The sequence below is a fragment of the Vigna unguiculata genome, chromosome 2, assembly GCF_037176805.1.
Source record: "Vigna unguiculata cultivar grain cowpea cultivar isolate G323 ecotype 2 chromosome 2, ASM3717680v1, whole genome shotgun sequence".
Lineage (NCBI taxonomy): Eukaryota > Viridiplantae > Streptophyta > Magnoliopsida > Fabales > Fabaceae > Vigna > Vigna unguiculata.
Genome location: NC_140793.1, coordinates 19,192,724 through 19,264,812, shown reverse-complemented (window position 1 = coordinate 19,264,812; position 72,089 = coordinate 19,192,724). Strand labels below are relative to the sequence as shown.

Here is a 72,089-nt window from a genome sequence, read left to right as displayed (position 1 = left end):
CCACTCTTATCCCTTCCTAACTTCTCCAAAACTTTTGAGATTGACTATGATGCATCCAATGTAGGTATTGAGGTCGTGCTTCTCCAAGAGGGACACCCTATAGCCTATTTTAGTGAGAAACTCAAAGGGAGTCACATTAACTACTCCACCTATGACAAAGAGCTTTATGCTCTTGTGAGAACTTTGCAAACTTGGCAACACTATCTTCTTTCAAAGGAGTTTGTGATACATAGTGACCATGAGTCACTCAAAGTTTTGAAAAGCCAAGACAAGTTAAACAAGAGACATGCTAGGTGGGTAGAGTTCTTAGAGCAATTCCCATATGTGATCAAACATAAGCAAGGAAAGGCTAATATTGTGGCAGATGCGCTTTCAAGAAGACATTCCCTCCTTTCCATTCTTGAAACTAAATTTCTTAGTTTTGATCATATTAACGAGTTTTATCCAAAGGATGTTGATTTCTCCCTCATTCTTAGTGAATGCCACCAAGGGGCTTACAAGTACTTTTACCTTCTCAATCAATATCTTTTCAAGGGTAAGAGGCTTTGCATTCCCCAAGGTTCTTTAAGAGCATCACTCATTAAAGAGGCACATGAGGGAGGTTTAATGGGGCATTTTGGGCCAAACAAGACTTTGGAAGTCTTAAAGGAGCATTTTTATTGGCCTCACACGAGGAAGCATGTAAATAAGCATTGCAAGAGTTGCATAGCATGCATGAAGGCCAAGTCTAGAGTCCAACCCCATGGTCTTTATACCCCCTTGCCCATCCCTTCCAAGCCTTAGGTTGATATTTCTATGGATTTTTCTTAGGCCTCCCAAGGACAAAAAAGGTAGGGATTCCATTTTTGTGGTTGTGGATAGGTTCTCTAAAATGGCCCATTTTATTCCTTGCCATAAGATTGATGATGCAGCTTATATTACAAATCTCTTCTTCAAGGAAGTTGTGAGACTCCATGGCCTACCTAGGTCCATTGTGAGTGATAGGGACAACAAGTTCCTAAGCCATTTTTTGAGAACCTTATGGGGTAAACTTGGTACCAAACTTCTTTTCTCCACCACTTGCCACCCTCAAATTGATGGCCAAACCGAGTTAGTTAATAGAACCCTAGGGCAAATGTTGAGGTGTATGATAGTGCAAAATATTAGAGATGGGAGGAACTTCTTCCCCACATAGAGTTTGCCTATAATAGGGTTGTGCATTCCACTGCTTCTCATTCCCCTTTTGTGGTTGTGTATGGGTTCAACCCCCTAACTCCTTTAGACCTCCTTCCCCTACCCACTCATGAGGCATGGACTTGCCAAGATGGTGAGGCCAAAGCCAAGTACATCCAACATTTGCATTCGCAAGTCAAGGAAACCATTGAGAGGAGAGTTAAGAAACAACAAAAGGATGGTAATAAGGGAAGAAAGGAAGTCATCTTCCAAGAGGGAGATTGACTATGGCTTCACTTGAGAAAGGAGAGATTCCCTACTCAAAGGAAGTCTAAACTTCTCCCTAGAGGGGATGGGCCTTTCAAGTCATTAGGAGGATTCACAACAATGCTTATGAGTTAGACTTACCCCCAAGCTACAACATAAGTAACTCATTCAATGTTTATGATCTTTCTCCTTTTGATGTAGGGTTTAAGAATTCGTGGTCGAATTCTCTCCAAGAAGGGGAGGATGATGAAGGCGTGACCAACCATGCCCCCTCAAGAAGGATCACTAGAAGCATGTCTAGAGGGGAGTCTTCTATTCCATCACCTATATCTTTGTTTTGCATTACCTTAGTTTGAATTTCCTAAGTTAGTTTTTAGTTGACTTATTTTGGTTGACTTGTTGACTTTGACCCAAAGTTGACCTTTGACCAAGATTAGCTTAACTTAAACCAACATGCTAATCTTTGTTTGTCTTGTTTTGTAGGTAATTAAGAGAAAGTAGAGCATGCTAGGTGGCACATGGTGATTGGAGCATATGGATGATGTGGAAGAGAGAGGAAAGCAAAAAGCATAAAGTAATAGCAAAAGTAGACATGTACCTTGTCTTCATTTACCTTTTTGGTTTATTCCTTGGAAGGATACTTGGTCTCCTTCGTCTTTTGACCTAGAATCCTCATGGAAATGCATCCACCAACCACATGCTCTTCTTTTGGCCGTGAGGTGCTCTAGCTTAGGATATTAGGGTTTACTAGTTAATCCTTTTCATGTTTATGTATTTGCTAAAGGACCCCTATGAACTTCTATTTATAGGGGGCTCCTTGTCTTGTAAAAGGGTTGATCATTTTGAAATTATAAGCTTGTGTTTGAACCACCCAAAACCGTGAGCTCTCCTTCCATGAAGTGAACTCACCTTTGCCTTATCTTGCTTGCAAGTGGCAGCACCATCACTCATCTCTAGGGTTTGGTTGGCTTAGATCCCCCCTATGAGTGGCGTTCTTCATCCATTGGTTTAGGACGTAATTTCATGAATCTCTTAGTGAGAGTCATGGTTGTGCCTCATGGTTTAGGACGTAATTCCATGAATCTCTTGGTGAGATCTCATGGTGGTGCCTCATGGTTTAGGACATAATTCCACGAAGATTCATGGTGGTGCCTCATTATATAATTTAGTAAGGATTCAAGTAAGGATTGCATCCTAAAACTCTAAAGAGTAAGTTAGTCTCATGTAGAGCGTACTGACTCAAGTGGTGAGAGTAGTAGGAGGCCCTAGCCTTTGGCAGGATAATGACCTTAGATGTTTGAAGGCTAACCTTGTGAGTGGTAGGGTGAAACTCATTGGCAATGGCTCTGTAGAGCAGTAGAGGCCACCACAAGTGCAAGCATCTAGTGAATCCAACTGATTATATGTATCCGAATAATTGAGCCTTAGAGTCTTCAATTGTCTGCTATCACGTATTTGGTTGATTTATGTATCTTTGGCTTGTAAACTGTATGCTAAATTGTATGATAAAACCTATTTCACTCTAGCTTACCCTTTCTGTTTGTTGCGTGTCTTGTGTATGGTTTTCTCCTTTTGCGATGATCATCAATTTATTGATGTAAACAGATGTGGGAACTCCTCGTGGTCCTCAGGGTGATGGAAACTCCGTTGCGTAGCTTATCTTGGGTTGGATCCCCCTTGCTCCAAGTTTTCTTTTAAGGCATTGTGGCATGTACTATCTTGCTCCTTGAGCATGTATTTTGAATATTGTTAAACTTTTATCTCGTATTATTAATGGCATCGTGGTGTGCCTTAGTTTTCTTCCAAGTATTATGGACAACTGTAGGGAGTGACATTTCTACTCTATGACAATGCTTTTTTCATCATTTTGTGTGATGTTTCATTTAAATAAGTTTTAGTATTAAATGGGACGTTACACTTCTTTAATTTAATTAATTTTTGCTTAGTTGGACCTTTTAGAGACCTACTTCTCTAATTTACTTCATTCTTTCTTAACTTGACCCTTTGAAGATCAACTTTCTAATTTACTTCATTCTTTCTTAGTTCAGTCCATTGAAGATATTCTTCTTTAATTAATGCTTGCTTGACCTGTCGTTTCAGGTTGGCCTAGATGGTACAAGGACAAATTTAGGCTCAATTCTTGGACCATAAAGTTTAATTCGGCTTTTGGACGTTTAATATCTATCTTCAAGTATCGGATAAGACCCCGAACAATTGGAACATTACAATATTGTATCACAATAGCCAATTTAGCCTGATTATAGCCGTAAAACCCGTCTACATAGCCCCCAAAGACGTAAATAATCACCATGTATGAACGAGTAACAGTACTCGGCCCAAGCCACTAAAGGGTAACCGGCCTAAACTGCTAACTTAGGATAACTAAGCAAGAACTTGACAAAGTCAGAGCACTACCAGCAAGGCTCATAAAGGCCCACGATAATCGAACTAAGGGGCCTGACCTAAGACCCAGGCCCACTTACGGCCCAAACAGGGGCCCAGCCCATGACGTGGCCAGACATAATTAATAATCTATAAATATGTATGGACCCTAGCAATTAAAGGTACGCATTCATTACTCCCTTAATTACGAGATTTGACTTTTTGATAGTTCTTTGCTGACTTGAGCATCGAAGTCTCTTCCGCAGGTAACCCCTCTCGGGTCCAAACTGGTCCACACCGAGATATCCATAGATGACATATAGCAGTCGGGAGGAAGCCTACTAAGGAGATTGCGGATTGGGGTAAGGTAACGCTTGTGTCTAACATATCTTATTTGTTCTCAGCGGGAACAATTAGCATCTACCGTGGGGCACAAGATAATACTTTATGGACCAACCCGCATTCTCTCGAAGATGGTTTCTACGTGCAGCAGAGCAGGAGTTAACAAGTAAGCTGAAGTACGTCCTGCAGCACCTGCTACTACCACCCCGAACTTGGCCACTATCCTAAATGGTCAAGCCAAGATGCAACATGAATTGGCTTATTTGGAGAAACGCGGTGCTGATGAGCTGGAGGCACTACGACAAGAAAACACACGGCTAAGGCGAAAGATCGAAGTCGATCCCACTGAAAAGGAAAAGGCTAAGGAAACATTTGATGCTGCAAGGTCCCCAGCTTTCCAGCCCACTAAAGAGGAAAGTGAGTACAATCCCACCCCGCACACCTTCACCACCACTCAACAAACTCTCATCCTCTCAACCCATCATACACACTTCCATCCCACCCTCCCAGGAAACACTACGGCTCCTACCCTCGCTGCCACCCTTCCCACCACCCACATCCCACCTTACAACATACCTTCCACCCTACCTACAACACACATCCCACCCTACAACATGCCTCCCACCCTCCCTACCACCCATATCCCCCCTCACAACTTTACATCAACTTTTCCCACCCTCGTTCACCATCCCATCCCCCCTCACCCGCTCCCATCTACATAACCCAGACGCCGTCATCCTTTTACTGATTTCATCGCCAACAACCCCCTCCCTACCTAGTGGGAGCCTTTCACCCTGGAGCGTTATACAGGTGAGACCGATCCAGACGAGCACCTCAAGGTCTATATCACCCACGTCGCCCTCTACACTTCTCACGATGTCATTTTCTGCAAGGCCTTCCCTACCACCCTTAAAGGTCATGCCCTCGAATGGTTTACCACCCTTCCGCCATACTCCATCGACTGCTTCAACACCCTCTCCCACATGTTCACCACTCACTTCGCTGGTAGCCGTCCATATCAAACTACAACCATCTCCCTTCTTGGCGTCAGACATGAACAAGACGAGACGCTTCAAGCTTTCATTGATCACTTCAGCAAGGCTGCCCTTCGCACATCACACCTCAATCAAGAAATGATACTTCAGTGCATGGCACTCACTCTCAAACCCGGCTCCTTTGCCAATAACGTCTACCTCCACCCACCCGCCTCCGTGCATGAGTTGAAACTTCGCGCCGCCGACTATGTCCGCATGCAGGAGATGCAAACTCTCCATACAAAATTCTACAAATGATTATACACCCTTTATAGCAATCCCCCTACATAACCTTCCCGGCCTGATCCTAGACCCCGAGAACCCCGACAACCCCGCTTCACCAAATATGCACCTCTAAACGTTCCTCGATCCTGTCTCCTTGATGAAGCCCTACAGGCCGACCTCATCCCACCATTACACAAGACGACCACTCCCCCCAACACGGACATGACGAAATATTGTCACTATCACCGAATCCATGGCCACACAACAGAGGAATGTAAAGCACTCCAAGACAAGATTGAAGAGTTGGTTCGTGCTGGCCACTTTCGCCGTTTTATCCGCTGAGACTACCACCCTCCACGTTCTGACCACTGACACCCTCCCCGCAATTCTCGCCATATACAAACGTCCAAGTCAACTCACTAACCGCGACCCCCAACCTGTTCGAACTAATATTGCCCCGACCGACCCCCCACTACGTGGCACCATTAACACCATCTCTGGTGGCTTTGCTAGTGGTGGATCCACCTCATCCGCCAGAAAGAGACACCTCCGCCATCTACAATCCATCAACCATATCATTCACTCCCACCATAGACGTCGCATGCACCCCATAACCTTCACAGATGACGACTTTCATTGCCTTGACCACCAACAAGATGACCCCATGGTCCTCACACTAGTGCATTTTAAAGTTTCTACATCGCAGTATAAGCCTCGGTTCCTGCGCACCCGCTGCATATAAAAAAAAACTGAGGTAGTATGGCTTCCTAGAGTTAAAACAAAACCCAAATCCTTTCGCAGCCGCGCAAAGCATCTTCTTCCATTCTTCTTCTCCGAGCATCCCCACGTAGTATCCAAATATTTTCTTCTTTTTCCACTACACCCTAACCATTTGTTCCGACTTCACCACCGCTGCACCGTGAAGGAGGTGGTTTCGTGGCCGCTTATGTTGCGTCATTCCACCAGCGCCGCTGTTGCGCCGTTCTGCCAGCACCACTGCTGCGTCGTTTCGCCAACGCCATTTTTGCACCATTCCGCCAGCACCACTGTGCTGTCACTTCACCGCGACGAGATTGGGCAGTTCCTTCTCATATTCTCTGATCAAGTTTGGTGGGTCTTCGTGGAAGAGGGATTAGAGTCCCGTGTCTGTTTTTCATGGCCCTGCTTCGTGTAGTGGTAGCAGCAGAGGTTCCATTAACTATACCTTTGTGAGAAGTATCAGGGGTGGACTAGTGGGTTGTTTCATGGGTTTGTGAGGAATGCGTTGGGGTCTTGTTTGGATTATTACTTAGATACAGGTGATTCATCTGCCGCGCTTGCAGATGAGTTGACCTTCAATTTAGAGGATAATTGCGTGGAAGGTGGGTTTCATTTTGAGCCCTACGCTAAAAAGTTACTGCTGGGGGTGCAGTTGAAACATAAGATCTTCTGCGAGGAGTTATTCATCAAGGCCTTTAGTGAAGCTGAGAAGGCACACAGAGGGCAGGTACGCGAAATCATAGAATGAAACTTAATTTCTTGTGTTTTGGAGTTGAAGGGTGTGCTACGTGGTTTTGGACTTTTGGTGAATTGATCTTTTGTTTGTGTTTTTTTTAGATGCGGGCTAGTGGGGCAGAAGAGAATTCAATTTTTTCTAAATAGTTATATGCCTTGGTTGAGAAAAACCCGAGGCAATAAATATACCTTTCTACTGCGGTTAAAATAGACCCAAGGCAGTAAATATTAAATATGCCTCGGGTTTGTAACCGAGGCATAAAGAAACTACCTTTTTACCTCGGCCATATATGCCTCGGTTGCGGACCCGAAGCCAAAAGCTGGAAATAACCACTGTCATTTCCCTTCCCTGCACTAGTGTCACGGTTGAGTTGGAAAATTATGCCGTCAAAAAAGTCCTCATTGACCAAGGCAGTTCCGTCGACATCCTCTACTGGGCAACGTATCAGAAACTCCAGCTCCCCACCACCGCCATGGTTCCATACGATGAACCCATATATGGTTTCCCAGGGGAAAAGGTCTCCACCCGTGGCTACATCGATCTCCATACCATTTTCTGCAATGGTGCTCAAACCAAGATAATCCCTATTCGTTTCCTCGTCGTTGACGCGCCCACATCCTATAATGTCCTCCTCGGCAGACCATCCCTCAACACTTTTGGCGCAGTCGTATCCACACCTCATCTGGCCACAACTTCCCATCCTTCAAACCAATCATATTGAACGACCACCCGGCTCTGACATAGCCTTATTTGGAGATGATCTAGACCCCAGAGTAGGTCGGGATGCTCGCCTCGAGCCGGTCGAAGAAACTATACCATTGGAACTCCCTAATGGATGCGCCATCAAACTCGGCACTGGCTTACAACCTGAACAGCGCGACATCCTTACACCCATCCTCATCAGCAACACAGACCTCTTTGCCTGGTCAGTTGCCGACTTACCCGGCGTTGACCCTCAAGTTGCATCCCACAAACTCTCCATTTACAAGGAGGCCAGATATGTCTCCTAGAAAAAATAAAAATTTGGTGAAGAACGTCGATTAGCGACCAAGGCTGAAGTCGACAAGTTACTCAATGCATGATTTATTGAAGAAGCCCACTACACCACTTGGCTCTCCAATGTAGTCTTGGTTAAGAAAGCTAATGGCAAGTGGCGAATGTGCGTCGATTACACGGATCTCAATAAAGTCTGTCCTAGGGACGCCTACCCCTTACCCAACATTGACCGACTAGTTGACAGTGCAGCCGGTAACAAAGTTCTCAATTTTCTTGATGCATACTCTGGTTACAACCAGATTCCCATGGCCACATTCGACATGAAAAAAACTGCTTTTATTACAGACGATGCTAACTACTTCTACAAAGTCATGCCATTCGGCCTCAAAAATGCAGGAGCAACGTATCAGCGGCTAATGGATAAGGTCTTCAGCCACATAATGGGTAAATGTGTCGAGGTATACGTCGACGATATGGTCGTCAAATCCCTGAGTCATCATCAGCACGCTCAAGACTTGTCCACTGTCTTCTTTGCATTACGGCAATATAACCTCCGCCTCAACCCCGAAAAGTGCATCTTCGGCATCGATCGTGGTAAATTCCTCGGTTTCATGCTCATACAACGCGGCATAGAAGCTAACCCCGAGAAATGCAATGCAATTATTGAGATGTGAAGCCCCAGTAGTGTTAAAGAAGTGCAACGCCTCATTGGCCGACTAACCGTTATCTCCCGCTTCCTTCCCAAATTGGCCGAACAAACCCAACCCATTATTCAACTACTCAAGAAATCGGCCAAGTTCTCGTGGAACGACGAATGTGAACAAGTTTTTCAAAAACTAAAAAACACGCTAACCTCACCACCCATCTTCCATAAGCTGGACACTCATCAAACTCTACTCGTCTACATCACTGCCACAGATCACACCGTAAGCGTCGCGCTAGTCCAGGAGGTCGATGGCACTCAAAACCCTATGTACTTCGTCAGCCGAACCTTGCCAGATCCTGAAACCAGATACTAATTGGTGGAGAAATTAGCCTTGTCCTTAGTACACATAGTGCGATGCCTACATCCCTATTTTCAAAACCACAACATAATCGTCAAAACCGATTACCCTATCCAGAAAATACTTCAAAAGTCAGACCTTGCCGGCCGCATGTCGTCTTGGGCCGTAGAGTTATCCGAGTTTAACATCCGTTATGAACCCTACGGCCCTATCAAAGCTCAATGTCTCCTAGACTTCGTCAACGATCTCCAACAAACCCCTACAGAGGACCAATAGACACTGTACGTTGATGGTTCTTCAAACCCAAAAGGAGCAGGTGCCGGTATCGTCTTGGAAGGCCCCAACGACATCCTCATCGAAAAATCCCTTTACTTCGCCTTCAGAACATCCAACAACCAAGCTAAGTACGAAGCCATCCTCGCCGGTCTATCCCTCACCCGCAAAGTCAGCGTTAAAACACTAACGTGCAAAATCGATTCCAAACTCACAGTGGGACCTTAACTGACGAATTCCAGATTAAAGACCCCACCCTCCTACAATACTATCACCTGGTCCGAAATGTTATACAATCTGCTTTTGAACGCGTCTCCATCCGACACAACCCCTCGATCCGAAAACGTCAGAGCCAACATTTTGTCCAAGATGGTCAGCACTAAGCTAAAGAGCCGACACCGATCCCTCTTACAACAAACAATATCCGCTATTTCTACAACAAATACTTGTCATACCCTAACCCAACACCAAGCTGACAACTGGACCACCCCCTACATCCAGTACCTCCGAACCGGTAACCCCCCGCCTGACGTCAATAAAAGTTGACTTGCTAAAGCCGCCAGGTACACAATGATAGGCGATGACTTATACAAGCAAGGATACGACCAACCACTTCTCAAATGTGTCATTGCAAAGCAAGCCCAATACATCATTAAAGAATTACATGAAGGCATATGCGGCTATCACTCCGGCGCACGCACCATGACTACCAGAATCCTTCGCCTTGGTTACTTTTGGCCGATCATGGAAGCCGATTGCCACACTTTTATCAAAAAATGTATACCTTGCCAGAAACATGGCAACCTCATCCATAAAAAACAAGAACAGCTTCATTATATACTATCCCCGTGGCCTTTCGCAAAGTAGGGAATGAACATTCTCGGCCCTTTTTCCCTAGGAAAAGGCCAAGTAAAATTCCTTATAGTAGCTGTCGACTACTTCACCAAGTGGATAGAGGCCAAACCATTAGCCATAATTATCGCCCAATAGGTCCAACAATTCGTTTGGAAAGATATTATATGCTAATATGGCGTCCCACATACGATCATCATCGACAATGGCCGAAAATTCATAGAAAAAGAACTCGCTAAATTCTATACCGGCCTAGGCATCAAACATGTAACCAGCTCTGTTGAACACCCACAGACCAATGGACAGGCCGAGGAAGCAAATAAGGTTATACTAGTAGAACTGCGCAAACGGTTGGACAACGCCAAGGGTCGATGGCCAGAAGAATTAGTGGAAGTGTTGTGGGCCTACAGGTGTACCCCTCAATCAGCAACAAGCGAATCTCTGTTTAGCCTAGTATACGGCGCAGACGCCGTGATACCAGTCGAAATTGGCGAACCATCCCTGCGTCGAGAACTGTATGACCCAGTTCAAAATCACCAAAACATGAGCACCCACCTCGACCTCCTACCCAAGTTAAGAGAAAAAACCCAGATGTGCAAATTAGTTGCCAAACAGAGAACGACCAGAAAGTATAATGAGAACCTATGCTCAAGATCGTTCGCGAAGGGAGACTTAGTTTGGAGAATGGCCAACAATGCAAGAAAGAAGGATGGAAAGTTCTCCACCAATTGGGACGGCCCGTACCGAATACGTGAAGATGCTGGAGAAAGAGCGTATAAGCTTGAACAATTATCAAGCGAAGAGATACCCAATACATGGAATGTGTCCCATCTCAAGTTTTATTTCAGTTAAGACATATACTGTACCGAATACTTGTAACCCTGGGTGTACTCTTTTTCCTCACTTGGTCTTTTTTCCCTAAGGAGGGTTTTGGCCACGGAGTTTTTAGCGAGGCACCCCAAATCTCATGAATAAAACAAAGGGTTATAACCTCACGTCTACTCCTCACATTTATCTCTGATTCGTTTTAAATTCCCCACTCTTACAACAAGTAAGCGGCCTGGTCGAACACCCTTAATTTATCTTTACATTGTTTTAGTTCCCCACGCTTACCACAAGTAAGTGGCTTGGGTCGAACACCCTTAATTTATCTTTACGTCGTTTTAGTTCCCCACCCTTACCACAAGTAAGCGGCATGGGCCGAACACCCTTAATTTATCTTTACATCGTTTTAGTTCCCCACCCTTACCACAAGTAAGCGGCCTGGGTCGAACACCCTTAATTTAGCTTTACGTCATTTTAGTTCCCCACCCTTACCACAAGTAAGCAGCCTGGGTCAAACACCCTTAATTTATCTTTACATCGTTTTAGTTCTCCACCCTTACCACAAGTAAGCGGCCTCGGTCGAACACCCTTAATTTAGCTTTACGTCGTTTTAGTTCCCCACCCTTACCACAAGTAAGCAGCCTGGGTCAAACACCCTTAATTTATCTTTACATCATTTTAGTTCCCCACCCTTACCACAAGTAAGCGGCTTGGGTCAAACACCCTTAATTTATCTTTATGTCGTTTTAGTTCCCCACCCTTACCACAAGTAAGCGGCTTGGGTCGAACACCCTTAACTTAATGTTAAAATCATTTTAAGTTCATCACCCTCACCACACGTAAGTGGTTCAGGTCGACTACTCCCATTAACCAACAAACGTCAATAATACTTATCCAAATAAATAGATATAAAACGTAGCGTATAGCATGCATAACAACATTACCATACAAGCGCGTTCTTATCATGTATGTTATCGTCAACAACCATAAAATAAGTATATCCACAATATGCATCACATTAAAAAGCAATGAAAAATATTGTACAGGTTATTACAAACTTAGGATTCATTGTCAATAGATATCATAAAACTACATCCTAAGCCGCCTTGTCGTCGTCACCCTCCACGGTCGCCCCCGCATTCACATCCTCATCCGCCATGGCCTTCTCTACCTCTTCTTCAGGGCTGCTCTTGGCTTCATTGATGAGCTGGCCGTCCACCACATCTTTGTTCACATCAAACATCGGATCCACCACATCCACCTCCTTGTAGAAAAAGGCTGTTTGGCTCACCCCTTTCTAAAACCCATTGATATGCTTTTGGATGATACAACTTTTCAAGTCCTCGAGTTCGACTTCTACCCCTTCATGTTTTTCCTTCAACTCATCATAATCCGTCTCAAGGTCGGCTATCTTCCCTTTAAGCTTCTCTTCTGAGTCCAAGCAGCGAACCTTCCAGGTCCCCAACCTCTTTTTCTCCTCCTTCCACTCTTCCCTCTCCTTCTTCCACGCAGCCTTTTCTTCCGCAAACTTATCAACCTTACCTTGCAGTTCCTCCAACTTCTCACGGTTCCCTTCCTTCAACTTTCTTCGGTACAACGACCCAACTCGGCGCCCCAATATTAGAGCCTTGCTGCTAAACTCCACCATCGTCATCACCAGGTGGTCCGACTCCATACTATCAATGGAATTAATCAGCGTCTCCAGCATGGTAATCTCAATATCCTTCCTAACAGTTGTCTCCGGCAGCTTAATCAAACCAGCTTCCGGCCCCTTCGCGCCACTGGACGACCCCTGCCCTAACAAGGCAGCCCTCACTTTCTTAACATCTTTGCCTCTGTCAGGCCTAGCCGACAACTCAACTTTCCTCTTGGTGCTGCCATGTACATGGACCTCCACCAATGACTCTTGTAGATTTGGAACTTCAGTGTTCCCAACCGTTTTCTCCTTAACCGCCTTCTCCTTCCTTAGTGCTTGGAAAAGGGTCAAATATTTCTTCCCAACTTGAGCCATATGTCCTGCATTGAACACACCAAAGTTTTAACTTAGACACATTGAAACAGTTGAAATCACAAACAGATACCTTCAATATCAATTATGGATGAACTGAATTATAAACCCTAACTAAGCCCTTAGTGGGCAGTCTATCTGTAAACTTCATCAGCACTTCCACCACCTCCCTATCCGCCGCCGACAACTCATTGGTATTCATGTCCTTATACCGCCAAGGGTTACCCGTCAAACTAAAAGGGAACTTAGTACTCCCATCTGCGTTGAGGAAGTACGACCTCCCTCCCTCCTTCACCACCACTTTGAAAAACCCATCTTTGAAGTGTTTGAACGATTGCGTAAACGCGTCCACCCTGCTTATACTCGGCTTGCGCACCAAGGATAGCCATGTTGTCGGTTGTCGGGACCTTGTTTTGTAAAAGTATAAAAATGCAAGGGGAGAAGGCTGCAAATATAATGACTGACAAAAGACACGGAAGGCCTACAAGTACGCCCAGTTGTTAGGATGCAGTTGGGTAGGCGCTACGTTTAATAGGCGAAGCAACCCTATAGCAAAGTCGTCTAACGATAACCTAACATGCAGTTGTGAAAAATGGCACATGTACATATAAAAGAACTTGTCGGCAACTCCTTCTTGACCATGGCAAACGCGCTCAACAGCGCTCACCCGTTCCAACGACACTATATCACGGTCCACGTCCCTCGCAATGACAGGAGTACAATTCAGCCAGGAGTTCAGCAGCCTGGACCATCGGAACAACGACTGGTTTCGAACATCAACCGCAATCCAATCGTAACCGGCCTTCGCCGGCCAACTACTCTCGCTATCTCCTCGGGAGGGTCTTCCCTCACTTCAGTTATCGTCTCCATAGGAATTCTCCCCACCACAGCCATTGGGCTAACACTCCCCTCCTCAGGACGCCTACCTACATTCTCTCTAGACCGCATACTTCCACTACTCGACGATGACAACGACACACTATCACTAGTAGTAGACATACCTTTTGAGAATGAAAGATGCCGACAGATACAAGAGACTAATCGGACAACTCTAACGCACGCAGATCTCTAATTTCAGATTTCTTACAAATGAGCCAACAAAAACAAACTATCCACGCAATCTGCATTTATAAGCGATGATTCCAAACGACACAACTTCTTCCCGCCAAAAGTCACAACCCATATGAAGCGTCACAATGCACACCATAGGTCACAACCCTTAAAAATAACGGCGCAAAACCCCTTCGATTAGACCTTTGACATCTGCCACCCCTTTACCTGCCACAAACCTATTTAGATTCCAAGCCTTAACATTGTTCATCACACTTAAAGGCTGGGGGACTGGTGTACTACACCTAGTTGGCCTAGCCAAACACACTTCTTATCCTTTGCCACTATAGCTATACCGGCAAAGACTGGGGGACTGGTGTACCACACCTAGCCAGCTTAGCCTGATTATAGCCGTAAAACCCGTCTACATAGCCCCCAAAGACGCAAATAATCACCATGTATGAACGAGTAACAGTACCCGGTCTAAACCACTAAAGGGTAACCGACCTAAGTCACTAACTTAGGATAACTAAGCAAGAACTTGACAAAGTCAGAGCACTACCAGCAAGGCTCCTAAGGGCCCACGATAATCGAACTAAGGGGCCTGGCCTAAGACCCAAGCCCACCTATGGCCCAAACAGGGGCCCAGCCCATGATGTGGCCAAACATAATTAATAATCTATAGATGTATGGACCCCAACAATTAAAGATATGCATTCATTACTCCCTTAATTACGAGATTTGACTTTCTGAGAGTTCTTTGCTGACTTGAGCGTCAGAGTCTCTTCCGCAGGTAACCTACTGGTCCAAACTAGTCCACACCGAGATATCCACAGATGACATATAGAAGCCGAGAGGAAGCCTACTGAGGAGATTGTGGATTGGGGTAAGGTAACGCTTGTGTCTGACATATATTATTTGTTCTCCGCAAGAACAAATATCTATATTATTTGTTCTCCGCAGGAACAAATATCTATATTATTTTCGGTTGATAAATTAATTACTTTATAATTAATTATTTTTCAAATTTGATTTATACTCTTTAAAATTCAAGTAACGACTTTGTAATTGGTTATATAACACAATTTAATTTATTTTATTTTTCTTTGGACATCAACCCCATCTACTAAATAAACTCTTCACTCATTGTTCCTCAATGCAAATGACTTCACTTTTCAATTTCTCTTCACTTATTTCTTTCCTTTTCAACCATACTTCCCATCTCAATCCGAATAAGTTCTATAAATTAAGGAAGAGTGAAGATAAGGTAAAGAAAAATAAATGAAAGATGTTTAATATAATGTTTTTATATTAATATATTTAAATAATAATTTGTAAAATAAAATTTAAAAATAATTTAATTAAAAAAATAATTTTAAAAGTATATATTAGATATAAAATAAATTGAAATTAAAATAAAAAGTTATTATAAAATCTTACTAAACAAAAAATATTACATTTCAAAACAATAATAATATATTAAAATAAATTACTTTACTAAACATAATAAATTTTAAATTAATTAATTTCATTACATACTTAGAAGAATGTGAACGATTGGTTACAATCGATACTGACTCAGAAGACTGATCGGTATGCATAGAACCAAGGTTACATGTATAATTCACATATTACCATAAATAAATAAGGTTAGAATATCATTAGGTATAATTCACTTATTATCATAAACAAATAAGGTTAGAATATTATTAGAGTGTAATTAACCATTCCAAAAGGTAAAAGTTCATCAAGAGCATTATAAATATGACATCTAGGTAAAACATTTAATACTATTAAACTATCTACATTTATTGTATTTTTGCAAACTGAACACTTACTTAAACATCATAATGCCTTTTGCACCAGCAAGAGTAAAAAAAAAAAGTGAGACTAATAATACATTCCACCTTACAAGAACAATGTTATTTTATTTATTTTATTATAATATAAACACACACATACATATATTAATTACATATTAATCATTATTAGAAGTTATAAATTATATTCAATTATACATTATCAATACGTTATGGGTAAAATTGGATTGTCTTTCATTCCTTATGCACTCAACATTGACATTACAAAGGATGGTACACTCAATACTGAAATTACAAAGAAAAGAGGAATACAACATTAATGAATTAAAGAAACTTCATGTAAGAAGGGAGAAAAGTCTTCAATACTAAAAAAAAAGGCTTATACATAAAATACTTCTTATTTTTCCTGTTTTTAAATATTTTGTTTCTATTTTCTAAACATTCTTTTCTTGTCAGCAATTTTCCGCGCTTGAATCTAAAGAAAGCATTGATAACCAGTGTTGGAGAAAAAAATGCTCTTGAAAGAATTTCTCATTGTCCGAACGGTGCTTGCCTGGTCACGTGTGCAAGACTAGGACAAAAAAGCTCCATTTATTGTACATATCAACATCAAGTTCACCAATAAGTCACAGCACTCACTCACATAGAGTAATCATAGCCAAACTCCCACCGTTTTTGTACAGTATTAGGATTTTCTAATTTAGATGCTTTCTCAGTTCTCGCGCACTCCCATTATCCCTTCCCAACCTTCTTCGACCACAAGCAAGAAAGTTAATAAAGGTCCTGGCTCAGCATTAACCACCCCCAAATATCAAAACTAAAAAGTGCCAAAACTTCGCCAATGAATTTATCACTCCCTCTCACTCACGGCACACAAAACACCTTGTATATCTTTCTCTCTACTCTAACAATGTTTCCTTAGAATCTTCATTTTCATTTCATCTAATTTCTTTAGATTGTCCCATTATTATTACATCATTACCCAGTCTCCTCCTTTCCCATTTGGCACCAATCTTTTCTACACCATCATCACAACCCAACTAAAACACACACACAATGTCTCTCTTTCTCACTCTCACCCTCACTCTCCCACTCTTGAGCATCATCTTCAGCACCACCACTTCCACCAATCTTCCCCGTTCTTTTTCATTCCCATATGGTAAGCATCTTCACACACAGACAAAAGCACTCTTAACACTTCATTTCTTTTATTTAATATATTTAATTTTTGATATTGAAAGGTTTGTCGTATCGCATCGACTGTGGAAGTCCGACGAACACCACGGACCCGTTCAACACGACGTGGCTGTCGGACCGGTACTTCAGTGGCGGCGCCACCGGGATCGTGTCGGAGCCGCTTCACTTCCACCATGCGCACGAGAAGACTCTCCGCTTCTTTCCAATCTCCTCCGGCAAGAAGAACTGCTACGCTATCCCTTCCCTCCCTCCCTCGCGCTACCTCCTACGCACATTCGTCGTCTACGACAACTACGACGGAAGGTCCCACCCTCCCTCCTTCGACGTCGCCGTCGCCTCCACCGTCGTCTTCTCCTGGCGCTCGCCATGGCCCCTGTCCCTCGCCCGTGAAGGCGCCTACGCCGACCTCTTCGCCACAATCCTCTCCTCAGAAGCCCTAATTTGCTTCTACAGCCTCGCCACGGACCCGCCGGTGATCTCCTCCATCGAGCTCTTCGCAGCCGATCTGGCCTCCTACGACGCCGCCGCAATCGCCGACAACGGCACTGTGCTTGTCAACTACGGGAGACTCTCCTGCGGCTCCGACCAGTGGGGGCCGGGCTTCTCCAACGACTCCGACCTGTTCGGCCGCTCCTGGCAGTCCGATAAGGAATTCCGAACCGGCCGGAGTAAAGTCGTAGCCATATCGACGCGGAACAGCATAAGTGGGGCTGAGCAAAAGCCGAATTACTTCCCGGAGAAGCTTTACCAGACGGCGGTGATGACGGCGACGACCGCAGAGGAGAGAGGCGGGGTTTTGGAGTACGAGTTGAGCGTGGACGCAAAGCTTGATTACTTGGTGTGGCTGCATTTTGCTGAGATTGAAGGGCGGGTGAGGAGGGTGGGGGGAAGGGTGTTTGATGTGTACATAAACGGTGATAATTTGACCAGGGTTGATATATACAAGCAAGTTGGGGGTTTTGCGGCGTTTACTTGGCATCACACGGTGAAGAACTTGAGTAGCAGCCTGTTGAGCGTGAAGCTCGTGGGGGTGGTGGGTGCGCCTCTGATCTGTGGGATTGAGAATTACGCTCTGGTGCCTAGTGATCCTTCAACTGTTCCTCAACAAGGTGAGTGGGCGGGTGTGTTTTTTGACTTTATTTTCGGTAATTGAGGGATTGAGAAGTATGATTTTGGTTAATTTAAATTCTGTGTGATTTTGGAAATTTGATGCATAGAAGGGATCGGGTTTTGTTTTCTTGATTTGGGAAGGATTTTCTGTTTTTAATTCATTTTTTCACGGATGCAAATTGGGAAACTTTGATGACCGTATGGAAATTGACTTTGGATCCATCTATCGGTTTTTCGCTAATAATTTTGTGGGGAATTGATGTCATAAGGTAGTGTGTTATTGGAAATTTAGTTGGGATGTTATGATTTACTAATTTTGTGAAATATGTTAACCGATTATTTGGGTGGTTGGTTTGGGCAATTTTTTTCTATAAAAATTTTGGTTGTGAATTTTGTGCTAATATATGTGGCAATTATTTTGGTAATGAATTTTATTTACATCAATGTGCAAGGAGGGACTTGGTCAAAATTTTGTTGACTGGAGAGCAGCCACAAAAGAATTATGGTCACTGAATGACCTTTTCTTTCTTTTTCTATGTTTGGGTGCAGTGGATGCCATGAAAGCATTGAAAGATTCACTTCGGGTGCCTGAAAGAATGGGTTGGAATGGTGATCCTTGTGCTCCTACTAATTGGGATGCGTGGGAGGGAGTTACCTGCCGTATGAGTAAAGATAATACTGCTTTGGTGATAAGTCAAATGTATGCATTGCTTCTTATTCTCGAAAGTTATTGAGCTTTAAATTGGTTTTTGGTAAGAAGATTATTGCTACGTCTTACTAAAAAAAGTCTCTTAATAATTGCATTTGAAGCTTTATGCGTAAGGTTAGCGGTGTTGTGGTCGGTTAGATTTCATATGCTAAGTATACTGAAGTATACTGACTACTGAGGGTGGGTGAGTCTAAGGTGCTCATGATATGTTGTGGCCATATCATTATATCAGAAAGGCTTATTATAATTCACCAAACTAAGAAAAAGAAATAAAGAAAGGCTTATTATAATTCAGCAAAAAATAGGAAAAAATAAATAAATAAAGGCTTCTTATATCTTTTTTGTAGAATAAAAAAGTATTTCTCCCTCCTCTTAATTATTCTGCCAATCACCTTTTGGAGCTTATTAATACTCTTTACCCTAAATAGCTTGGTAGGTAGGGCATTATGGGTTCAACTCATGCTCTCTGAAACTAGAAAAAGAAAAATAAAATGGTGGAAGCCACAGCTTGTTTTTTGTTCAGACAATATTTCTTCAATCATTTATGATTTATTTCTTCTCCTACATTTTTTGTTTTATCCATGTTTCAATCTTGATTTCAGTGATTTGGGCAGTCAAGGCTTGAAAGGGTTCATAAGTGACCAGATTAGTCTTTTGTCAGATTTGGTAAGCCTGTAAGTATCAGCAGCCAAATTTTTATATGTACTAGTTTTCTTTCACATCATGCGGTTAAATTGATATGAGATGCCCTGGTTGTCATGTTATAAAAATAGGCATAGTTTCCAGTCATTATTATGTTCTCATTATATTTTTGTTTAGCTTATATATGTGTTTGTTCTATCAGAACCAAGGTTGTCAACCCAAAAGTCTATGTAAACTTTACAAAGATTAAAAAAACTCAGCTCAAAGTCATAAAAGTTTAACTACTGCAAAAATAATATTTTTTTTTAAGTGTAAATGGTGTTCTTCTAGTAAGTATTCCAAAATCAACAACACCTTAGTCGTAATCCTTTCGCTTTTAATGTCTTACAACGGTCACTCCTCCTGTCCTTCTAACATGAAATGACAAGAATTAATAGAAACATTATAACCAAAATAAAAAGAACAGAACTCAAATAGAACTTAACCAGACATTTTGCATAGGGGACAAGAAAACATATTCAGACATAACATTTGGAAATGAAACACAACAAACAGAATTGTGCTTTAATTACTCATCAATCCAGTAAAACAAGCACAGTATAATGTCAGTTGGGAAGATACATAAAACACATTAACACAATAGAATACCTAAAACTTGGGCACAAACAATACATGAAACAACAACAGAACACATGGAACCTGAGCAGGTGTTAGTGTACAGTTAATAATTGGTATTGTGCATCTAATAATTAGGGGTACTATGCAATGGTCAATGGTCAACAGTAGTCAATAGTTGACCAAATTGTGCATCCTATTCTATGCATTGTAGTATAAATACATACATGTACAGAACTTTGAAAGTTAAGTGAAGTTCAATAAAATCAGTTTCATGAAATATGTTTCTACTTTCTCTCTCTCTCTCTCTCTCTCTCTCTCTTATGAAGTTTAACAGCAGGAATAAAACATGTTCTAAACTTGCTTGTATTTGAAACTTGAATGCACAAAATAAAAAAGATTTGAGGAAATCATTGGATTGTGCATTTGGGTTCAAGAGTCATGACCTCGATTTGAAGCCGACAATGTGCTCCTTGATGAGCCACTTCCAGGATATACTGGATCACAATAAGCAGAAAATGCTTCCGTTGTATGGCCAGAGTCAGGAATGGATTTCTTGTTTCTTGAAAGATCTGCTGAGTTTTATTGGTAGCTAGCTGTGACATAATTGTGAGGTTTCCATGTGTTTTTCCTTGAAGCTGAAATGATGTGCAGAAGGGGACAACTTCAACATGGTTTTAGGCAAATGGAGTGCAGAAATAAAATTTGATTCTCATAAGTCACTTCTTGCATAGCCTTCTCTGAAGCACTTATGCAGTGGTTTGGACTAAAACAGGCTAGGAACAATATATGAAATGCAAATTACAAATTATTACATAAAATCCAGTACATAGTTCCTTGGACAACAACTTCTCCTTTTGTGAAACACAAGATTGGAAACAATAGGAATGACTACCTGATCATAACAATACAACTTCATTTGCTCAACTTCACAAAATTTTCTTGAAGGAGTTTTTTAATCCCTAGAGCCATAGATCAATATTCAGCATGTGCACTGAATCGAACAATGACACTTTATTTCTTATGTTTCCGGGAGACAATATTCCCTCCAATGAATATACAATATATTGTGGTGGATCTTCTGTTCGTGGGACAACCAACCAAATCTGCATCATAATATCCCATAATTTTAGTATTTCCTTTGTCCTTATACAACAATCCTTGTCATAGAACCTTTTGTGTATGTGAATTACAACATTCCAGTGATCAATATGAGGATTTTGCATGAATAGACTAACAACTCCCACAACGTAAGAAATATTAGGTCTTGTAATATTGAGATGAATGAGTTTTCCCATCAACCTCATTTGTCTTTCTGGATCTGAAAAAGTTTGACGTTGGTCCATTGTCAATTTTTGATTTGGATCCATGAGACTATCAATAGACTTGTAATTTGCCAACCCTGTCAATATACATCCTGTTAAACTAACTGCCATAAAACAATATAATTGGAAGTCTAATTTATGCCACAAAGGTATATCTTCATTTGGAACATCACTGACTCCCTTTTCCAGATGATCATAGTATCCTTGACCAAGGAACCATAACTCCACAAACACGGACTAAAATAAATAGTTCTTCCACTTGAGTTTTTCATGGTAGTAGGAGTAGCATAAAAAGGTAGCAAAGATAGTAAAACCTATTGCAATGACAAAGAACCGCAAATAGATTTGAGGAGAGGGTTAAAACTCTAAGCCTTGACCAGCTACCCAAGTGTGTTGAACCAAGAAGTCAAGGGCTGAAATGTATATAAAAGACGTTAGCGAGACAAATGGTGGTGGTTAGTGATATTCTGACATTGGGAAGGTTACACATGGGACACATGCATGGTGAGGGCTAATGGAGATTGGCGTATGGTGGTGCCTCACAACTTTTGGTCACTTGATCACTAGGGTTGGGTCACACTTCTCGATGCACAGGAAACAATGATGACCTAAAGATAGGGCTTTTGATACCAACTTGAATTTTAATGATAAAAATTAGTGAGTTACTGTACTTAGTTATTGTAAGTATATATACACACACACACATATATGCACATACATGAAAGAGAAAGGAGTGCATTACAAGGAAAAGGTATACCCTATAATACCCAACACTTAGGCTAGGTACATACACCCAAAAAAGCAGGTTTATGTAAGTTGGGCAATACAATAACAATCATAAATTTAACAACATAATTTGGAGATGCATACAATACATCTTATAAAGGAAACTCAACGTGGTAAGTTAGTTAGAATTACAAATAAAATCTTAACTAACTAAAACGTATACATTGATTACTGTTCACTAGATGGTCTACCATTCTTGTCATTAGACTCTCTACTCGTGAACGTCTGCAATAGGTAGAGTTCAGTACACTAAGATCTACAAACTCCACCTTGGACTATCACATCTTTCACCTGGAATTACTACTAGTAATCCATGTTCAAAAAATGCGGACAATGCATGTACTTGCTCTTGAGAATTGGCCTCATGAAGAGATTTGCTGGGTTCTCCTTTGTAACGATCTTCTTCACTTCAGTTCTCTTATCAATATGAAAGAAGTGTTATTTCACGTTGGTATGCTTTGTCTTACCATGCTGATAGGATCCTTGGCAAAACAAATTGCACTCAAACCATCCATTAGATCCTTCAACAAAATGTCATCCTCTTTAACTTTTGCTATGCAATATACTTTGCTTTTAATGATAGACAAGGCTGGTTGGGAAGTAGCTTTCCAACTAATTAACGATAGCCAATTGTGAATGTGTAGTCTGTGATTGACTAGCATCCAAGTCTATGGTATAGTCAGAGCTTGAGAATCTTGCTAGAGTACATTGTGAACCACCCTTAAAGATAATTTCAGTATCCTGGTTCCCTTCAAGTATCTTATAATCCACTTCATAGCTTGCCAATGCTCTTTCCAATGGGTGCTCACATCTACTTACCAAACTAGATGCTTGAATAAGTATAAGGTTTAGTTTAGTGTATATAACATACGTTGAACTTCCCACTTCACTAGTATAAGAAACACATGACATGTATTGCTTCTCCTCATTATTTTGAGTACAACTGAGTTCAGAAAGATGTATGCCATGTATGCCAAAGTTTTTCTCACGACTTTAATACCTTCCATTCTAAAACGTCTGAGCACCTCTTGAATGTACTGCCTTTGACACGTAAAGTACTTTTGGGTTAATCCTCTTGATAACCGTTAGGGATATCAAAAATATCCGTACCCGCGGGTATCCGCAGATAAAACCCGCAATGGGTAGGAAACAGATATTAAAAATGGATACCCGCGGGTACCCGCGAGTACGGATATTTTTCATACCCGCATGTTAACGGGGTGGGTACAGGTATCATAGTAAAAAACATTCTGACATAATTTTTTCTAAGCTGCACATCTTGTCTTCTGTCTTCATTCTTCCAGCTTCAAGTATTGGTACTTGTCTTCTTCCAAGTACACCCCTTGATATTCTTCTCTTCCCCTTCTTTGAAATTGGGCATATACATCAAATCCTATATAGACAATGACGTTTATGGTATGCTTGTTGTCAAATGATGGAATCAAAATAAGATTATTTGGCACGTGACAGTTGAGGTTTATTATTTGATTATTTTTCAGGAATCAATCAGAGAAAGTGGACTTTTTAATAAAAACACTAATTAAAGAATTTTATATTTATTTTTATAATTATTTGGACTTGTATGGACTTGAGTTTGTTTTAACTTTATTTAAAATTTATGACAGTGATGTATTTTATTTTATTTGAATTTATGATTAAATGTTTATTTTTAAAATAATTTTGTAAATACCCGTGGATACCCGCAGATATGAAAAAAATAGACAGGTACCCGCATAACAGATACCCGACAGATATGGGTACGGGTACGAGACGGTTATTTATCAAGCGGGTAGGATATGGGGGAGCTACTACCCGTACCCTACCCACCCCGTTGACATCCCTAATAACCGTCTTAAAATCTTCACAATTGTGTCCATATCTTTCATTTCAGATTCACTACCAAGTAGCTATTTCAACCTTTTGATCTCATCCTTGTGACGAAAGGCTATCAATATGCTGTCTACGTATAACAGGTAGACAAACGCACCATCCTTCACCTTCTATAATTGACATGTGGATCATAAGGACTTTCATTGTGCCCTTGAGAGATGAGCAATTCAAGCCTCTTATGCCATTGTCTAGGAGATTATTTCAGCTAATACAGAAACCTCTTCAGTTTACACACCTACTCCTCCTTACGTGCCTCCTCAAAACCTTTTGGCTAACACATTAGAATGCCTTCCTCCAGCTTGCCATGGAGGAAGGCTGTCTTCACATTGAGTTGTTGGAGTTCTATGTCTTGACTTGCTACTAGAATAAGCAAGACCCTGATGGACGCTTATTTGACTATCAAAAAAAGTGAAAATCTGATTGCAAATGGGTACCTGAAGTTGTAAACGGGTACAATACTATGACAGATGCTGCCAAGATAGAACTTTAACAGTTAGTGCAATCTATTTGGCTACCTAAAGTTGTAAATGGGTACAATATTATGAGTTCACTTGCTAGTTTGACAACCATCACTTTTACTGTATGAATTAATATTCTTTTTCAAATATGATCAGCTTTGGTGCTTTCAACTAAACTTGTTTTCTTTGCGTGGCTTCAGCCTTTCTATTATGATATGACACATTAGGTTCATGCAATAATGATAAAATGGAAACTATTCTTAATTTTTGCTGTTCTTAACCGCCAATAAATTCCTTCAATAGTTTTGAGCTACCCTTGTTATACATGCATCATCTTGGCTAGAATTTTGCATTTGGATCTGCTCATATAATTTTGTAGTAGATTGTATTTCATTAAGTTTATGCTTTTAGAATGTATTTTCCTAGAGAAATTTAGTCATGCCTTTGTTTGTTTCTATCATCAGGTAACATCTCTTCAATTTTACAGGAATTTGAGTTCTAATTTGTTGACGGGTGAAATACCTTCTGGACTAGGTCAAAAATCCCTCATACACCTGTAAGCTTTGAGTTTTTGTTTTCTACTAGTCATGCATAATACTTTACCTAACTCAACTGAATTGGAGTCTTTTGTTTGATTAGTTGTGGATACGTTTCCAAGTTATTTACCCACTTAGAATTGATAGTTTGTGAGAGATGCTTCTTTCATTTATATTTGTAGTTGTACCGAATATTGGATAGAAATATCTTTTATGCTTTTCTGGAAGCTATGGAACATCACGTTTAGAAACATCATATGGATCATTCACTAATAATTAAATGTCATCAGTTTTATACTTTTAGCTATAAATTTGAAATCACTATTTGGTTTTGATGCCATAAATTGAAATTGAATGATAGATTTATTGCTTTATATTTACATATGAAGGACCTCAATGGATATGTACTGGAATATTATCGTATATCTGGATATTATATAATTTTCTTGCATAGGCAGCTCATTCAAAGTTACCACAAACAAGTATTTTTAAAAATTTAAAACTTTTTTTTCTTTTTTTGTAATCCAAACACAAGAAAATATCCATTTGCATTTCTATTATTTCTATGATATAATATATTCCTGAAATAATAGAAAAATTTATTTAATATTTCTCTGAGATATACATTATTGAAATACAAGAAATAAAGTTATTTAATCACGTCTTTGCATTTAAAATATTTTCTTTTCATGTTGATTCATATGATATTTTTCTTCAATTAGTGCATGTCAAGAGAAACTTTCACGTGTATTCTTGTTATTAATTATGAAAAAGTAATTTAATGATCTTTGGACAAATTAAAAAATATATTTGATGTCTTATCTTGATTTGCAAAATGTGTACTTTAGAGTATTTTTCTGAAAGTAAGAAAAGTAGAGAAAAAAAAATTCATGGAAAGGTAGAAGGGAAATTTATTAATATATGATGGTTATAGTAATAGAAAATAGAAGTGAAATTTTTTTTGTTTTGTTTCTATTTCACTTCATAAATAAGATTACTTGATAAAAGGAGAGAAGCATGATCTATGGGTAGGAGAGAGAAAGGGGATTATTTGTTTCTTGAATGTACTTAAGAGTATTTTTCTGGAAGTAAGAAAAGTGGAACAAAATATTTTTTTATAGAAATGTAAAATGGAAATATGTGATGGTTCCAGTAATTGAAAATACAACTGATTTTTTTCTTTTTTATTTCATTTCATAAATAAGATTCAAGAGTAAGATTATTTGATGAAAGGAGAGTAGCATGTTTGAGGATCTGTGTAGGAGGGAAAAAGGGCATTATTTGTTTCTTGAATGTGTTTTTAAGTAATAAGATTTTGACTTACATATGTTCTTAGTATCTCAAAATTTGAGTGTAAGTTTTAGTCCCTTAAATTTAAAATTGGTTTTTTAGTCCGTGTAATTGGAAAAAACGCGTGTCCTCCAAATATTATTAAAACTGTTGCTTATAGGACTGACAATTACAAGTTGTTTCATGGTAACCTATTTCAATTTTTTATTCTTATTATCAAATACCTTATTACTTTTCCTTTTGAAGTATTCATTCTCACAAATTTTGTGTAAAAGCAGTTTAGACATAGGGACTAAAATAAGCTTTTTTTCATATTAAAGAAAAGATCAATTTTAAATTTGAAGAACCGAAATCAAAATTTGCTCAAATGAGGGACTTAGAGAAATTTATGGAATTAAAAGGAAAAGCGCTATGTAAATCCAGGAGCAATTAATGGTGTACAGTTTCTTTCTTTGTGGAAAGAAATGTTTCTATTTTGATTCAGAGGTTTATCTATTTAAGAAAATGTAATGTTTGTTTATCTAACACATTCATTGTTTTTTTTTTTCCAAAAATACTATAGGGACTTGTCAAACAATCAGTTAACGGGCTCAATACCTGATAGTATAGGAGCCTCTTCAAGTCTGCAGCTCGTGTAAGTATCTACTGCATTATATATAGGATTTTGTTAAAATGTGGCTTCAGGACACGCGTAAGGATAAAAAACTGTTAAATGAAATAATAAACATAATACTTCCTTAAAGAAATAAGGTTATCGATAAATGCTCTTCTTGTGTTGTGTCGTGTGCATCACAGCAAATTTCTCGACAAACTCTAGTGAAGTCTCCAAATTCAAGAGAGAGATATTTCATTATTTAGAGCAAGCTTTGTCAAGGAAATGGTTCCCTTCTTGTCTTCTATTACCAAGAAATCAATTAATATGATTGAGTGGACATAACTCTCCACTATTAATGTTAAATTCTTTATATATCTTAATTCCCTTCAGTTACTAACTGCCTAACTAACTGTCCTCTTCTTTTGTGGACATTTAGTATCCTTCTCTTTTGATCCCAACACAAATACATCAGGCTTGATTACTTTTTGTAAGAGAAAACGTTATGTCCAGGCATCTTATTATTTTCCATTGAAGCTACTATTTTTCTTCTCTGTTAAGTGGTTTCGCATTGTAGAAAAGAAATGGTAGATAATACATGACCCCTAGTGAGTCTTAAGAAGGTGTCCCTTCTACCCTACTGGCAATTTTTTCTTACTTGATTCATTTTTCTAATCTTTTTTTTTTTTTTGACTAATTGTTAGGCTATTGAATGGTAACTTATTGGAAGGACAAGTACCAGAACAACTTTATTCCATTGGTGTGCATGGTGGAGCTATAGAGTATGTCAATTTAATCCAATACTTTTATTCTATAATCTTCTGGATAATGTGTTCAGATTGAAATAACTTCCATACTCGATTATCATTATCTATAGGGTCCTGTCTATGTGTTTACTTATTTAAAATAAGCTGCTCGCAAAATCACATCCATCTAGGTCTATAATGTCGTCTATCATCTGCATTTAATACCAAAATTAGCTTATGACAGATCTTTATGTAAAGTTTCCAGCTCCTCTATAACTTTCATTTGTTCTGCTTGTATTTTACAATAAGGATAACTACATTGTATTTATGTAAGCTGAAGTAAATTTAATGATCTCTGAAATCCTTAACTTTTTTTTACCTTCAAACTTTAAAGGATGAGTTGTCAATGATTTTTGTTTGACCGAATATTCAAAAGTACATATATAGCCAATTTTTACAAGGATGCTCCTGCTAAGATTTTTTTCTTCTTGGCAATTTGTCAGCATTAGTTGTTTCCTAAGTTGCTTGGGATGTAATAGGTACTAAAGTAGTATAACACCAAAAGATTGTGTGCCATGGTGCACTTATTAAAGCGGAATTAAATTGTAGTTATATAATTCAGTGGTAAATAATTTCTGACACCTTCAATTTGATTTGTTTTTCCTCAGTCTCTCTGGAAACAAAGGTTTGTGTGGTGTACCATCTCTGCCAAGTTGTCCTATGTTTTGGAAGAATGGAAAATTATCTACTCAGGGTAAAATTGCAATAGGCGTGTCCTGTTCTTTTGTTTTCTGTGCGATACTGCTGCTGGTCTATATTTGCATCAGGAGGAGAAGGAACGACTATGACTTTGCTCTACCTCATGAATTAACATGTAAGTATGATTTCATTTTTATTTTCTTCAGTTTGAACCCAATTAGTACAGCAGTGATCACAAACATTGAAAATTTTAACTGTTTTTCGAATGAAGGCAAAATTAATTCATTGATAGTGAAAAGGTAAAACTATTTATATAGTCAGCAATCAAAGTTAAATCCTATTAAGAAAGTAGGATTGTTTTAATCAAAATTAGAGTATGCAAAAAGCATCACCATATTATGTATGATCCCAACTATGTTGACACTCTATAATATTAATCATTTGTGGTATACCTAAGCAGCATAAAAGTATAGAAAAGAAATATAGAAAAGTAGGGGGACCATATCAAAATCTACTTAAGATACAAACCTGTAGTAAGGTTGAAAACCCATATTCCTAAAGAAATCATCTAAGAAAATTTGGAATGTCATTCTACCACCAACTACGTCTTTCTTTTACTCCAAAGTATACAAACTTATCACGATAATGATTCACTTCTCAATAAATATGAGAAACATCAAATCTCATACTTTTACATTTGAACTTGGTATCATGCCATCTAGATCAAAGATACCAAAGGATAATATGATCCTTTTGGAAAGTCTGCACTACCGAAATTGAGTCACACTTCGACCACAAGCTATGACAACCATTATTGTTTAGATATTTTAGAAAGCTTTAGATTTTATTCTGTCAAGATATTGTAGGAAGTTTCATATTTTATTCCTATTAGTTTTAATTCTATATATTGGTTGTATCTTGGTTTTATAATTAGCATATCAGTCCTGCAATCTCAGAGATCAGTTTCCTAGAAGGTTGTGCTTGTTTCCTAAATTATTCAATCAATGTATGTACGTATATATCAGATTTAATGAGACTGAATGAGAGAGAAATTATTTTCTTCTAATTTTGAGATGGTATCAGGCCAGGTTCCAATCCTGGGACATGTGGGTTTTGGGGAGAAGCCATACTTACTGCCACTTATTTGATAAATAGGTTACTTTCTACTCTTTTGTCATTAAGAAGTCCAATGGAAGTTCTCCTCTCATTCTATCCTCATAACTCATTCACTTAACCTTCCATCTAGAATATTTGGGTGTGTCTCATTTGTACATCTTCACAAACAACAAAGGGGAAAAGTAGACTCAACGACTGTTAAATGTGTTTTGATAGAGTACTCTGTCACATAAAAAAAGGGTATAAGTGCTTTCATCTTCCTTGTAAAAAATTCTGTCAAGTGATGTCGCATTGAATGAGCAAGTTAACTATTTTAGCCATCCTCATCCTCAAGGGGAGAGTTTACAAGAGGATGATGATGTGCTTTTTATATTCCCAGATTTGTCTTTTGGATCAGAAAATGAAAGAAATGAAATTCAAAAGGGTAATACAACTGAAACTTAAGTCCAGAGGGAAAGAGCAGAGGTGAATCAAAATTTTGAATCTGTTGGACCTGTTATTAGGCCACATACAAAATTTATGAAAAATCTGGTGTACAAATGAAGAGGAAATGCCATTCTAGGATCTGTTCATGGTCTAGAGTTCAACCCTATATCATTATGTGAGACGTAATTGTGTCTGTTCCTATAAATACTGATTCTACTAATTATGATGAAATTCCTTGTGATAAATTTCCTTTTGTAGAACCAATTGCACAAGTGGACCAAAGTTTAGATCTCCCACTTGCTCAAAGAAAAGGAACCAGAGCTTGCACTAAACCACCTTATCCTTTTAGCAAACTATCTATCCTTTCAAAAATTCTCATCTATCCATAGAACCTTTATCACAATCCTAAACACCACGACTAAACCTTCTTTTATATTTGAGGCATTAATTGAAAAAAAAAAAACGGAAAGAAGCCATGGATTTGGAAATGAAGACATCAGGAAGAACAATACTTGCAAACTAATCATCCTACCACCTAGAAACTTATGCAGTGGATTACTTGGAGACCTTTGGCACCAGTTGTAAAAATGAACACACGTAATTTTGTCTTTGGCAACAAACCATGATTGAAATTTGCAATAATTTGATGTGAAAAATGCATTTCTACATGGTTTGAAAAGTGCATTTCTACATGGTTTGAAAATCATTATATGAGTTTAAACAGTCATCTAGAGCATGGTTTGACAGATAGATTCACCGAAAACATGATGAGCCTTAAATACAAAATCATGGGGACCACACTTTATCAAGCATTTTGATTTAGGGGGAGTAACATCTCTAATTAGGCTATAGTATTTTCAAACAAAAAAATGCACACTAGAACTTGTCTCGGCGTAAAGGGATTTCACTTCTTGCCAACAAAACGCGCTGAGATAGAAATTTCTATTACTTTTCAACAGGTTGGACGTCTTTACTAGCATTCTTCTGTTCTGTAGTCGTTTTAGTTCTTTTGCCCATATATCCAATCCTTTAACTTAGTTTACTCATGTTGGGAGCGAATAAGGAGAAGGGATTTAAGTCCATCTTTTGCAGTGGCCTTGTCCATATCTCTATTCTCATATGTCTACGGCTCTATTGTCAGCTCTCTTCTGTAAATTAATATTTAAATAGGAGTGACAACAATAAACCTTTAGGAGCGTTAATAGACACATCCTGTCTTTAAAAAATCTAAAATGTTCAGTAAGGAATCGTTTAAATTCCTTTAAATGACTAGAAATATTGCGTTAGAATCATCGCGAATGTTTGATGCTGAAATCCTCTGCTAACTGTTGACTATTTTGTGGTTTCTCATGCAGCATTAGCAGCCAAGAGAAACCGATATCAAAGGCAGAAATCCTTGATGGTTCTTGAGATGGAGAGTCAACACGCCAAGGGACCTTCACATTTTACTACACAATAGCATTTATCTTGATGGAGATGGAATATTGATTGTCATAGCTTTCTGGCAAACACACAAGGACACAGCTTCAGAGAGGATTTGAATTTATTGCAGCATTAAATGCCTTGGCATGATGTGAACAACACTGCAGCTTTAGGAAAGAAATGGCTTTTCTCGTACAAGTTTCGTTGTCTCTTCAAGGTTTCTGGAAGATACTTATTGTACGATGCATGATCCCTCTGTCACATTGTTTCTTGACCCATAAAAAAAAAGCATATACCCTGCAGTGTCAATATTTAGCCGCAGCTTTTGCTGAATCTCTGATAGGTACAACCCATTAATGTATGAAATTTGAGGCACAAGTTAGTGTTGATCTTTTCCTTGGCACATTGACTCTGGTTGATTCCTGTATACCGATTAATGTAGCAAAAGATAAGTGATTGATTTTACTGTACATTGCATTTCAAAGATTTTATTTATCTAATACCCATCATAACTAAATTTCTTATTCGCTCGAGATAATGCTTTCTATTTTTAGTTCCACGTTCTGAAGTATAATTCTAAGACCATTTTGGAATCGCTCCTTTAACACTTCTAAAGTTTGTAATTTAGGGATGGACTGTAGATATGCAAATAAATTCGTTCCCTGATGGGAAATCTCTGCATTAATTGCATTAATTGGGTATGGAGAATTTTTTACTTTTTTCATTTGGGTATTAGATGTACTTATCTCTGTCATAATATCCATTCCGGTCATATTTTCGATCCTGTTTAAATTATTAAAATATTTACAATTAGTTAAGTAATGTTATATATATATATATATATATATATATATATATATATATATATATATATATATATATATATATATATATATATATATAATATAACTCATCGCATTTTCAATATATTTTTTATCTTATAACTTTTATGTAATTATGTTAAAATTATGTATATTAATTAAAAAAAAATTATCTCACATTTGAATATTTATATTATTTTTTAATATTTTTATTTATTGTATATTTTCCTTTCATTTTAAGTGTTTAATAGTATAAACCTTTCATTTACTGGGTAATATAAAAAAAAATTTACTTATTATTAATTATTTTTATTTCGCTTGAAGAACTCTTTTGTTTTGCTAAAATAATTTTCGTTATTTCTCAACCATTGAGTATATATGTTGATATTTGAAAAGTTTGCTTAGATCTCTAAGGTATTTTTCATCTTATCATATCCTTAATTATACATTTATTTATTTTTTTGTGCGATTTCTTTCAATAGTCTCTCAAATTGTTTCTAAGACACACATTTATTAATTTTTTTATTTTTTTATTTTTTATTTATTTTCATCATGTAGAATACTATTTCGATATATTTTATCTACTTATTTTTTATTTTCTAACTCATTATCAATCATATTGTAACTTTTTCACTATAATTGTATAAATAAATTTTATTTACTATAATATAAAAATTTAATGTAATTGTCATGAATATTTTTTTATCACTATCCAACATATATTGGAGTTTAAAAGATACAAGATCTATGTCAAAATTTTATTATTATGTTTATTATTTATTTTTTGCATCATTTTTATGAAGTGATGTATTATAACTTTTATTAGTGTATAAAAAAGATATTCATTAGAATTTAAAAAATTGAAGAAAACAAACATTTAAAATATATTTTAATTTGAATATTTGTTTTTCTTTTATATTTTTTTTAAAATATTTTAAAATTTTATCAAAGGTTTCATTAATGTTTACAAATTTAATAAATGTTTTGGTTCTCATAAAATTTTATTTGGTATTCTAATCTAAAATGTAAACAATTATAATATGTTTCAAAGTATTTGATATCGAAGAAACAATCATCCTACTAATATTGAATATTTAATAATATTATATTTCCTTAACCATAATTTTTTATTATTTTATAAAAATTAATTAAATTAAGGTTTAATTATGCCTTTGGTCCCCATTTTGGACTCAAAATCTCAAATTGGTACCTAAATTTTTTAAAATCTCAAATTAGTCCCCTTTTTAGTTTAAAAGTCTCAAGTTTGCCATTTCCGTTAAGTCTGGCCAAACGACGTTTGTGGTTGCTGAGGTAGATTTTTGTTACTGAAACCTGTCAATTACAGGTGGAATGGAGTGCAAATATTTATTTATTAAGCCACCAGCAATGTTAATTAATATTTATTTATTAAGCCTTCAACCCATATTTAACGGAAAGAGCAAACTTGAGACTTTTAAACTAAAAAGGGGACCAATTTGAGATTTTAAAAAATTCGGGTACCAATTTGAGATTTCGAGTCCAAAATGGGGACCAAAGACATAATTAAACCTTAAATTAATATTAAAATAGTAAAATAAAAGGGTATGAATATGGGTACGAGATTATACCCGTTACCCAGTGGGTATATGGATGAGATAAAAGTTTTATACCCGTTGAATTTGAGTATGGGATGAGGATGATTTTTTTCTACGAAAATGGGTATGGAATAGTGAAACTCGTTCTCGTCCCGTTGCCATCCCTAATGAACTATATTCCAATTGAATATACATTTTTTTTTATGGTATCAAATATTTAATAGAAAAGAAGGAAATGGAGAAAAATAGAATACAAGAAATAGGATGAAATTATATATTTGACTGGAGAAAAAAGTGACTACTTTTTAGAATATTTGTAAAAGATACAAATAAATATTATTAATATTATTTTATTATTATTATTATTATTAATAGTGTTATTATTATTATTATTATTATTGATAATGTTATTATTATTATTTGTAAAATAATAAATGACTAAAGACAACCAATAGAAAATAAATGATTAAATCATTCTAAAGGTTCTCATTTTTGTAGCGAGATCTCAAGTAGGTTCTCCATTTTTATTTGACTCAATTAAGTCCCTATTTTGGAAAATTCGTTGCAATCAGTTCCTTTCCGTTAGTTGTACAGTAACGGTGTTAATTATGTGTCACGTTTCAGCACGTGATTTTTTTTAATTTTTTTAATAATTTAAAAAAAATAAATTAAAATTGCCACATGTCAATCTGACATTGTGCCATGTGGCAGAGACAACGTGATGTGGTAGTGGTAGTGTCATGTGTCACTATTAGATGTGAAAAATCTCAATGTAGTCCTTGTATTTGTTATTTTGTCTCAATTTGGTCCTAATTTTTTTAAAACTTAACAAATTTCATTCCTGTATCAAATTTAATTTTTATATAAATTTTACAGTGGTATTTTTATTATATTTGATATTTTTAACAAAATTAAGTTTATTTAAATATATATTTTGCACTGATATTTATTTAAATGTTTATGGAATATTTATATATCTATAATTTATAGATAAATGTTAGAGTTGCTTTAAAAATAAAAACTTGTTATTTTGTCTCAATTTGGTCCCAATTTATTTAAAACTGAATCAAATTGAGACCAAATTGATACAAAATAACAAATACAGGGACTACATTGAGACTTCTTACATACAATAATGACACGTGGCACTGCCACTACCACATCACACTGTTTCTGCCACATAGCACAATGTCAGATTGACATATGAAAATTTTAATTTTTTTTTTAATTATAAAAAAAATTTAAAAAAATATAGAAAAAATAAAAAAAAACCACGTGCTGACACGTGGCACATAATTAACACTGTTACTATTGATTGTAACGAATTTTCAAAAATAAGGACTCAATTGAGTCAAATAAAAATGGACGGACGTACTTGAGATTTCGCTATAAAATGGGACCTTTGGAATGATTTACCAAAATAAATTGGTTTAAAATTTGATCTTTAAAGATTTTATATATTTCTTTTTTAAAATTGTTGTGAATGAGGACAATTAATTATTACCCAACACAAAAATAAAAAAATTCAGAACATGCAATATTGAATTTTTTGCTAAAATCTTTTGTTATCCAACTACTACAAGTAATATTGTGTAATTAAAATAAAAAATACATATATTTTTTTGAAACACTCTTCAAAAAGATTTTGACAAATAATCACTACAAAAATAATTATTTTTAGTGGGGTTATATTTGAGATTACCAGGGATTTTAACCCCCACTAATGGGTTTACTCGGAGTTTGCAATTCTCCTGGAAGAACCAGCGTCACTATTAGATTACCGGGGGTTTTTAGCAACCCCTGGAAAAGCACAACTTCTTGGGGTTTTCGAAACCCCCACTACTACTTGGGATTTCCGAAACCCCTGCTACTGCTAGGGATTTTCAAAACCTCTGCTACTGCAAGGGGTTTCTAAAACCCCCGCTACTGCTAGGGGTTTCTAAAACCCCGCTACTGCCCAGGGGTTTCTAAAACCCCTACTACTGTCAAGGTTTTCAAAACATCCACTAATACCTACAATTTAAAAACTCCAATATTGTCTGTTTGTTTGTTTCGTATTTTTTAATAATACATAAATCCTTAAATAAAAGAAAAATTATAAAAGGAAAAGATTTTAATTTTTTGGTAATTATAATTTGGGCATATAACATTTATAAAAGGGACAAAGAACAAAGTCTACAATATGACAAAGTGTAAAAGTTAAAATTAACAAGTCATTACAATGTTATTTGTTTTAAATAAGAAAAATAAACATAATGAAAAATTAAATAACATCCTTCTAATGCGGTACTTGATATTACAAACACTTCCTTGACCAGATACCTTGTGGCTCAACAAAGTTCATAACTTCTTTTGCAAACATCTGCAAAGATAGATTGTTTAAGAACAATTCTTTATAACAGTTACTTCAACGAAGAATAATCATGAGTTGCTTTCAACAACACACCTTTCTTTTTTTACTCTTGACCTCTTTGCCAAGAAGCAACCAAGCAAAAAATAGAACATATTTGTGCACTCCTAAGGTCATGTATGATATGTTTGGTTCGTGAGGCTCCTAAAGCACGACAATATAACAAGCTCAAACACAAACTACTATATGACATTCATAGTGATAAGGAAAAACAAAAGAAACGTATCAACATCTTTGCACTCCCAAAATATATATTTTATTTATATATATATATATATATATATATATATATATATATATATATATATATATATATATATATATATATATATATATATATATATACTAAAAGTCTAAACACCGTGATTACAAATAGAACCTTAAAATATGACAATAAGACTTTCTCTCGTTAGAACCATCTTGAGTTGAAAATGCCGTAGAATATTTTATTGGCAATTTAGGTTTCTCTCCTTCCATCTTCTTGAAGAATTTAACATATATGCAGATTACTAGTAATAGAAGACCGCATATTCCTGCTATGGATATTCCAGCAACATCATCCTTAGCTAGACCTGCTTATATATAGAAGCGAATTTAAGTTCTGAGACACTGACTTTTTCTTTGTGTTCTCTATTTATGTGAACATTAAGCTGAAAATAATCTTCTTATAACCAACTCCCTATAAAGTTTGAGAGCCAAACCTGTGTTTCTGCAAGATGGAAAAGAAAATTAAAGTTAAAAAGATAGAATCAAACATGCAGCAATATTCAACTGTATGTGCATAATTCAGCATGAAAGGTGAGACAACCTAAGTTACCCACCTAGGGTGCAAGGGAACATACTCTCCAAATTGATCTGGCAAGTTTAAACAAAATTAAAACGTCACGCAAATGCATAAAAGGTTATCCAAAATGCTTTGAACAAGAACAAAGTGATTGTTTTTACCCCCAACATGCTGATAATACCAAAAGAAAGATAATTTGATCAGAGTTGTTGAATTTTTTTCTTGTAATTTACATCAGAAGGTTTACAATAAAAGTTTGCCAAAACAAAACTCCAAAACATTGGAAAACATCAGTAGAAGTATACAACTATATCTAAATTTTTTCAATGTCAAAATACATTACTAACATGATGTAAGAGAAGAGCATACCTCTTCTTGGAATGAAAACAATTCAACTCTCTTTGCTGAAATTGACTCCAGGATTATAATTTTGCAGCAACTATGCATCAAGATGATCCTCGCTAGCAATATCATTCAAATTATTGCTAGGTCTGAGTGGATATGTAATAAACAAACCATAGTCTTGTGAAACCTGACTGTTCCCACAAGAACAATTGACCGTGACATTAACCTTGGCATTTTTTGGTATACCATTTTGGCCATAACTGTTGAATCTCCTCAAAAGCTCAACAGTGGTGAGATCGACATATTCCACTTTGGCAATCAAATCATAGGTGTCACCTTCAGTAGCTGAGTACACAAACACATGCCCCAGAAACTCATCACTGATACAATCACAGGGAAATGGAACATTGATTCTATCAAAGTAGAAGACATTTTTATTGAATATTTTGTCTTTATTGTAGCTTATTATATCGTCAGAATTGGACACAACACTTGATTTCATCAAGTGTGTTATATCATCCAAGGACAACCCTGTACTCACATAATAGGAAGCTAAAGCTACATTATATCCCTTCAAACACTTTGCTTCAACATTGCAACAAACGTACTCCATCAACAAAAACAACAACATTAACCCTTTTCTGAGTTCCATTGGATTAGTGATCAATAAGAGGAACATAAAGAAACACAAATCAGAAAACTAGATTTCTAGGACTTTCTACACCTGCTATAGTCCAATAATCATATTCACTTTTTTACCTTCAAACCATGTCACACTTCCACTTCTTAAACACACACATTATAAATAAGTAACTCAAACATAAAAAGGGTGTAATTACATGAGTGAATGAACTTAAACTATGAACCCAAACTCAAACATTATTTATTCTTCAAACATATTAAGAAGTAAAATGGTCATTGGCTAATACCTCTACAACACAAGTTACGACACATATTACATCAGAACCTATTTAAATACTATTCAGGAAAATGGCGAAACCAACTCAGGAAAATCAGTAGAACCTAAAACAATCAGGATAACCACAAAATAAAATCAGAGAAGTTAGGGCAAAACAAACAAACATGTTCATGGTGAGAATGGTGAGAGGCACTATGAAATCATGAAATCAGAGACACGAAATTGAACTGAGATGAAAATGAAAGCATAGAGACGAACAACGAAATTGTAAGAACGACAAAATTGAAAGCACGGTTTTACCTGATTTCAAGGAAAACGATGAAATCAAAAGAGAGAATGTCTTCCTCCAAGGGCAGAATCTAACACTCATAGGAGTGAGCCACCGAGTTGAAATCGAAATCGAAATTGAAATTGAAATTGAAAGAGATGAAATTAGAGAGACAAAGATGAAATCGAAAGCCATTGAGACAAAAACGAAAATGAAATCGAAAGCCAATGAGTTGAAAATGAAAATGAAAGAAAAAGACGAAAATGATGGAGTGAGAGGTACACGGTTTACCTTGAGCAACGAGAGGCATCTGCTTCTTTGTTTTGAACGTAAGACTTTTGTAAGCCGTTGAGCCACTCAGTCAGAGACACCTTCTATCCCGAAAGCGAAAAAGTTTCGTAAGCTTAACCAAATTAAAACTTTAAGAAATTAAGAAATTACAAAATTTTACTGGGGTTTCTTTAAAAACCCCTTTTATTTAAAGAGGGTTTATAAAACCTCTCCTATGTATATCTCTTAGTGGAGGTTATTATAACCCCCAATAATTAACCCCTACTATAATTATATTTTTTGGTAGTGAATGAAAACACTAAATTATCTCCTATGCATACACCAAACACTGGTACACGGTTATTAATACAAATTACAAAAGAAAAAGAAAAAATTTCACTTAGAACGTGGCAAATTTATAATAAAAAACCCGTAAATATAGATAGCAATCTCAATACCAATAAAATAATTCAGCACTCTTGATTCTATCTTATGAAATATAATAAGATAAGGTTTGAAATTAGAAATATTTGTAAAATCATTTTCAACAATGATAAAGTGATCAACATATACAAAGAATGATACCATAGCATTCAAGAGAGAACAAGTAATTAGTATAGGATTGAACAAAGCCAAATGAACTCAAGGTAAAAGTAAGCTTAAAGAATGGTTGCGAGGGACCTAACGAAAACCATACAAAGATTTTTGCAATCTACACTTTCCCACAAGAGGCAACAAAAAACCCATGAGGAAAATGACATATACACTTATTCATTAAGTCCAATATGAAGAAATGTATTCTAAGCATCCATGATAGAGCTACTAACTCATATTTTTCATAAATTCTCGCACTTTTATCAAGATCAACCTCTATGCTTCTTTCAATTACAATGAAGCTTGACAAGTTGCTAAATTTTACCCCAATGGTTCATTTATCATGATTTAACTGAATCTCACATTTCCTTAAATGATCGAACAATTTTTTTGTAAATATACAATATGGTTTTCTTTTGTCTTTGTGAGTCGTTTCATGGAACAAAGTCACCATGTGATATGTTGCCTAATATTTTTCAATCCAAATGGCATCACCTTGTAACAAAATGTGATTTTTTCAACATCTTTAGGTGCCATTTTAACTTTATTTTTCCCAAAAGAACCCATCCATAAGGAGAAGAAAGCATGTTTGGAAGTATTATTCACCAACATGTCTATGTGAGACAATGGTAAATTATCCTTAAGATTGACTCTATTCAAATCCCAATAATCAACAAACATCTTGACTTTTTCATATTTCTTTGGAATATGCATTGTATTGGCAATCCATTGAAGACACTTTCTCATTGCAAGAAATCCTACATCGAATTATTTTCTTACTTCTTCTTATGTCTTCAATGACACATGTAGTTTCATCAGTCTCAACTTTTGCTTCACTGGTGGACATTCTAGATTCAGGGTCAATTTGTTCTCAACGATGTTAGAATCTAACTCAAACATATCTTAATATGTTGATGCGAAGACACCAACATAATTAGTACAAAATCTTGATCAATAGGTCTTGTTCATCCCTTTTTATAACAATACCAACTTTGACTTCTTTTTTGTCATCTCCATTTCTAAGATATATCATTTTAATTTCTTCCCCATGAGGTTGAATTATTCGATCTTCTTGCTCAACTAACTTCTTCAACTAACATGGAGTTTCAAAATTATCGTCATTTTCATTACCTTGATAAATGGAATGATCTAAATTGTAGCATAGGATGCTAACATTCCCATTTTCATAATGACTATTTTAATATCTCCAATTTAAATGGAATGATCAAGATTGTAGCATAAGATGCTAGCATTCCTATTTTAATAATGATTATTTTAATATCTCCAATTTCAGAGTTAACATGAATAAATAAAGAAGATAAAAAGGTTAAGACTACATGAAATAAGAGAGAGGGAAATAAAGACAATAATTCAAAAGTTTAAGCTACATTTCATTCCTATAATATTCTGAAATGTGACATGCAAGCTCTTCACAAAAACTTAAACAAAAGTCATAGGCATAGTCTTAACAATTTGTGTTACAATTACTTTTAAAGTGAATTAACAACCATAAGAAAAAATTGTTAATCTTCCATTGGTGAAGCTCCACATGGGAGTTGCATGGATACACGAGGTTGGCATGATCTTCAACATCTTGTTTTTCTTTAGTCATAGCCATTTTATTTGTATTTATTAGTCCTTTATTTTGGAAACTTTAATAAGGTCACAAATAGGAATTCTCTCAATTTTATACTTTTTGTTCCCTCGACGAGCCAACCTCAATTCTTTCTGTTCCTCAACTATTTTCTTTTTATCAACCTTAGTGAACTTATACCATCATCCACCACAATTCTTATTCTTTATAAGCTCAAGAAACTTCATAATCCCTTTTAATCTTTTCCCTAATTCGAACAATGGTTGATACCAGCCACTAACCATGGCTTGTGTTGTCATTATTGTTGCATTCAAGGTTCATGGTTTTCAAGGTGGAGGGTCTACATAAGCAATGTTGATTAGCTCTAAACATTGAAATACAGTTTCTAAGGCTTATTCTATTGCTCCAACATAACTAGTTTGAATAGAGTTAGTCATATGACATACACTAGTGTAAGGAAGGGTTTTGGCACCAATTACTTTTCACATTCTAATCAATTTCTACAATAGAAGTATATCCAAACGAAATAAAAAGAAAAGGATATTTTGGCTTGGGTTTTAAATCAAAGCATAAACTTGGGTATTAGGCTTCAATTGCCTTCAAAACTAAAGCATAAAACAATAAAAAAAAGATGGAAAATAAAACAAATAAAGGAAATCACTTCCATTCTTTTAATAATCGAAGCCTAATCCCTTTCTAATTTTGAAAATAATTTAAATTTAAGGGGAGAATAGGCTTCGATTCTCTAAATAACAAAAGCCTAATCCTCTTAAGTTTAAATTAGTTTTAAAATCAGAAAGCGATTAGGCTTCAGTTATTTTCAAAATCGAAGCCTAATCCCCTCTTTATGCTTCGATTTTGGTAATAATCGAAGCCTAAAGTAGACCTTTTTTTTCAAATACTTTATTTTTTTGTTTTTGTTTCTACCTACATAACAAACCTGGACAAAAAGAAAATAACTAGAACCAATAGACAAAATCTATATACAACAGTATATGAATGACAATTTTATATCATTGCACTTTAAATAATGTACAAGTAAATATTTCACATCCTAATTACTCATTATTATACATTTGTAGTATATATTTTGCACAAGCTTTCCTTACATATTCTATCGACTTCTTGTGCATTGGTGTGAGAATGTTGAATTTGTACAAGAAGACAATAATTTCTATTAGTATATCAAAAGGAAAAGTTGCAAAGTATTTGATTCAATTAAATTATTATCGTTTCCCAATCACTTGTAATACGAGCACGAATAATGGTTGTTATCCATTGCATAACATAGTAATCACACTCATATAAGTTGGTTTCTTTATGACACTACAATATATCAAATAATTATAAATAGTTGAGGAAGAAAAGGAATCAAACAATTATATATGGACCAAAAAAAAAAAACTGGAGGGACAACCATTGAAGCATTTTAGTTGTAGTAGTTGATCTCCTGACAACATGCTATGTCAACCAAATGAACTATGAAAAAATGGAATGTTTTATGATACTCCTATATAATAAAGAAAATTCATTAGATTGAGGTTATTACCAATGTATTACCTGTTTGAGATGCTTTAGGGGAGACTTGGTGATGTATGTTGTTAGCAAAAGAAGGAAGCCTAAAGATTTTGAATGATGATCAAGCAAGAATGAAGACAAAATGTTAAATGTTTAAAGTTATCTTGTAAAATAAATTAAGTATTGTTGTAGAGTAGTTTCACTTAACTTAGAATCAGCCGCATAAACTTTGTCTCTCAAGGTTCTCTCATTTTTGGAAAAACTGTAGTGAATGATAATGGATTATCTGTGCAAACTTTCATTTTTCAAAATCATACTAGAGTAATCGATTATCCCTTAGAATAATCGATTATCTTGTTTAAAATTTGTTTTTAGAAAACCTACTGGAATAATTGATTATCCTTAATGATAATCAATTATCCTTGGTAGTTGGAATATTTTTGTTCAGTTTTTAACCTAATTTTCGAAACTCCTATTTAAAGAACTGCAGTTCAACTTCGAAATCACCTTTTTGAGAAGCTATAGTGCTAGTGTTGTGATTGCAAAAAAAGTTCTCTCAGTGTTCTTAAAAGAACTTTGAAAAACTTAGTGTGGGTAGAACGATAACTTTTCCTAAGGGGGTTTCTAGAAGATTGAGTGTTGCTACTGTTGCTAGGAAAGCTAGGTCAAGTTCTCTGTGTGATTCAGAGAAAGGTTGTTCATCTCTTGTGTCTTCAAGAGAGGTGTTTTCTTTTCCCTATTCTTTTGTTATTTGTTTGTAATATGATATTTTTAGTGATTGAGTTAATCTCTCTGTTTAAAAAGATTAACACCTAACGTAGGATCTTTTGATCTGAACTAGTATAAATACTTGTGTTAAATCTTGTTCCCTATCTCTTTATTGTATCTACTGCTGCATTTAAAGTAACTAATATTAAATTAATCGGTAAATTTTCAGAAAAATTTTAAAGTATTAATTTTAATATTAAAAAACAATTCACCCCCTCTTGGTTTTTGTCTAAACGTTAAACATTCCGCTGTGCGATATCAACAATGTTTGGGTGTCATCAAACTTATTGCCAAAATGAATGAGATAGGGGTCCATGAACCCGTATATAACACTCAACCCTACATTCTTAATGATACCAAACATATACCTTAACAAAACATTGATTTAATATAACTAACTAGATAAATCAATTAAATATAAAGAATGGTTTAGAGACTTACATCATTCATAACTAAATAAGTGTAATATTCAATTTTTCCCGCCGCAAGTTCTAAGATATCTTCCTTATATAAATACAATGGGATTTCACTATCTTTCCTAAATGCAACAAAATCCTACTAAAATATCATCTGCTCACTGCTTATGGTGTCGACAAGTTGTTGTAATACACCAAGAGAATTGTCCATAGGTATAGAAGGCTTCTTTGTAGGTCTAGGACTTTCCTCTCAGTGCGACTATTGTCACATGAAAAACAATTTAAGTATGAAGATAAAAAACATGGAAACATAAAATAAAGTAATGTAGGGTTTAAGAGTCCATACCATGAGGTTAGATATAAATTCAATAAAATCCTTAGGCCAGACGAGGAAAAATTGAAATGCATGTGTTGTAATTAGTAAAAGAAATAATTAGCCAAGAAAGGGGTGTTAAATGGGCCTTTTCTATAACTTTAGTTCTTTTTAATCTTGTAAATATCCTTCTAGAACATGCATTTTCAATCGATTTAAAACAGAGTTAACAAGTTGATTTCATTAAATAGAGAGTCAATCAGACAAAGAAATACTTTTTCAATTGATTAAAACACTAAAACTAGAAATTGAAACATTGACAAATTATGTAGAAAAACGAAATTAATGATAAACTCAGAAAGTTTTAACAACACATTAGGATTAATTCCAATTAGTAATACAAACAAAAGTACAACTTCATATTATATCAAATACAAGAATACAGTAAAGATTGCTTTAAATAGATTTCTTGAAACTTTTTATCAAGGAACAAATAAGGAGAGAAAGATCAAACAAGTGTACACAGAGTTTTATACTGGTTCACTAAAAAATGAGCTATGTCTAGTTTATCATGACAACATAGCCTGACAATCCATTATATCAAAAGTTTGACACAATCCACCATGATTACAACTCTCTTTAAAAACCAGACTTTATAGGTTGATTTATTTGTTTAATCTGTTGATTCAATAGGTTGATTTATTTGTTTAATCTGTTGATTTCATTTAACTAAAGTGAAAATAACTAATTAAAAGTTAATTTAGCTGATTGAATATGTTAATGACAAAAACTATAGCATCTACCCAATTAATATGTTAAAAACTCATTTAACAGGTTAAAAGACTGCAACCAGACACAAGATACATATACTCTATCAAATTGTCTTCATGTTAAGTTCTAATCTTGAAGCTTCAAGATCTTCATGGGAAAGCTAGATTAAGGACACATCAAGCTTGATCAACACACCATTTCTTCAAATCTTCATCAATTTATTAAGACTTTATATCTTCATCAAGTTTGCTTATGCAATATCTTCATCAAATCTCCAAGCATCAAAGTCATGTGTGCTAAGATGTGCCATAATATATATCTTATCTGTTGGAACAAGAACTAAAGATCCTCCCATGAGAACTTCCTCTACCGTGACCTTAATGATAGTGTCCGACAGTTGCATACCATGAACAAATGTGGTTGCCTCAAATACTTTTCCATGGGCCACTAATGTCCTCCCTTGACCATACTCAACACATAGTTGACATTGGCGAGTTTCATTAATGTCATCTTCTGATTGGAGTGGAACTGAACAACTCCCCTTTTCATTTCTACATGTCAAAGCCAATGTTAAAGTTATTTTATCAAAGAACAACTATTCAATTCATAACTTAGCATAAAATGATTGTTAATTTTAAGCGTCGAAGGCAGAAAAGGTTTTGGTGTATGAGATACTTGTGGACATATGACATAACTAACGAACTGCTAATAAACTTGTTGGATAACCCTCTTAGTCACTTGTTTAGTGATTTCATTATAAGTTGCAGTTTGATACTCGAAGTGATTTGCTACTTCAGCCTTTGTAAAATCTCAGCACTTTGTGTGCTAAAAGAATAACAATGAAAGCCTCTAAAATAGTGGCGAATGTTGACTCCTGATCCAACAACACACGCATATCCAGAGTTCTCAGGCTATCCAATTGCAGTAGCAAGTATTTCATGATGACCTTTAGGTGTAAAAGTACCTTGGGAGCTTTGTTTAACCAAGGAGTCCTACAACATAACAACAAAAATTTAACATCTAACATGTATAAAATGATAATATTATTTAAAGAAAAATTATATCTTACAATTTTTTTCTGATATTGTTGTGCGGTGTCAGGTGTAAGGAGCTTAATGATCGTATACGAGCTAGTTTCCACTTTTCATGACGCCATAGTGGTGAAGGAGGTTGAACAACATCATCCTCAGAAGGTGGGGCCTTGATTTTTGCTTTTCTTTCAAGATCCTTTCTTCAAGTTTTCTATACGCACCATGAGATAATATGTGTAGGTTTTTATTTTGAGCGTTGATCCTTTGGGCTTTTTTCCTAACATCATACAACATATAAGATCCATCTCATGAATTAGTTTAAATTTTACTCACTTATCAATTGAGAAATGAATGATTTAAAGTAAAGTAACCTTCCAACCCTTGATAAAAGAATATTAACAAATTGACGTCATGCTTCTTCATGATTTTCCTTATATCTAGAATAGAGATTTTCACCATTTTATATCCAAACATGTATCTAGACGTCAGTTTTTTCTTAAACCCACAAAATTTAAGGGCGACTAAAGAAAGACATTTATTTTTTAAATTTGCTACATTTGGAATATCAAATGTCATCTACAATAAAAGAAAAAATGCACATTACTTTTATTTAGGAAGTATCAATATAATCAAACTATAAATTCAATAACATTAATTAAGTTACCAATAAATTCTACCAAATTATGTTTTGATCAACCTCAGACACAAGATGAAAAGATAGAATAAGGATGAAAATCCTATCACATGCCAATACTCCTAAGTAGCTATTGAACACATCCACATATAGACATGAAGCCACATTAATGATGATGTCAACATCCATAGGTGTCTTCTCACCACTAACTCTTCTATTTAAGATTTGTGTCAAGCTAATGGCTCCTCTGATAGGTCTCCTAGAAGGTCCTTCATCCCTTGATGAATTTTAATGGTAAGCCATATCTCTGTTAAAAGAAACAAGCACAAAACATTAATAAAAAACATAAAAAATAACATAGGACATATTATTTAATAAAACACAAAAAATTATACAAGAATATGAAATTCATAGACAAGTTGTAGACTACTCATATGTATATTCCCTCATTGTGATCTTCTCGAATTGCATGTATATCATCAACTAGAGGGTCTTCATCAAAATGTATCACTATTTTAAAGGGATGAGTGTCAACAATATGAAGATTACTCAGATTCTCTTCATTAACACAATTTTTTTTTGCCATGAAGAACGACATATCAATTTCAAAGACAACATCTTTTACATAAAAAACCTTATATGCTTATTGTGCCCTGATAAAGGGCTTGTCTTGATAACCCACCTTCCAAAAATCAACTAGATTCATACCTAATTCATCCATTGTGACACCACTCTCACTGAACCCACTTACATTAGAACATTGGAGTAGTAAACATAAGATAGTCAACCTGCTAGATCTCTTCTATTATACCATAGTACATCATTAATCCAAATGTAGGATTTTGATTTTTGGATGTGGAAAATTGTACCGGCTCGACTTCAAGACTAATTCCACTATTTTGTATTGTATTTTTATCATCCAAAGACTTTGTATAAAATGTGAAATTATTAATTTTAAAAGCTATACAACATAGGAAACCAAACCTCAATCCATTTGCTAGCCACGTCAAAGTCTCAAAAGATTTTGAATCTTTCAAAACCTCAACTTTAAACCAAGGCATAAATGTTCTATTATGCTCCATCAATTGCCATTTCTCTTAAAGTCTCTGGTTGTTCTCTTTCACAATGGCTTTGTGTACAGATAAGTACAGGATGACCTCATATGTGTTGTTAAGGATGTATAGATGTGCTTGCAAAATTTCTTCACAGGAACTCCTATTGGACTTTCTTTTGTCATGTACTTTGGATAAAACTCAATACTTTCTTCAACAATACACCTTTCAATCACAACCATTGAAAGATGGAATGAAAAACATCTCTGGTTGACAGAAGATGATAACAATCTCACCTTAAAGTTCATCTAACTTTACAGGATCAATGACTTTACCCCAAATTGAAAAGGAAAATGAACACAAACGAGTTATAGTTTGTGTAACATTTTTTGGTAAAATACCATGAATAGCCACTAGTAATAATTGTTTTATTAATATGTGGCAATCATGAGACTTTAGGCTAACAAGCTTCAAGTAGTGCATCAACAATAAACTCTAAATATTTGAAGAGTATCACTATGGTACCTTAACACTCTTTAGACAAAGGAAAAACTTATCTCTAGTGGAACATGTGGGGGTTGGGGGTGGGAGTACGGTTACCAACCTCCCTTGGTACCAAGTCTTCTTCGATCTTTGTTTGAAGAAAATCCAAAGGAGCATTTACTCCATCTTTTTCTTTTCTTGAATGTTAAGAAGTATACCAATCAAGGTACCACACACATTCTTCTCTACAAGCATTACATCTATGCAATGTCTAACTTCAAACTTTGACCAATATGGAAGATAAAAAAATATTGATTTTTTTCTTCCAAAGGCTCATTACAAATGACTTCTTTGACATTGTCCCGAAGACATGATGTACTTTATTAACTTTTTCATGAATTTGAAGCCTAGTCAATGGAATTGGTGCATCGTCATTCTCTTAATGACCATTAAATGTTTTATTTGACATTTGATAAGGATGATTAGATTGTAAAACTCTTCGATGGCACAAATATATTGTCTTACTTTTGTGTTTCAATTGATGAGCTACAATGTTTTCTTCACATATAGGGCATGCTTTATGACCCTTGACAATGTACCCTGACAAATTACTATAACCTGGGAAGTCATTGATGGTGCAGAATAACACTGCATGCATCATGAAAGTTTCATAAGAAAGAAACATCAAATATTTCAACCCTGTCAACCCATAACAACTTCAAGTCTTAAAATAGTTGATTGAGATAAACATTTATATCATTTCCAAGCTACCTTGGATCAAATATCATCATAGACAACATGATGTACTTTCTCTTCATGAACAATCTAGGAGATAAGTTATAAATGAATAATATGATAGACTAGATATTGTGGTTGATACTTAAATTACCAAATGGATTCGTTCCATCAATAGTTAAACCAAACTGAAGATTTCTCCATTCTTGACTAAAGGATGGGAATTCCTAATCAGTTGGATGCTGAAGCAGTCTATCACATCTTCTCTTATATGCATGTCATATAAGGTTTTTAACGTCTTTTGGGTTTACAAACAAACGCTTAAGTCTGGGTATGATCAGAAGGCATTAAAGTAATTTCAAAGTGGGATCATCCATTTCTATCTCACCATTATCTTCACTATTGTTTTTCCACTTGAACCGTGATAACCCACACTTCAGACATTTTTTCAACCATTCAAATTATTTCCTATATATTTTGCAATCATTAGGACATGCATGTATATTTTTATACTCCATACCCATCAAACAAAGAATTTTGTTGGCATCATAGTTGCGAGCATGTAGTGTATTTCCATCTAGAAGCAATAAATTCAACAGTAGTGGCAATTCTGTGAAACTCTTATCGGTCTACCCATTGGTCGCCTTAAACATCATGAGTTACAACCTTGTGGACTTTGTTTATTGCTATGTATCAATTTTAAACATATGTTACGAAATTTTTTCAACATTTCGCATTAGTTTTCAAATTACACAAAATACAAACTATAGTTGGCAAATATTCATGAAATTTTAAGACATGTATATTAATATATATATATATATATATATATATATATATATATTAATAAACTATGAAAAAGTGATTAATCTTCGTTAATTGTCTAACCCGACAATTCAAAATTTAATACATATAAATTATAAGTACTGCCTCCTCTTATATAACCGGGGTCGAGTTCATCCCCGACCAAGGCTGATCCTTCCAAAGTTACTTCTATATTGTGGGTTGTCATGGGAGGGTAAGGTAGTTTTAGGCTAGCCATGTAGCATTCTCTAGCTACTCGTTGATCTCCGTGTACTATGAGGATATCTCGTGACGGTTATGGGAATTTCATGGCGAGGTGGGGGGTGAAAACTATCACACCAAGGGTGTAACATCCCGACCAGATATTACGGATTTAAATATTAAAATAAAGAAATCTAATTAAATTGCATTCAATGAAATATCATTTCCCCAAAAATGCGTGAAATTTTAAACTTTCATTACCTTAACAATAATCCAAAATCCATAATAATAAATATTATTATAATTATCCAAAAGTCTAGTAATATCAATGATTACAATTTATTTGAAATCATAAAAATAATATAAAAACTCTGAGAAAATCTGTCTCCCAAGTCTAGCCCCGCTCTGGCTCTATGCCTCCTAGACCCACCTGCAATATTATCTGCTCACGTATACCACCTGTAATACCCTGCTAAACCCAAAAAATCCACACCTCTGTAACTGTTTGGGGCCTCTCCCACTTCACCACTATCTCAATCTTAGTCGGGTCCACTACTATCCCCCGGGCTGAGATCACATGACCCAAGATCCTGTTCATGTAGTCCATGAAAATTGTAGGAGCGTTCGTCACCCCAAATGGCATCACCACATATTCGTAGTGTCCATATCGTCACCTGAAAGTTGTCTTCTGCACATCCTCAGGCTTGACCAAGATCTGATGATATCCAGACCTCAAGTTAATCTTGGAGAACATTGTTGCTCCTCTCAACTGATCCAGCAAGTCATCAATTCTTGACAGTGGGTATTTGTTCTTGATAGTCAACTTGTTCAGTTGACGGTAATCAACACACAACCTTGAACTGCCATCCTTCTTCTTCACCAATAGTACAGGTGCTCCCTAGGGTGATGCACTTGGTTTGATGAACTTCTTCTCAAGTAGGTCCTCAATCTGCTTTTTCAACTCAGCTAATTTTGTCGGTGTCATCCTGTACGGTGCCATCGAGACTGGGCCAGCTCCACGGGTGAGAACAATAGTTGAATCCACATCCCTACTTGGCTGAAGTTCTGGAATTTCATTTGGGAAGACATCTGCATACTCATCCACCATTGGTATGCTTTATATCTGCTCAATTGTACTCTTTTTCTCTACTTGAGCCACTATCATGAAGCAAGTAGCTCCAGCTTCTATCTCCTTCATCGCCTGATTAGACGATATAAGCCCCAATCCTTCTGTATTTGGGAATACTACTCTATGTCGTCCGTAATCGATGACAATATGGTTGCTTGACAACTAGTCCATTCCAAGAATCACGTCCAGACCCTCCATTGGCAAGAAAATGCGATTCACCTTGAACCTGCGGCCTACCACCTCCATAAGGCATCCCACACAAACAGAAGTGGTGGATACCTCGCCAGACGCTAGTGTCACAACTATCAACTCGCACCCCAGCTCTCGAATCACAAGCCCGAGCCTCCTCACACATTCATTAGATACGAATGAATGGGTAGCTCCTGAGTCATACAACACCACAACCTCATGATTAAACAATAAACAAATAGTCTGCACCAGGTTACTTGACTGTGTCACCTCAATGGTTGTCAATAAGGGTGTCAAAACGGGCCAACCCCACCCTATTTTGACCCATTTTAAACGGGTCGGGTCAGGCTGGCCCGTAAGGGGAAAATAGGTTGTGTTGTTGAAAATTGGCCTGCGGGCTGGCGGGCTGGCCCGCCTATTTATTTTCACATGTGTCCAGATTTATATCTCGTTAATAGTCCATGATTCGGCCTTAATTATTTCTTCTTCCATCTTCATTGGGGAAAATTGAAACAACTACGAAACTGAAATTGGGGAAAATTTTAAGCAACACCAGCAATTACGATTCACAAAATGGGTCCAAAGAAGGGCAAGTCGCAACAACAACAACCACACATACACCATAACCTCCAATTATGGGAAACGAATTTTAGGGTTACGAAAATCATAAATTTAGGTCACAAATAAAAAAAAGGAACCAGAACTCAAATTACAAACAAACTTGTCTTCGCGGTGGTCGTGGCGGTCGGAATCATCGTGGATCGTAGTCCAATGGTGGCTCTACGTTCTCCGTTCACTACGCTCTGCCTTCGTGAATCGCAATCCGATGGAGACGTTGTGAATGGCCTGTAGTCTACATTCGTGTTTCCTTGTCAGTGACATGGGTGGAGGAGAAACGCGATTGGTCTCTTCTGATTTCCCAAAACGCGGGTGGAATGGAGTGGAGGAGAAGAGAAGAGAGTGTAATGTTAGGAATGACTGTCTGGCAGAGTAGAGAAAAGAGTTCGAAAAAATTAAACACAACACCATTGCCGCTGCACTACACGTGCTTTTTATGAATTATTAACTCATTCGACCCGCGGGTTGTCTCGGGTTGGCGGGCTGAATTTTTTGACCCAGCCCATGCTATTTTGGTCGGGCTGGCGGGCTGGCGGGCTGGCCCATCGGGCCCGACCCATTTTGACATCCCTAGTTGTCAAGACAAATACATGCCCTGGTGCTCTAGCCGCTCTCCAACTGGTTTCTTGGCTGGTGCACCTCTTACTAGTTTATTGTTAGGGCAATGACATGCAAAATGTTAAGTCTGTTCACATACATAACACTTGCCAGTTCTAGATCCTCCTCTAGAACTGCTAGAGGGTTTTGGGCAGTCCCTCTTGACATGTTATCCCCCGAATTGTAACATTGCAGTTTCCTGGCTGAAGATTGTGGTTTGCTATAGGGTTTCTTCTGTTGTCGAGTACCTACGAGGGTTTTCTGTGACCGCGCCACCCTGTTGGGCCCCATCTCCAGCTGCTCTACTGCCTTGGCCTGCTTCACCAAGACCGGGAACTCTCTGATCCTCAAAGGTATGAGGAATCTTTGAAGATCATGTTTCATCTCGCCCTCATACTTCTGGCATCTCCATTCCTCCATGACAGTGGACGAGTAGAATCTCGCCGAGTACTCAAACTTGTCTGTGTATGCCTGCACAATCACGTTCTCCTACTGGAATGTGAGGAACTTAGCTTCCTCTCATGTGTGGCATTGTCAGGGAAGTATTTCTCCAGGAACCTCATCCTGAAGGAAGTCCAGGTTACCTCCTCTACCCGGGTCTGCATCAGCTGCTGCATCCCTTGCCACCAATACTCAGCATCCGCCACCAGTAAGAATGTGACGAATGAGAGTTTCTGTGCATCAGTACATTCGATCACCTTGCATATCTTCTCACATTTCATGAGCTAAGCATCTACTTTGTCAGGAGTGGCCTTGCCCGTGAATTTATAGGGCTTATGTCTCTTGAAGTCCTCCATAGTTATCGGGCGAGCAAGTGCGACTATGGCCCTGGGTTACGCTGCAATGGGCTGCATCGCGTCCACCATATGATGAATCACCTGAGTAATGTCATCCGCCCCAGCAACATTCCTCCTCCTCCTGTTTGCCATAACATGTGCATGCCACATTTTTAGCTATTCAAATCTCATAGCTTAAGTCATAATTATACAAGCAAGGTTAACACAAAACACACAAACAGTTACGCAAACGTAACACAATAAGCTCACTCCCCATAGACCCCAAAAATCATTTTGAAAACCTTTGCTCTGATACCAAATGTAACATCCCGATCGGATACTACGGATTTAAATATTAAAATAAAGAAATCTAATTAAATTGCATTCAATGAAATATCATTTCCCCAAAAATGCGGGAAATTTTAAAACTTTCATTACCTCAACAATAATCCAAAATCCATGATAACAAATACTATTATAGTTATCCAAAAGTCTAGTAATATCAATGATTACAATTTATTTGAAAGCATAAAAACAATATAAAAACTCTGAGAAAATCCTTCTCTCAAGTCTAGCCCCGCTCTGGCTTTATGCCTTCCCAGACCAACTTGTAACTAGTAGTGGATCTTGATCAAAATTTTTGGGGGAGCCAAAATAATATGCTTAAAATTTATATATATTTAACATTATTGTCACCATTCAATGAAAATGAATAATACTTTAATATAGCTATAATTATAAACAAACTACATTATCTAACGTATTGTCCATTGTATGCGATGAGTAACCATGTTGTCATATTTTAATCGTCACTCATTTTTTGTCAATTTTAAAAAAATGAATTTATTCTTTTATTTTTCATTAATATACCTATTTAAAAAAACAAGTTTAAGACTAAATTTTTTTTATCATAATATAACCAATAATTGAGAGACATAATTACTAAAAAATTATGATAAACAAGTCAAAATTAAAAATTGTCTATATATATATATATATATATATATATATATATATATACAAAAGGGTCATGAGATAAAAAGATAGTAGTAAATATTAAACGTATTTCACTACCAAGTGAGACCGGAGAAAATTTCTTTTTTTTCTTTTTTAAGAATGGAAGGAGAAGATATATAAAATGAGGGTAGTGATAATAAGTTTTTCCTTAACTTTTTTTTTTCTTCGTAACATAAAAAAGTGAAATTAGGTAAATGTGAGAGATAAATACAACATGTGAAAAACTAAAAAGACAATTAGAATAGAAAATAAAAATTATCATAATAATTTATTTTCTTTATTATATTTGATTTTTTATTTTATAATTTATTAACATTAAATGTTATACCCTATAATAGAAATAAAAAATACCTAATTTTATTTTTATTAACTTTTCAATATAATATTATCTAATTTAAAAAGATATATATTTAAAAAAAATTTAACAAATTTTAAACATATATAATTTTAAAAAAAATTAAAAAATTAAAAGAATCAAAAAGTTTGGGGGGCCGTGGCCCCTCCCTACCTCAATTATGGTCTGCCACTGCTTGCAACATTATCTGCTCACGTATACCGCGTATACGATTATCGTCACACACAAGCAGATAGGGTGAGCTAACAGAATAAATATATATACAATACATTTATATATATAACACAATCACACCAAAGGATTTGATTTCATCCCACATGGCCACAACCATGTTAACTGTGTTCTACGTCTTCTAGTGAGTACCTCAAGATGTCTTGCTGCCACATCTATCGGCCACAACCGATAGATCACGTGCGGGAAACCATGCTACGGATCACAAACCATAATGCTAGGTGGAGTTCCCAATATGAACATAGCTCATAACGTCCCAATACTACCAAACTCGTCAACTAATTACTGAGATGGACAATCTATCTGGACCCATCCGTGCGGGCCACAACCAGCACACTTACATCGGCAACACTCACAACCCGAGCCACAACTCAAGAGTTCCTCGTGTTCATCCGCCATTCCGAGCCACAACTCGAGAGATGCCATTCCGAGCCACAACTCAAGGGATATGTTTCGAGGCACAACTCAAGGAACACCAGCAAGCCGACCTTTAAGTTATCCTAGAAGCTATGTAGACCACGCAAGTCACACAAGTAGAATATAATTATGTTGCACCAATATCACCTGACGCTGCTCACGAGGCGCCAAGCACTTTCCACTTCCAAACCGTCTTGAGGGTATGATAAGTCAAACATTTTCTCTCATTAAGTGCTTAAATTTTGGGGATTTAATATCATTTTTTGCTCTTAAGAATTAATTTTAGTTGCATAATATATTATTGGATATTCTTAAGTTTAATAATGCAACTGAAATTTAATTTAGGTCCTTAAGAGTGTGAATTGGGAATATTTCAAGTCATAAAATAAGTCCCAAAATCAGAATTTTGGAGAGAAATAATTCAGGTGCTAAATGCACCCCTAGTTTTCATTTTTACAGCCCCCCTTCTGCAATTGGGCTATCTATTTCTGAAGAGAATATTTTTGGAGTTAAATGCACCTCCAATTTTTATTTTCCACACCCTTTCTGAAATTGGGTCTTCTAACTCTGTTCTGCACCTTTTCTTTTTACTAATTTGCACCACTAATATCACTTAAACTCCACTCAACCAGATTACCCACGTGGCAATCCTCCACTTACTAAAATAACCTATTAAAACTTGCCACGACCTCAATCCTCCACTCACTAAAATAACCACTTAAAACATGCCACGTCACCGCACCACCGTTGACTTTCTCCTTCGCGCCTGCAACTCGTTGGGACAACTTCCTTTCCGTCGCACCGCCGTCGTGGTCATCTATCGCAGCCCAAACGACCTCTATTTCTTCTTCGTCGCGCCTCCCTTTTCCTTCATCATCATGTTGCCGAAATCCCCCATGGACGTATCACTTGAGATCTTAAAGTCTTCATACCCCGCCGCCACCGTGCCAACCACCGTAACCTTCGCGCAACCACTCATGGCAGTTAAACCCTAATGGAGAGAGAGAGAGACTATTCTGACATGTGGCAGCCTCTCATTGGACTATCAAAGAGTTAAGACTAGTCAACCAGTCAACTTTGGGCAAGGGCAGTCAATGTTGGTCAATCAAGTACTTTCAACCATTTGGGCTAACACTTCTCCACACAATCAAGTACTTTCAACTATTTGGGCTAACACTTCTCCACGTTATATAAATCAATAATCAATGCCTTAAAGGCTTCCACTACCCGCATTTATTAATTAATTAATTATTTAATTAATTAATTTTTACGGGTTTTACAAAGGGCATTAAGTGATGGGCATCCCAAAAGCATGTTATAGGAGGTATGGGCGTCTATGACCAATTAGCGTGTAAATATGGTTTTCATTTCCCACCCCCCACCGAAAGTCGTGTGTAAGTCAACGTAACCCATGGTTGGAACTCTTTCTCCAGTAAAGTCGTATATGGGTTCGTCGTATGGTGCTAAATCTTCTAGGGGTATCTGAAGTTTATGAAAAGTCATTCAATATAGGATGTCGACCGAGCTTCCTTGGTCGACCCAAACATTTCCAGCAAAGTCGTATGGGTTCGTCGTATGGTGCTAAATCTTCTAGGGGTATCTGAAGTTTTTGAAAAGTCATTCAATATAGGATGTCGACCGAGCTTCCTGGGTCGACCAAAACATTTTTTACCGCGAAACTTTCGAGCTCCACCATTATGACCATAGGATCCTCCTGATTCGGGTCTGTACCCTTGAAGTTCGAGTTTGTGAATGTTATGGGAGGCATCCTCCTTTGGGATCTGCCGATTATGGCATGGACTGATTGGACAGCTCTTAGATGCCTTTTCTTGAAGGAAGATGAGTGCCCTCCCCCCACAAACCCTCTAGAGATCGTATTAATTGTTCGCCTCAGTGGGGGTCTATCGTCTAGGCATTTGTCTTGTTGTTGTTGTTCCATCCTACGCTCTACGTTCTGGTTTCTTCCGGGCTCTCTTCTCGATTCCTTACACTCAGGTCTTCTTTCTTCTCTTCGCTCGAATCTTCTGTTATTAGTTATGTCGTAGCGGGGTCGGGACCCTCCTTCTCCCACATTTTTTACGTAATGTTTGAGGTGACTAGCACGTATCAGCTCCTCTATTTTGTTCCGCAAGGTTTCACATTCTTCGGTCATGTGTCCACTGTTGCGGTGGTAGTGGCAATACTTGCTCATGTCAGCGTTGGGCAGGTTCTGGAATTTCCTAGGCGGCGGGATGAGTTCCGCTTGTAGGACTTCATCTAGAATGCGGGATTTGGGTGCATTCAAAGGGGCATAGTTGGAGAACCTAGCTTGTTTCTGTTCTTCGGGGCGATTTTGGTCGCGCGTCATGGATTCTTTATTGGATCGTCTTATCTTTGTTTGGGGTGGGGTGGGCTGGATATTGTCTTGGTATTAGCACATATCTTCCACCCTGATGAACATAGCAACCATCTTTCTAAGTTCTTGCATCCCAAGGGGTGGGCGCATGGCTAGCTCGTATATGAAGGGCTTTGGCCTAGTGGCGATTATCATGTATGTTAATATAAGGTTTGGGGCTGCTTACTATGTACTAAGGGATTTCTTGGTACAGAGTAAGTGGCCTTTGTAAGATCCGTGAAATTTAATTAATTAAATAAATAAATAATTAATAAATGTGGGTAGTAGGAGCCTTATGGCATTTAATTCTGACATGTATGATGTGGAAAAGTACTAGCTCAAGTGGTTAAGAGTACTTGGTTGTGTTGAGAGGACTTAGGTTCGAGTCCTATGTATGTCATTTATGTGTTTTTATTTATACTATTTTAATAATGTGATCGATCATGATGAGTGATCACTTAATCTTAGGATTCTATGAATTAATAAGAAATACGAATTTGGCATAATGGTTGTGCATTGGCTTGATGATTGGATGGTTGTGTGTTCAAACCTTGATAGACATGAATTAAACCTTATATTTGCTAAATTTAGCTCTGGCATGAATGTGAAAGGGCAAAGGAAAACCTGAGCAGCCAAGGGGGCTGGAAAACTAGTATAAACCACAAATTCAATGACCATTAAGTGTGTATAAAAGTAATTTTCGTTTTGCACTATTTACCTCTCATTAAGGCAATATTTAGTGACCAAGCAAGAGAAAGAGGGTGGTTTTGGGGCTGTCATTGTGGCATAAGAAGAAGATCACGAATTCAGAGAGTGTGTGGTGAGAATTGACTATTATTGGGAGTGGACTTGAGTGGAGGAACTAGGCGGTCTAGTGAATCGAAGAAGAACCCTCAAAGTCTAAAATTTTTAAGCAAAGGAATCCAGGTTAGGGGAAACTGAACTCTTTTCTTTTATCTTTTGTGGGCTGATGCATGATTAGTGTATTTATTAAATGTATGAATATATCCAAAAATGTATGAATATCGTGTGTTTTGTTGTATATTGTTTTCCTATCCTGTTGGGTGTGTGAACTGATATGGGGCAGCTAGGGTTTACAGTTTTCTATGATTTTTAGCGTATTTCCTGGTTTTAAATCATGCCTTTTAGGTTTGCTTGCCATTATAGAGTCCTTGGTAATGATTGAGCTGTGTTTTGGTAATTATTATTGTTGTTTGCGTGCGTGAATAGGGAAAAGCCTTTGTTATTTTTGCCCAAGCGAGCAACCCTCGCCAAGGTGAAAGTCGCAAAGATTCGACCCTGGTTCGATTCAAGCATCTCGCTCACGACCAACTCTGGGGTTGAGCGACATGCCATCTCGCTCAGGCGAGAACGGCTCACTCAGGCGAGCATTCGAGGATATCAGTCGCGTTCTCTATATGAATCCTTGTCCAGGCGAAGGACTATTGTTTTAGGCGAATGATGACCTCGCTCAGGCGAGAAGGTCTCGCTTGGACGAGGGAGCTTAGCTTGAGCGAGACAGACATTCTTGCTTGGGCGAAGGCTGGTTATTTTATTGCGAAAACATAGGAATTATGTGAATATGCCTATGTTGTTGGTTCGTGAGAACGGAAAATTGTTCTGTGTGGATTCTTCGCCCGGTGATGCTTTGGCAATGCCAGGCGGATACGGTCGTGGTTGGAATTTTATGTTTCTGATGTTGGGCTTGAAGGACTAAGTCCATAGGCGATATGGGATGTGCTTGGTTTGAGTCACGAGCAGGGAGTCATGTTGGGTGAACTGCATGCAGAACGTGAAGGGTTTAGTTCACCGGAGGTATTCTTGTTTAGGATGAGTGAGCAAGGGAGTTCATTTCATGCTTAAACTTGAGAATGCTATGAGTGAGGGAGTTCATAGTAGGAAAGCCGGGTATACGTGTCCAATTTCGAGTGAGGAGTTTGGATGACGGGTGAGGGAGTCCGTGAAGCAGGACTACGAGCGGGATAAACTTGTAGGTTGGACCACGAACGAGGAGGGTCCTGGAAGCACAGGAAAGTCCCATGATCAAGAGTACATGCATAAACTCATAATGGTTATGAGTATGGGAAAATGGGTGTTTATTGTAAAAAGATAAATAATTATGAGTGTTTGGGTGGGTTTATTTCATTATTATTTTTATCTATGTGCATAGCTCACCCTATCTGTTTGTGTGTGGCGATGATCGGGTAACTTGTTATCCGGGAGCAGATGTTGATACAAGTGAGTTAGGAGATGCTTAGTGGCGGAGAGTGGGAGCATATTACATGGGGATTTATAAAGACTGCTTTATTAAATTTTCATGTAATTTAATTATTGGTTTTTACTGCTTTTGACTTTTGAATTGCAAAGATCGATTATGACTATTTTGCCCTTATATCGCGATTCTTAAGTCTAAAGTTTAATTTTTTTTTTGCCTTTTTGGGAAATGATTTGATAATAAATGAGGTATTTATTTCAATAAATTGTTTATTTTTATTTATTTAAGTAATATCCTATCAGGATGTTATAGCCTTGGAGGTTGCTGATGGTTGCTTACTGTGTACTAAGGGATTCCTTAGTACAGAGTAAGCGGTCTTGGAGATTGCTAATGGTCGCTTAATGTATACTAAGGGATTTCTTAGTACAAAGTAGGTAGCCTTGGAAGTTATTGGTGGCCGCTTACTGTGTACTAAGGGATTCCTTAGTACAAAGTAGGTAGCCTTGGAAGTTACTGATGGTAGCTTATTGTATACTAAGGGATTCCTTAGTACAAAGTAGACGACCTTGGAAATTACGAGTGGTCGCTTACTGTGTACTGAGGGATTCTTTAGTACGGACGAAGCGGCCTTTGCAGTTACTAGAGGCTAGCGATGGCAACGGGGCGGGGAGGGGACGGGTTTCGCTATCCCATACCCATCCCCGTAGAAAGAATTCTTCCTCATCCCCATACCCAAACCCAACGGGTATCAAACTTTTGACCCATCCCCATCACCACTAGGTAACGGGTATAATCTCGTACCCATACTCGTACCTATGCTCTAACTACTTCAATATTAATTTTTATAAAAGACAAAAATTACGGTAAAGAAAACATAATATTATCTGTACTACACCTAGGCGACTTAGCCTGACTATAACCGTAAAATCCGCGTACATAACCCCCAAGGACGCAAATGATCACCATATATGCTGAGCGAATAAGAGTAACTAACCTAAGCCGCTAACTTAAAGAAATTAAGCGAGAACTTGACAGATTTAGAGATTACTAGCAAAGCCCCTAGGGCCCACAATAATTGAGCTAAGGGGCCTAAGCTAGGCCCAGGCCCACCTGCGGCCCAAATAGAGGCCCAACCCATGATGTGGCCAAACATAATTAATAATCTATAAATACGCATGGTGTAAGACCCGCTAAATTTAAATAATTAAATAATTAATTATTTAATTAATGCGAGTGAGAGAAGCCTTTAACGTATTAAATGCTAACCTTCATGACGTGGAAAAGTACTAGCTCAAGTGGTTGAGAGTACTTGGTTTGTGTGAGAGGACTTGGGTTCGAGTCCTATGTATGCCATTTGTGTAGGATTTAATTTTTATTTTTCTTTTCTAATATGTATGTGCGTGTAAGTAAGAAGATAGCAATTGGGTTATACCAGTTGGCATGAAATATGAATTGGCATGATGGTTTGGTATTAACGTAGTAATTGCATGGTTATAGGTTCTAGCCTTGGGGAAAACCTAAATTAAACTTTATATTTTTTTTGCTAATGCTAGATTTGGGTGGAATGGGAAGGGTTAAAGGAAACCCTAACTGATTTAGCAGCCAATGGAGGCTGAAAAACAACCATAAAGGGACCATGAATGGCCATTAACCATTAATTAAGTGGGAATCCCGTTTTTGTATTATTAACCTAAATTTAAGCACTGTTTAAAAGGTAAAAGTTGAGTATTAGGAAGGGTTTTTCCAAGGTTGAGACTATACCAGAAATAGAGCATGAAAGGAGAGTGATCGTGAGTGTGGAGTGAGGTTCTGGGTCTGAATTGGTAGAAGAGCAAGAAGGAGATTGGCAAACAAGAAGGAAGTAGCACATTTAGCAAATTGAGCAAGGAAATCCAGGTTAGGGGAGTTCCTATTCCGTGTTTTAATTGTTGCTATCTTATAATGATGTGTCCTAGATCATGTTTGAATTGTGAAAGCTTTGAATCCTGGTTCTGTTCGCGTTTTCTGGAATTTTCCAGAAACCGCATGAACTGCTGCCAGGCGGCACATGTGGTTGCACCCAGTTTCTGGGTTTTCGTATGATCTGCATGGCGGCCGAGAGTGACCCACCAGGCGCTGCTGTCACTGTTGTTATTTCTCTCTCGTTTTAATGTGTTGTCAGTGATGTTGTGATAGTGGGTGGTATTCTTATTGCACATATATGAATTGTATGACGAATTATGGTTTACAGTTCCTAAATTGATGGAAGTTGCATGAACTTGTGAATTGAATTGAGGGTATAGGGTTTATGCTGGTGTTGGGGATAATAATCATAGACTATTTCAATGATTGATGCATTGGTTTTATCGTATTGAGCATAAAATGGATGATGGATGAACTCTTTATGATGTACGCATCTAGAAACCCATTGGCATGAAGGTGAGTACAATAATTTGGAATATTAGGGTGTATTATAGTGCTAGAAAAACTTGGGCAGAACCCAGATATGCATGCACCGCCTGGCGGCACAGGAACTACCGACAGGCGGCTCGTCAGTTTAGGTTGCTATGTGATTTTGTATGAAATTGCATCCTTAGTTATTTAAATTCAGAATTATTATAGACTCAATTTAAATGGAGGATGTAGTTGTAAGTGGCATGATAGTGACTAAATAAGATTAATGAAAGTGAAAGCGGAAATGATGACATGGAGTAGTATATGTGTTAATTAGTTGTTTTATGAAATGAGTTGTCTTCCAAAAAGTATGATAATTTGGTAAAATGAAAAGCGTGAACTAGAATGTGGTTATTGTGAATAGATGGTATGCTAATAAATGAGAAGAATGTCAAGCGCAGTGGGTGGAGTGTAAATTCAGTTTGATGAACATGTCTGGATGAAGGAAAATTATGTTTATTAGGGGTAGCTACTATGTCACTTTGTTTGTATTATTGTAAGAAGTGTGTGTAACATTGGTATGTGAATTGCTATGAGATATCTTAGTATTCATCTGCTGAAGTATGTGACTTGTATTCTGGAGTGTGTTACAACATGTTTTAAAGTAGCGCTTGTAAAAGAATGTGGTGGGATGTGTCCATAATGAAAAAGGGATTGATGGGATACATATTTGTGTGGGATGTTAACTAATTATAGAATATGTCTAGGAAATCATGTTGAGTTAAAATTTCAAATGTTGTATGTTTTAGGTCTGTTAGGACCTGTTTTTAGGTGCCAAAAACAAGTAGCATTACGCTACTGGAATGGCGCCTGACGGCATGAGCGGGCCGCTAGGCGGTAGAACCTTCAATCAGTGGCAGTGGCCACTATTAATACAGCGCGCCTGGCGGTAAGTATGGTTTCGCCAGGCGGAATCGGTGCAGTAGGAGACCTGGAAGAAGATAGGCGTCTGGCGACACAGGGAGGAAGCGCCAAGCGGCGACAATGTCAGGGGTGCCTGGCGGCGAGAAGGTGTCCGCTAGGCGGTGGCGGTGTAGTGAGGATACTGCAGGCGCGTTGCGCCTGGCGGTGTGTGATGCCCGCCAAACGGTTTGGAGCTAAATTCTGCCTAGCAGCGTGTAATGCGCGCCAAGCGGTTTTGGTCCAGTGATGGCGCACGAGGAAAGTTTTCTACACCGCTTTAGGGGATGTTCATGGTGCGATGCTTTGGCTGGCGGCCCAGTTACGAGTGCATCTTGTATTGGGGTAACACGTGACCACTCCAGGTTGTAGCCTGGTGGTTTAGGAAGTCTAGTGGAGTGTGCGGGTTGTGGCTCGTACGACAAGGTTTCAGATGATTGCCCTCTTCGGTGGATTCTGATAGAGATTTGGTAGTCTGGAAATAACTACAACTTAGGTTTGTTTTGGGGAACTCCACTTAGTGTCATAGTGAGATGTTGTGGCAAAGTTATTTCCACGTGTGTACTATCAGGTGGTGGCCTGTAGTCGGAGGGGCGAGTAGACACTCGTACAGTAAAGATCGATCATTGATCTCACCTAAAGGGTATATAGATGATAGACGTCTAAAGGCAAGTGTTGGAAGTGAAGGAGTAAAAGAAAAGGGGAAAGTGTACTAACTCGGGTTTAAATTTGTTGATGTTGCATTTAATATTATATTGTTTGGTTTTATTTAAATGAGCTCACCCTATCTGTGTGTGTGTGGCGATGACCATGTAACTTGTTACATGGGAGCAGATGTTGATGCAGGTGAGCAGACAGATGCCTAGAGACGGAGTGGGGATATCTCAGGGTTTATCACTAGTCATTATGTTGAACTATGATTTTCTATGTAATAATTTTATAAACGATTTTAATTGTAACACGTACTGATGCGATTTATTTAAATTTTCCCAGTAATTAAAGGTACGCATTCGTTAATTCCCTGACCACGAGATTTGACTTTCTGAGAATCTTTAGCTGACTTGAACGTCAGAGTCTCTTCCGCAGGTAACCCCTCCCGGGTCCAAATCGGTCCAAACCGGGACACCAGCAGATAGCGCATACATACTGGAGAAAGCTTGCTAGGGAGATTGCGGATTGAGGTAAGGTGATACTCGTGTCTGACATCTCTTATTTATTCTCTGTATGAACAATTGGCACCCACCATGGGACACAAAGTGATACTTTACAGATCAACCCGCATTCTCTCGAAGATGGTCTCAACCCGCAGCAGAGCAGGAGTTAACAAACAAACTGAAGCAGGTCCTGTAGAACCTGCTAATACCACCCCGGACTTGGCCGCTATCCTGGAAGGTCAAGCCAAAATGCAACAAGGGTTGGCTGATATGAAAAAGTGCAGTGTTGATGAAATGCAAACACTTAGACAGGAGAACTCACGCCTAAGGAGAAAGATCGAGGCCGATACCACCCAAAAGGGAAAGGCCAAGGAAACATCTGACGCCGCAAAGTCCCCAGCTTTCCAGCCTACCGAAGAAGAAAGCGAGTACAATCCTACCTCGCACACCTTCACCACCACTCAACAGACTCCCATCATCTCAACCCATCATACACACTTCCATCCCACCCTCCCAGGAAACACTGCGGCACCTACCCCCACCGCCACCCACATCCCACCTCACAACTTCCCTCCCACCCTTCCTACTACCCATATCCCACCTCACAACTTCACATCAACCTTTCCCAACCTCATCCACCATAACATCCCCCCTCACCCGGTACCACTCCCACAACCCCGGCGCCACCACTTTTTTACTAATTTCATCACCAACACCCCTCTCCCTGCCGAGTGGGAACCTTTCACACTGGATCGTTATACAAGCGATGCAGATTCAGACGAGCACCTCAAAGTCTTTATCACCAATGTCGCCCTCTACACTTCTCACGATGCCGTTTTCTGCAAGGCCTTACCTACCACCCTTAAAGGCCTCGCCCTCAAATGGTTTACCACTCTACCACCATACTTCATCGACTGCTTTGACACCCTCTCCAACATGTTCACTACTCACTTCGCTGGCAGCCGCCCACATCAAATCACAACCATCTCTCTTCTTGGCGTCAAACAAAAACAAGACGAGACGCTTTGGGCCTTCATCGACTGCTTTAGTAAGGCTGCCCTCCGCACACCACACCTTAACCAAGAAATGATACTTCAGCGTATGACACTCACTCTCAAACCTGGCCCCTTCGCCAACAATGTCTACCTACACCCACCCGCCTCCATGCATGAACTGAAGCTCCGTGCTGCTTAACATACATCATTTTAACATAATTACATAGAGTTATGATAAGATGAAAAATATATTGAAGATGCGAATGAGTTTCATGACAAACCAAATAATTAGAAGAGATAAAAAATAGAAAGTATATATATATATATATATATATATATATATATATATATATATATATGGTTACTTAATTAATTGTGAATATTTTAATCATTTAAAAGAGGATGGATGGGTGTACTGTCTTAATGCTGAAAATACTGCGGATAGGTCCTGAGCGTGTTGGTGATGGCTTGGGGATTTGACAACCCTGTTGTCGACGTATACTTCGACACATTTGCCCATTAAATAGTTGAAGACTTTATCCATCAGTCGTTGGTACGTTGCCCCTGCGTTTTTGAGATCGAATGGCATGACCTTGTAGAAGTAGTTGGCGTCGTCTGTAATGAAGGCGGTTTTGTTCATGTCGAATGTGGTCATGGGAATTTGGTTATAACCGGAGTATGCATCAAGAAAACTGAGAATCATGTCACTAACTGCACCGTCGACAAGTCGGTCAATGTTGGGTAAGGGGTAGGCATCCCTAGGACAGGCTTTGTTAAGATCCATGTAATCAACGCACATCCGCCACTTGCCATTAGCTTTCTTGACCAGAACCACATTGGAGAGCCAAGTGGTGTAGTGGGCTTCTTCCATAAACCCTGTGTTGAGCAACTTGTCGGCCTCGGCCTTGGCCACTAATCACCGTTCTTCGCCAAGCTTGCATTTTTTCTGGGAGATATATCGGGCCTCCTTGTAAAGGGACAACTTGTGGGATGCAACGTAAGGGTCAACTCCGGGTAAGTCAGCAGCTGACCAAGCAAAGAGGTCTGTGTTGTTGATAACGGTTGGCGTAAGGATGTCGCGCTGTTCAGGTTGTAATCCAGTGCCGAGTTTAATGGCGCAACCATTAGGGAGCTCCAGGGGGATGGTTTCTTCGACCAACTCGAGGCGGGTATCCCGGCCCATTCTGGGGTCTAGATCAACGCCAGATAAGGCTATCTCAAAGTCGGGTGGCCGTTCAATATGATTGGTTTGAAGGATGGGAAGCTGTGGGCGTAGGCTGGCCATGTAGCATTTGAGTGCGAGCCGTTGGTCGCCATGAATGGTAAGGATGTCGCCGGATGAGGATGGGAATTTCATGGCCAGATGTGGTGTGGAGATGACAGCGCCAAGAGTGTTGAGTGAAGGTCGGTCGAGGTGGACATTATAAGATGTGGGCGCGTCGACGACAAGGAATCATATAGGAATTGTCTTGGTTTGAGCGCCATCGCGAAAAACGGTATGGAGGTCAATGTAGCTGCGGGTGGACACCTTTTCCCCGGAGAATCCATATATCGGCTCATCGTATGGGACCATGGCGGTGTTGGAGAGTTGGAGTTTCTGGTATGTTGCCCAATAAAGGATGTCGACGGAACTGCCTTGGTCAATGAGGACTTTCTTGATGGCATAATTTTCTATCTCATCGATGATGACCATAGGGTCATCTTGCTGGTAATCAACGCCATGAAAATTGTCGTCCGTGAAGGTTATGGGGGGCATGCGACGTCTGTGATGAGAATGGGTGATGTGGTTGATGGATTGGATATGGTGAAGGTGTCTCTTCCTGGCGGATGAGGTGGATCCGCCATTAGCAAAGCCACCGGAGATGGTGTTAAATAGTGTCGCGTAGGGGAGGGTCGGTAGGAGTGACATCAGTGGGAGCCGGTTGGGGGTCGTGGTTTACGGTTGGCTTGGGCGTTTGTCGTGGCGAGAGTCACCGGGAGGGCGTCAGTGGTTAGAACGAGGAGGGTGATTGGATTGGGGAGGGTGGTCATCTCTGTGGATAAAGCGGCGGAAATGGCCAGCACGAACCAATTCTTCAATTTTATCTTGGAGTGCTTTACATTCCTATGTGGTGTGGTTGTGGTTTCGGTGATAGCAGCAGTATTTAGTCATGTCGGCGTTGGGAGGAGTGGTCGTCTTGCGTGGTGGTGAGATGAGGTCACCCTGTAAGGCCTCGTCAAGGAGACAGGATATAGGGACATTTAGGGGGGCATATCCGGTGAAGCGGGGTTCTCGGGGTTCTCGGGGTCTCGGGTCAGGTCGGGAAGGTTGTGGAGAGGGGGTGGCTGTGGAGGGTGTGTAGTCATTGCAGAATTTTGTATGGAGAGTTTGCATGTCCTCCATGCGGACGTAGTCGGCGGCAAAGTTTCAACTCATGCATAGAGGCGGGTGGGTGAAGGTAGACGTTGTTGGCGAAGGGGTCGGGTTTGAGAGTGAGGGCCATGCACTGAAGTATCATTTCTTGGTTTAGGTGTGGTGTGCGAATGGCAGCCTTACTGAAACGGTACAATGAAAGCCCGAAGCGTCTCGTCTTGTTCATGTCTGACGCCGAGAAGTGAAATTTTTGTAGTTTGATGCGGGCGGCTGCCGACGAAGTGAGTGGTGAACATGTGGGAGAGGGTGTCGAAGCAGTCAATGGAGTATGGCGGAAGGGTGGTAAACCATTCGAGGGCAGGGCCTTTAAGGGTGGTAGGAAAGGCCTTGGAGAAAATAGCATCATGGGAAGTGTAGAGGGCGACGTGGGTGATGTAGACCTTGAGGTGTTCGTTTGGGTCGGTCTCATCGGTGTACCGTTCCAGTGTGAAAGGTTCCCACTGGGCAGGGAGGGGAGTGTTGGCGATGAAATCGGTAAAAGGATGACGACGCCTAGGTTGAGCAGATGGTAGCAGGTGATGGGGGATGGGATGGTGAACGAGGGTGGGAAAAGTGGAAGTGAAGTTGTGAGGGGGGATTTGGGTGGTAGGGAGGGTGTGAGGGTTGTTATATGGTGGGATATCACTAACACAAAAAAGCCTTTTAACGTCCGACATTTTCGACCTTTGACGTCTGCCCAAACACCGACGTCGTATCGGGTGACGTCAAAATAACGTCGGAAAAATAGCAGACGTCACTTGACGTCGGTCCTTTTGGGAGTCCGACGTTATCCAACGTCGGGGCCAGTAATTGCAGACGTCAATTTTCGCACCAGAAAGAGGGAAAAACCTGAGCAATTTAACGTCTGTCAGGGACTGTCAGACGTTAAATAACGTCGGCCCTGCAACAGTCAGACGTTAAATTACGTCGGCCCTGGTACAGTCCGACGTTAAATTACGTCTGTCAGGGCACACCAGACGTCAAACTGCTCCATTTTTTTTAAAAAATTTGACTGTTTTTACAATATCCACACGCCTGAAAATCAGAAAATTCCCATAACAATTTCATAAAACTTTCAGCACAATTTTAGAGTTACAGTTATATATAATAGAACTAAAGTTTCAACATATATTCTAAACTAATATAAATAACAACAAACTAAAAGTTTCAACATGAAATTCTTGTACAATAAAGTTTTTAAAACGAGTTCTAATTCATGGTATCAACTCCATCTCTCCAATAGATATGTCTGCTTTCATATATGCAATCAAGAACAACTTAAACCACAAAAAATGCATAATAAAAACAATGGGGAATACGTAGCAGACAAGCTTTGAAAGCCAAGATAATACGGTAGAAAATCAACTCACCACAAAATCCATGTATTCCACAATGTTGTTGGCATAATTTCTACTAATTGTCACTTTCAATATGTACCTGCATGATTTCAAAAAAGGATTTACTGCCTTCAGTTAAGTAACTATTATGTTAATCCCTTACAAACTTTAATTGTTTAGCTAATAACAATGTTGACTGAATTATGAAAAAGGTGAACAGATGGAATCATCCATGACAGCAAAACCATTAGCATATTCAGATGGTAACCTTTAACTAAAAATGGTTTAGAGGATGAGCCATTAGCTTTATAGCATTTGCCCATGACTTTTAAAATTCATATTAGAGAATCTAATTATTCTGAAACATTTATTGAAGAAAAGTAAGAAACAAAGTAGAGAAATTGAGAATTCAAGGTTAGCGTAGAAATTGAGAATTCAAGGTTAGCGTAGAAATTGAGAAATCGAATGGATATGTTTTCCTTTCATACAAATTGCCAGGAACATCAAGTTCGCGTACTGCGCATAAGTTATAGGGAGTTAAAAATTATGAACAAGTATCATAAAACCTCTAACCAATGTTACATCAAAGCATCGCCCACCATGAGAGAGCATGAAACTTAGGAGAGTACAAGGAGAACAAAACAGATTTTGTATTGGAACTTCTAAATATTAACATGATTTAGAAGAATACCATGTACTATAATTTATAAGTATGAGAAGCAATTATGAAATTAACTAACTATTCAAACACCTCTATAAACGAAAATAGAAGGAAAAGACAAAAAATGAAAAATCTCAATTGTTGCTTATAAACTTACCAAGAGAAGTAAAGTCATAGAAGTTGCCTCTATCAAAATACAATTCTGCAAGCAAGGAAATGAACTAATGGAGAATCATTCATTATACACACAATGCTAAAAAGTAATGCCACAGCTAAAATCATTGAACACAATTAATTCCATATACCAACAATATCCATTAATTCAAAACTTTGAGCACACTTCTTTTGATGGCATTTAGAGGGATTTATTCCATGACCATAGTATGTATTGAGATGAGAAAAAGATAGAACGATTCAAATCCAACTTCCTTTTTTCTAGATATCTTGAATGATATACACACACATTTAACCACAAGTTAAAATCATGATAAATAGAATAATAAAAAAATATATATATAGATATAATTGTTACAGTAACTCTTTATTTTTCTTTTGATGTTAGACAAACATATAACCAAAAATTAGACGCAAAAGAGTATTGCCATCACTATTGAATATAAACATAACAATCTGCACTTTTACCAAAAACGATAACTAAGGAAACACTAATTCTTGTACATAAATGCATATATCTAATAATAAATATAATCTTATTTACTAATTTTACAAATATTATTATAAAATTTTAAATAAAATATAAAAATAGTCTAAGACTAAAACTATAATGACATTTATAAATTATACAAGTAATTCTATACATACAATGAACAAATATATACATACAATGAAAAACTAACCTTCTCTAATTGAAAGACGAACTTTGATAGGAAGTCTAGGGTCTCCGCACACTGCTGGCCAAATGGGAACGAAGAGCAAGTGGGACGAATCTCAAAACGCTGCAAATGGGGATGAAAACGAAAAATAATCGGTTCAAAACGCGTAAAATCAACCCATAATTAAACCCCAACAAGTTTGATGGCGAAACCCTTTCGAAACTCACCTGGAGGGGGTCGGAAATGGCGTCGCCGGCGGGAACTCTCGCGGAAACGATGAACAGCGCGAGGGTTTCTGCGTTTCGCGCAGAGATAACCTAAAACTTAACGTCGGGGGTCTTATGTCCGACGTTAAGTGACGTCTGGCGCGCACTGGTCCGACGTCAAGTGACGTCTGTCTCGCACTGGTCCGACGTCCTTTTTTGAGTGACGTCGGGGTATTTTTCAACAGACGTTAAGTAACGTCTGACGTGGAGCGGGCAGACGTTAAAAATGTCTCATTATTTACAAAAATGCCACCGCGCATTTTTAACGTTGGGCTTTTTTTAGGCAGACGTTATTGGGGTGACGTTAAAGGCCTTTTTTGTATTAGTGTATGAGTAGTGTGTAGGGTGGTGGGCATGTTATAGGGCGAGATGTGGGTGGTGGGCAGGGTGGCGACGGGGGTAGGAGCTGCAGTACTCCCCGGGAGGGTGGAATGGAAGTGTGTATGATGGGTTGAGAGGATGGGAGTTTGTTGAGTGGTGGTGAAGGTGTGTGGGGTAGGATTGTACTCGCTTTCTTCTTCAGTTGGCTGGAAAGCTGGGGACCCTACGGCATCGGATGTTTCCTTGGCCTTTCCCTTTTGAGTGGGCTCGACCTCAATCTTTCGCCTTTGGAGTGAGTTCTCCTGTCGTAGTGCCTCCATCTCGTCAGCACTGCGCTTCTTCAAATCAGCCAGTTCCTGTTGCATCTTGGCTTGACCGTCTAGGATGGCGGCCAAGTCTGGGGTGATGTTAGCAGGTCCTGAGGGACCTCCTTCAACCTGTTTGTTAACTCCTGCTCTGCTACGGGTAGAAACCATCTTCGGAAGAATGCGGGTTGGTCCGTAAGGTATAATCTCGTGCCCCACGGTGGACGCTAATTGTTCCTGCAGAGAACAAATAAGATATGTCAGACACAAACGTTACCTTACTCTGGTCCGCAATCTCCTCAATAGGCTTCCTCCCGGCCGATACATGTCGCCTGTGGATATCTCGGTGTGAACTAGTTTGGACCCGAAGGGGGTTACCTGCAGAAGAGACTCCGATGCTCAAGTCAGCAAAATCTCTTAGAAAGTCAAATCTCGTAATTAGGAGAGTAATGAATGCGTACCTTTAATTGTTGGGGTCCATGCCTATTTATAGGCTTATTAATTATGTCCTACCACGTCATGGGCTGGGCTCCTGCTTGGGCCATAGGTGGGCCTGGGTCATGGTCCAGGCTCCTTAATTCGAATATCGTGGGCCTCAAGGGCAATACTGGTAGTGTCCAAAATATGCTAAGTTCGTGTTTAATTATCCTCAGTTAGCAGCTTAGGCTGGTTACTTCTTTGGCGGTCTGGGCCAGGTACTTATCATTTATTCATACATGGTGATTATTATTTGCGTCCTTGGTGGTTACATAGATGGGCTTTATGGATATAACTTGGCTAGGCCGGCTAGGTGTGGTACACCAGTCCCCCAACCTTTGCCAGTATAGCTGTGACGGTAAAGGATGAGAAGTGTTGGTATGTGTGGCTAGGCTGGCTAGGTGTGGTACAATGAGTATTATGGCAGGGATATGTACATCCCCATTCCCAATTGACAAAGTCGGGGATTTCCCATCCCATACCCAGTCAATTCCCCCGTCAAAACAGG

General features: G+C 38.0%; 3 protein-coding genes and 1 pseudogene across 4 annotated transcripts; 1 reads left to right on the top strand and 3 right to left on the bottom strand.

The window, feature by feature from the left end:
- Positions 1–16,319: 16,319 nt before the first annotated feature.
- Positions 16,320–31,801, top strand: LOC114173519 (Di-glucose binding protein with Leucine-rich repeat domain-containing protein). Of its 2 annotated transcripts, none has more exons than XM_028057975.2 (9): positions 16,320–16,884; positions 16,967–18,031; positions 18,582–18,732; positions 19,344–19,407; positions 24,922–25,013; positions 26,846–26,917; positions 27,580–27,657; positions 28,290–28,495; positions 31,218–31,801. In XM_028057975.2, exons 1-9 carry the CDS (start codon positions 16,782–16,784, stop codon positions 31,319–31,321), a joined length of 1,935 nt encoding a protein of 644 aa, XP_027913776.1. In that variant the 5' UTR covers positions 16,320–16,781; the 3' UTR covers positions 31,322–31,801. The 2 variants fall into 2 exon arrangements, with proteins under 2 accessions (XP_027913776.1, XP_027913777.1); XM_028057976.2 differs by having other exon boundaries at positions 16,332–16,884; positions 19,344–19,415; positions 24,945–25,013.
- Positions 31,802–37,312: 5,511 nt separating this feature from the next.
- LOC146888391 (lysM domain receptor-like kinase 3 pseudogene) lies at positions 37,313–37,870 on the bottom strand (annotated as a pseudogene).
- A 13,010-nt stretch (positions 37,871–50,880) lies between these two features.
- Positions 50,881–53,069, bottom strand: LOC114174516 (uncharacterized). Its single transcript, XM_028059352.1, has 4 exons — positions 53,001–53,069; positions 52,707–52,796; positions 52,223–52,593; positions 50,881–51,322 (listed from the first exon to the last, which is right to left on the bottom strand). Exons 1-4 carry the CDS (start codon positions 53,067–53,069, stop codon positions 50,881–50,883), a joined length of 972 nt encoding a protein of 323 aa, XP_027915153.1.
- A 3,470-nt stretch (positions 53,070–56,539) lies between these two features.
- On the bottom strand, positions 56,540–57,265 carry LOC114174515 (uncharacterized). The gene has a single exon (XM_028059351.1). It carries the CDS (start codon positions 57,263–57,265, stop codon positions 56,540–56,542), a length of 726 nt encoding a protein of 241 aa, XP_027915152.1.
- Between the last annotated feature and the right edge of the window lie 14,824 nt (positions 57,266–72,089).

Bases quoted from the DNA above. Each gene is read 5' to 3' on its own strand.
- LOC114174515 (XM_028059351.1), bottom strand. From the start codon at position 57,265: ATGACGCGCGACCAAAATCGCCCCGAAGAACAGAAACAAGCTAGGTTC.
- LOC114173519 (XM_028057975.2), top strand. From the start codon at position 16,782: ATGTCTCTCTTTCTCACTCTCACCCTCACTCTCCCACTCTTGAGCATC. The intron at 16,885-16,966 runs GTAAGCATCTTC...TGATATTGAAAG, and splicing joins TTCTTTTTCATTCCCATATG to GTTTGTCGTATCGCATCGAC. The intron at 26,918-27,579 runs GTAAGTATCTAC...ACTAATTGTTAG, and splicing joins TCTTCAAGTCTGCAGCTCGT to GCTATTGAATGGTAACTTAT.
- LOC114174516 (XM_028059352.1), bottom strand. From the start codon at position 53,069: ATGTGGCATGCACATGTTATGGCAAACAGGAGGAGGAGGAATGTTGCT. The intron at 52,594-52,706 runs GTAACCTGGACT...GTGATTGTGCAG, and splicing joins TGCAGACCCGGGTAGAGGAG to GCATACACAGACAAGTTTGA. The intron at 51,323-52,222 runs GTATGTGAACAG...GAAAATAAATAG, and splicing joins CTAGAACTGGCAAGTGTTAT to GCGGGCCAGCCCGCCAGCCC.